The sequence below is a fragment of the Pinus tabuliformis genome, chromosome 1_2 (assembly GCF_031772625.1).
Source record: "Pinus tabuliformis cultivar Carrire ecotype Pingquan chromosome 1_2, CPIR1, whole genome shotgun sequence".
In the NCBI taxonomy this organism is placed as follows: Eukaryota; Viridiplantae; Streptophyta; class Pinopsida; order Pinales; family Pinaceae; genus Pinus; species Pinus tabuliformis.
In genome coordinates, this window is record NC_142298.1 from 605,439,210 (window position 1) to 605,511,298 (window position 72,089).

The 72,089-nt window shown below is 39.4% G+C and overlaps 1 pseudogene; it reads right to left on the reverse strand.

The window, feature by feature from the left end:
- Positions 1-36,972: 36,972 nt before the first annotated feature.
- On the reverse strand, positions 36,973-38,030 carry LOC149207091 (mitogen-activated protein kinase 4b pseudogene; annotated as a pseudogene).
- Positions 38,031-72,089: the final 34,059 nt, after the last annotated feature.

Here is a 72,089-nt window from a genome sequence, read left to right on the forward strand (position 1 = left end):
GTTGATAGACTCAACCAAACCGTTGGCTTGCGGATAATAAGGAGTAGAGCTGTCGTGGCGCAAACCAAGCTGGCTTGTAAGTTCAGTCATCATGGTGTTTCGAAAATGGCTCCCATGGTCAGTAATGATTGCTTGTGGGACACCAAACCTAGTTATTATATGATTGAATATGAAAACTGCAGCTGTTTTTCCGCTTGCGTCGAATGTAGGCATCGCCTCGGCCCATTTAGTGAAATAATCAACCGCGAGGATGATATACGCATGCCCCCCGGCCGAGTGAGGGTTACAAGTAATAAAGTCGATACCCCATTTGGCGAATGGACCAACGGCAATTATAGGGTGGAGAGGAGCAGGTGGTGCGCGCATCTTTCGATCAATGATACAATCTTTAAACATAGATGGCCAGAAGTAACCAGCGCGCAACACCTTCTGAGCTGTGGCATACCCAGACATATGACCGCCACATGCTCCAGAGTGACAATCATTCAAAACTCTCTCAGCCTCTTCGTGAGTTAGACAACGTCGAAAAACTAAGTCTTCCCCCCGGCGATAAAGTGTATCTCCAATAATTTTGTATGGCTGGGATTGAAACCGAATTTTTCGACGTTCCGCCTTTGAAGCTTCAGGCCGAAAGGTTTGGGTTTGGAGATAGATGATTATATCCCCGTACCACGGATCTACAGTACTGATAAGAAACAAAGATTCGTCCGCAATGGACTCTTCTGCCACAGTCTCTGTGTCAGTACTCGGGAAATCACACATCAATTCCGCAAAAACTAAGGATTTCTTAGACTTGGACTTCTCGAACTCCAAGTCGAACTCTTGCAGGATGACGATCCATTTAGAGTACTTGCCCCCTAGCAGTTGTTTTGTCAAAATATAAATCATAGGGTTGCAATCCGAAATAACTGTAGTTTTACGGAGAAGAATGTAGTGACGAAAACGCTGGACAGCTTGAACGGCTGCCAGGGCCAATTTCTCCACATGCGAATATTTTAGCTCAGTGGGATTTAAGGTCCTACTAAGATAATATATCACATGCTCCGCTCCGAATTCATCTTCTTGAACTAACACCATTCCAATGGTGGAATGCGAAGCTGCGAGGTATAAGAAGTAGTCCTGGTTGTAGTTGGGAGGATGCAACAACGGTGCATGGGTCAACGCGTGTTTAAGTGCATCAAAAGATTGTTGAGCAATCTCGTCCCAAAAGAATTGTGCGTTCTGTTTCAACAACCTTGTAAAACCTTTAGTGACCTCGGCGTAGTTTGGGATGAATCGGCGTAAAAAGTTCGCTTTCCCTTGCAAACTTTGGAGTTGGCGCAAACTCGAAGGAGGAGGCAATTTGATGATAGCCTCGACTTTCGAGGGATCGACGCGAATGCCGGCTTTTGAAACAACAAATCCCAGCAATCGACCTGTTTCTATACAGAAAACACACTTGTGGGGATTCAAACGAATTCGATAATGCCTACACCTCATAAAGATTGCTCGTAGGTGGACAAGGTGATCAGCTCGATGTAAAGAATGAGCAGGCAAATCATCGAGATACGGTTGCACAATGTGCTTGATGTCGTGAAATGCATAAGACATCGCCCGTTGAAAAGTGGCCCCGGCATTCTTAAGCCCAAAAGGTAATTTGCAATAAGCAAATGTCCCCCATGGACAAATGAATGCCGTTTTTGGTTGGTCGGCAGGTAGAATATTGATTTGATTATAGCCCGAAAAACCATCCATAAAGGAAAACATTTCACTTCCGGCACAATCATCAATAATTTGATCGATATAAGGCGTAGGATAGTTGTCTTTTGGACAAGCTCGATTTATATCCCTATAGTCGATACAGATTCTTATTTTTCCTTGTTTCTTGTTGACCGGAACAATATTCGATACCCAATCCGTTAACGGGATCGGATAAATGAAACCTGCTTTCAACAGCTTTTCGACTTCTGCTTTAATCGCAGCCGCTTTTCGAGGGTGAATCTGACGCAACCGTTGCCGGACGGGTTTAGCATCCGGGTAGGTCTTTATTTCATGAACAACAATGGCAGGATCGATTCCCGGCATTTCCTCGTAAGACCAGGCAAACACATCGCGGAATTCTTGGAATAGGGCCTTGTAAGTTTGGATTTCTTCTTCTGTACATGCGGCACCTATATGAATGTTCTTCTCAATTCCGGGCTTCACTGAAATATCAATGGGAATAGTACGAGAAATATTCCCTAAATTCAACTCTGAATCAGAATGTTTCGTTGGATCCTGAGCGTCTTTGACATATTCAGCGGTAAAGATAGATGAAAAATCATTTTCAAATGCATCATCCTTAGGTAAAAACGAAGATCTGTGATGGAGATCCTCCCATGGTAGATCGTCTACACTTAGGATTTCGCGAAGTTGTTCGTCAGATGACACGACTTCGAGAAACGCTATCCGTTCTAAGGGTGAGGTGAAAAGTGACTCTTCACTGACCACATTCATTTGGTCGACCTCGGTCGAATGAAAGTCGGTAAAAGACATGAGAGCTTCATAAGCAATTTCATATGGACTCAAGGGCATAGCATTACCGAATGAGTCTATCTCAGAGTCAGATGGGACAAACCAAGGATCATCATAAATAATGTTTTCTGATGTAATCATATGAATTGTTGCAAACGAAGGTTCTACGCTGAGTGGAGGGAGAGGAAAAGTTCCCAGTAAACCGGAATCCTTAACTAAACCTACACCAACGTCCCTATAAGGGATTGTCGTCTTACCGACATGCTGGATACTCTCTGAAGAGGCTGGGTCGGATGAAAAGTATGTCAGCTGATCAATAGTCACGATCTTACCGTTATGTGGAAATTTAATTACTCTGAAGACCGATGAAACGACCGCTGTCATAGCATATGACCAACTTCGACCCAAAAGAAGGTTGTAGTCTAGAGGGGCATCAACCACTTCCACATCCAGACTAACGGTTTTACCTTCTACCCCTATAGGCAATTCCTGTAGAATACCAAACGGACGGAACCCACGGCCATCAAAGGCCTTAAGGATGGTGGGGGATTGGTTCAACGAAGGAGAACCAAGGGATCTCCAACATTGAATCGACATAATACACGTAGAAGCTCCCTCATCAATCACAGTCCTATGAATAGGCCTGTTTTTTACTATCACTGGAATTTGGAAAGCCATTTGATGGGGGAGACGCGGCGTACTATTTTCTAGATCGAAGATCATTAGATTCGGATCCTGAACATCAACAGCTCCTATAGCCGACAAAAGCAATTTTCGTTGTGCTGGACATGATTGCAGCACTTCTAACGCCGACATTGCTGAGGGTGAAACAGCTAAGTCCTCAACAATGTTGTAATTCTGGGCTGCTCTCGCATGTGGATTGAAAGCAGACCTTCGAAGTACACCCTTGGCGGGCGGTTTAATTACTAAGTCTGGGTTAGGTTTCTCGATCTGTAGTGGATCGGAACCAGGAGCTGAGGTTGATGGATTAGAATGAGAAGATTCTGCTTCCTTACCATCAACAGGATTCTTACTACCATAATCTTGCGATCGAGTCGCAATCCTCACATGAGACATCATCAAAATGGGTTCTTCACTGGCATTCGAGGAAGAACCTATCATCTTATTCTCCTGCTTCGGAAATGGATTTTTTAATACAGCAGGAGTGGGAGAACCTTTGACTATTTTCACTACCTCGGCCCGATGAGGGCAATCTCTCGTAAAATGATCCTCTTCACAAATAAGACAAGGATATCGAGGTTTGCGCTTTTCGTCATTAGTTTCCGACTTTTCTGTTTTCTCCTTCGGAGCCTTGTCTGCTTTAGCCTTCTTCTTTCCTTTCTTCTTTCCGCCGTTTTTTGATTTGGCCGTAGATGACTCTACAGCGTGAATATCGGCGGTAAGTTCAGGAGAAGACTCTCCTGTCGGGGAATCGGGAAAAGTGATAATAGGAGTAGTTGAAGCCTTGGAAGACTTCTTCTTGCTCTTTGTATTCACGATGCCAATCATACCATCAGCGGCATGAGATCCCGAAGGAGCAGCAGCGATTTGATTCGACTTTGGAAGATCCGGAATCTTCTCGTGTAATGTACCCGACTGAGTGTAAACTAAGTCAAGGTATTGCGCCTGAGCAATGACTTGCTCCTCAGTAACTACTCCGGCCTTAGCTACATCTTCAGTAATCCTTGGTAATAATGATTTAACAAACCATTCAGCTAAGATTTGGTCTGGGATAAAAACTTTCACTAGCCTTCTTCGACGTCTCCACTCATGAATGTGATCAGAAATATACGTGGAGGTTGATTGTTTTAGTGAAGTTAATAACTCCGTACCGTTATCGTATCTGACCGGTAACTGAAAGTGAGTTAAGAACGAGGTAGCTAACTGGCTAAAATTGTAAAAAGAGGCCCGTGGTAACTCAATGTACCACTTGGCCGCGAGACCAATGAGTGTACGCTGGAAAAGACGTAGGCGGATCGAATCATCCGAGATAGAATTTGAAGCACACCAGAGGTGGTAAGTCATCACGTGATTGGACGGATCCTCTCCAGACTTACCTTCGAACTTGGGTATATCGCTGGGAAACTTATTTGGCATTGGCGGCCAGAACGGAAGATATTGAATTGGATCGTTCGTTAGGCGCGTCAAGTCTGGTAAATCCAAAGTTGCGATAAACGGTAACTGCCGGTTAGGATCTCTAAAACTCTGGGTCACAATACCGGCCCCAGGAGGAGGATATCCAGGATAACTAGGAACAGGAGTTGCATTTGGGATATTATATCCTCCTGGAAAACCAGGATTAACCGGACCGTACTGGGGTTGCTGAGGTTGTTGATAAGTGTACCCAGGATACGGTTGATACTGGTAAACCGGTTGTTGGACAGCTTGCCCAGGTTGATACTGTCCCTGGTACGGAGGTTGAACAAATTGAGGTTGAGTAGTGACAACCGTACTTATACCAGGTTGGCCTACAGGCATCTGGACCGTGGTTTGAATCGTAGATCCGGACAACGGTACAGATGTCTGAGGAGTGGTTACAGAGACAGTAGAAACCGGAGCCGTCGATACTCCAGAAGTAAGTATGGTAGATGTGGCGGTAGTTGCAGCAGCCGTTTGAGATGGAGTACTAGGTGCAATTGGCGGCTGAGTAACTACCGAAGTTACAGAGGTTTGAACACTTAACTGGACAGGTTGCGGTTGCTGGGGTTGACCAGAAACTACAGGTTGTCCGGCTTGAGGTACCGACTGCATACTTGGCTGCAACATCTGTTGACCCTGTGAAGGATCCCACACTAACATTCCAGGGTATTGACCCATAACAGGTTGAGGATACTGAGATCCATAGCCGGATTGAGGATAGGATTGATAATTGTAAGGTGCAGTTCCCATACCTTGACCATACGATTGACCTTGAGGTGGTTGATAACCTTGATTTGAGTATTGACCTTGAGGTTGATAACCTTGAGGTAAATACGGATACTGGGGTTGCCCTTGACCTTGAGGTTGGTACCCTTGAGGTTGGTACCCTTGAGGTTGATACCCTTGGGGTTGATACCCTTGGGGTTGCCATCCTTGAGGTTGATATTGATACTGAGGTTGACCTTGGGGTACATATTGAGGCTGGGGTTGACCTTGAGGTATGTATTGCCCCATAGGAGCGTACTGACCTTGAGGTTGCCCCCCAGGCATTAACGGAGGCTGCCCCCCAGGCGGTAATTGGCCACCTTGAGGTTGGGAAACGGGAACTGAACCTGACATCATGTAAATGTCTCCTACACCCAATGGTATATTACCACTGTTTCCAACTAATAACCCATGATCAACGGGTTGAGGAGATGCTCCCGCAAAGGTACCAGAAAGAGATTGATACCCAGTAGGAACAGAAGGACCGCCATGTAAAAAAGATTCAGGACTTTGTGTAAACACGGACGACTGACCAGACATATTTACAGGAGTATGAATACCTCCAGGTGGAAAAGGAGTACGAGGTGTAGAAAAACCTAGCCCAAAGTTGTCTAGATAATTGGTTAACGAAAGGTACCAAGTAGTACTTCTAGGAGGACTGTAAAAGATAGATTCACGCTCCCTTAGATCAAGGGTAATTTGATCTTCAGGATCAGAGACGCCTATTTCTTCCTCTGGAACAAGTTCTTCAATAGCAATCAAACCAACAGGAAGATTTTCGGTGATAATTCTTTCTATTCTCGGTGAATCAGGAACACTAGGAGTCGGAGTAACAGGTTCGGATATTTCTGGTTCTTCGCCTGTATCACTAGCAGACGAAAAACTACCAACAAGCTCAGAAACTGTAACAGCTTCGGGATTATAACCTGTCTCTAAACTTTGGTAATCTGGATGGACCACCAAGGAAGATTCTCCTTCTTCAGGTGAACCTACTCTACTGCCACTAGGAGGAGTTACAAGGACCTTTAAACCTTCTAAATGACTGGACTCGTCTTGAGGAGGTTCACCCCTAAGTCTACGGGATCTTCTCAACAATTCGGCCACAGAAACAACTTCAGGAGACTGGCCCCGCAGTCTACGGGACTGTCTCGGTAATTCCGCCACAGCTAAAAACTTTTAACTACTACACACGAAAACAAAATAAAATTTCAAATCAAACCACCTAAAGTCTCTAAAGAACCAAACAAATTTGAATCACACGCCTAAAGAATCTAGGGCGTCAAACCAAACACAAACAGTAGTCTTCCGGACCAAAAGCGCTAGTTGGTGATGAAGCCCAACCTCGCTGGATTCAGTACAGAAATGGCGGGTGGAACAGTTACCCCGGCAACCTGCTTAATGAATATACTGGACCAAGTTCCTCCACTTTAACCGTCTCGAGTGAAGTGAACCCCCCAGAAAATCCAAGTGAGTATAACCGACGTCTGCTCCAGGTACAGTGGGACCTTCCCTCCACCGTCACCTCGGTAGAATCCTAAATATAATGGTCACTAAGGTTACCAACCGCAACAAATGCACCTGGGGGAACAGTCTAAACTCCGACAGCACGCAAGGGCAGAGTAGCAAGCTCAATCCCCTTGCTGGCTCCTTGACAATAATCCAAGGTTTACCGACAAGTGACCCCTGGCTCCTCGACAATGGTTAATCCGAGGTTTACCGTTTGTAATACGTGCGTGTCTGGCGTCGTTCCCAACGAGGGGGGAATGATCCCCTCACTGGTTCGGACACGAGCTCGTGCTTCTCCTTTAAGAGGAGCTTTCCCAGAGTACAAGTGAGACAATTGGATTTATTCTATCACAAGATAAGCTACTTGTTTGGTTTTGTTGTCTTGGAGAGTTAATTACTCACCTACTCCAAGACACTAGCCTGATCTAAATTGGTGCTTCAGAGCCCTAGTAAATAAAAGTTACTATTTCAATTTTACTTTAAGCGTTACTTTTATGGTTGTTCTTTAAAGTCAAAAGGTAGTGGAAGTGAAACCAATGGTGTGTAGACTCGACTCCAACCACTACAAAGATGCACCTAAGATGATTTACGCTACTTTCCTTTTTCAATGAAATTCTTAACTAAGAGAGTTGAGAGAATGCAAATTTTAGAGAAAACAACTTCCTTAGAAAAGACAATCAAAGAAACAATTCTCTTTTTCTTTTCAAGCACACACACATGACCATTCTTTACTTGCACGAAAAACTCTTTTTCTTTCAAAACTTTCAAAGCTACTTGAAACAAGACTTTTAAAGAAGATGTTTTTGTATTTTTCTTTTAATAAAGCAAATAAATCTAATTTAACAAAAATCAATCTTAACAACTATTAAAATCTACGAAAATTCATTCACAAGCAAACTAAAAGGTAAATTTACTCTAAGCAAACTTAACGAGGCCAAAACCTACAAGGATGTTTCTAGGTTGTTTTACTTGACCAAAATCAAATCAAGGACCAGCTATTGCAGAATCAAGAGCTGATCAAAACAAAACTCAAATCTTTTTGTTCTTTTTGTAAAATGGAATTCAAGACTTAATCAACAAGCACTTTGAAATTTGACCAAAGAGACAACTCAACAGGTTGGTTGCTCACACGGGTAGACTTATGACAGATCCGACTCTCAAGAAGGTTGACCAAACCAAAGAGATCTAAGGCTTGACAACTTCCACCATTAAAGTCACTACAAGATCTACTCAAAAATCAAACCCTAGGCTTAAATTTCAATGAAATCCACTAAAACACTTAATGCTATGAAAACAAGTTCAGGTGAAGATTCTTGGCAAGGGACTAATGAATCTGGGCAGAAAAAACTAAGAAAAAACAAAATCTAAGAGCAAAAATGCAAAAAATGGAATTTTCTCAAATTTTGGCAGGGGACGCAGGCAACCCGTTAGCACAGGTGCGGGCCCGCTCTGTGCACACAGCAAAAGTGCGTCCAGGGACGCACTGTGCAGCACTCAGAGGGTGCGTCCTACTGAAAAACTCAAGAAAAAGAAAAATAAAACTAATCCTAAGCTAACCCACCTAGAGACAAAATCACAGAGCCAAAACCAGAAAAATAAACCAATTTTCTCAAAGCAAAGTTCACACAAAAGAAAAGACTCTTCTCATCAATGGATTCCCCAGTGGAGTTGCCAATTTGTCACACGGAATCAGTCAAGAGTGCGGACACAACCGACCTTCCTAGAAGTCTAAGACATTCTAATGACAAACAAAACAAACTGGAGCTATCCTTCTCTAAACATGCATTATGATATGAGAAATCAAGTGTTTCGTTCTTACCTTTGTCCAAACGCTGTTGTAGAAGTCCAAGCTTTGTTGATCTGGATGAGCTCCTCCTTTTCTCCAAAACCTGCAATCACCAACAGTCAAACAATTAAATAGCACCTGATTATAACATAAAACAAAGCATATTCAACATATAGACCAAGGAGTACATGAAATAACCCATAAACAACAAGTTATTGAGAAGAATGGACCAATTTGCATTAAAGGTAATCAAAAGGAACCATTACAACCTGAGCCTTGGTGTTGTGCAAGCTCCTTCTAGGGTCCACAAGAGTCTTCCTCTACTTTGACAAAGCTCACCCACTTCCAAATAGAACAAGCAAAGATGGCAATCTCTCCTCACAAGCTTCTAAATGGGAGTCCTAATTCCTGCAGCATTTACCCTTAGAAAATGTATAGCTTCAACCTCTCCTCCTTCTGGCCCAATGCCTGTATTTATAGTACTCAAGAGGAGGTTAATCAGGTCCACCATCAATGGGATAATCCCCTCTTTGGGTGGGATAGCTCCCTTATTGATGGGATAAGTTCCTCTTTGATAGGAGTGCATGAACCATCTGGAGGCGCCCAATACACGTCGAACAACCTTCTAGAATGCTCTAGAAATGACCACAAGTAACTTTTTAAAGATGAAACTTACGCATTCTAACCTTTACAGGGGGCGCACCTGTCCCTTTACATATAGAGCGTCTTTGGATGGAGCTTTTGTGAACGTTGGGAGCGTCCCCGCAGGTAAGGTTGAGAGAACCTGCGTCCCCAGAGATAAATACATTTATACAAGACTTTCTCTCTTTTTTGGAGTTTGACATGGAGAGCAGAGGCATAAGACTTGCCTAAGAGGGTAGCATGACTGTTGATTGAGCCATACTAACTGTAAATAGTCATGGTGACATTTTTTAGTGTAACAGGACCATTGTCATTATTGGTGGTACCTCTCGCGTCTGTTAACAGTTTTCATCATTGACTGGTAATCAGACGATGTTCTTGCATATTCGACTTCGACTCCCATATTCGCATGCTTGAACTTGTACTTTTTTCGGGTCGAGATGGAGCGCAAGACCCTGGATTTTGTCTCTTGAGATCCAGGTTGCGATTTTGTGGATTATTATGATCATTACATGACTCATTCACTAGATGGCTGTGACCATGCCTGAGTCTACTTATCGATCCTTACTGGATCGCTGCACCCGTACCTTGGATCTGGATTTTTATGTACTCTGCTATGGATGGCTGCGCCCATACCACATACGTCATGTACTTGAGATATCAGTTGTACTTCTTCATGCAGGTCCGACGGTAGTGTTTTCAGTTGGCCATGTTCTTGTAAAGCATTTCACCCCTCTCTCTCTCTCGGAATTCATGCTTTAGGGGGCATCTGTTACACAGTAATTTGTCACCATCCCTGTTACCCCTTCTCCCACACCTTGGAGGACTTATTCTAGGAACTGTGAGAAGTGACATAACCTGAAAACACTTGCATTATATCCCCTTGAGTATGTACTTCATATGCCCTGAAGACACCTTCTGCAAAATACCCATAAAAATAGCCCTTTTTCCATTGGCGCAGTTCTATTGTGTATCACTCGCGCCAATGGGGGAAATCCTCCAAAGAGGTCACGCCAGCTAGCACTCTATCTCAGAGTTGCACTCGCGCCAGCCCAGTTGGGTAAAGTTTTTAGCAAACAAACTTACGAAGGTTCTTCCTAACCTATTCATGAACTGATTCTATATTGAGTTGGTTTGGTTTGGCTTTGAATCTCCAAAGAAGGGAAGTGGTTTGCCACCTCTCATGGAAGCTTCTTGGTGATAAAGCCAATCCCATGAATATTTTGGATGATCCTAACTCCTTCCCCTCCATCTATAAAAGCTTGTCCTTTTGCCTTTGACAAGCTAGTGAGAGTCTCCAAGTTCCAAATTCTAAGTCTCAAAGTCTAAGAATTGCCAAGTTCATGCTACAAGGAGCCTTATTCATTCCCATGAGGCTAAATCTAAAGTGAGGAGATTCTTGTCCAAGTAACCAAGGAGAGAGAGGCTTGTTCCCCATTCCCAACAAGCTTTGCAAGGCATGTGTTGCTGATCACCCAGCCAAAGGAGGATTTGACATCAGAACTATGGTTGTATGCTTCTTTGTTGTTTATCAATAATAGACGACTATCATTATGGTTCCACTCTTATTGTCTTTTGTAATGATGATTGAGTTATATCCTTTCTGACTGATATATAGTTGCATCTATTAGATTTTATGCTTGTGTTTGTGTCGTTATTTACATGTGCAGGTGTCTATTCACGAGGATCGTGGGGATTGTGACTAGCCGGAGCAAAGGAACGGGAGCGACGACTCTTCTACAAATACTAGCATTGGAATCCAGGTAGGCCCTCATCATCGGTCTTTGATTTGCAATTAGGAACCTGCGTGTTAGCATTGTTTGATTGTTGCTAGACCCCATTTGGGCTAGTAGGGATCACCTCTGTTCGTAGAGGGGATTTACCTCCACAACAGGAGCTTCGCTGGTTATGGAGGTTTTTCAGCTGGAGTTGGTCAAACTTCGGGTTTTGCTGGATCACAAGGTCTGCCTTTTGGTTTAGTTGGTTCTGTGGGTTACTTCAGGCAGCATAGTGCCTTCCAAAATCCAGGCCAATATTTTCAGAACTTTGGGAACTCCGCCCAGTTTGGGTGGGATCCCCAAGGTCCTCCTAGGCTTCCTTTTCTGGCAACATTGAATTTGCTAGATCTCACGAAATTAACAAACTATCTAATCAAATACAATCCGGCCTGGCCTCCGGTCCCAACCAAACTCCCTTCGGACATTCCAAAGTTCGAGGGAAAGGGCGATGAAGACCCTGGTGACCACGTAACCACATTCCATCTATGGTGCTCACCAAACTCCCTTATTGATGACTCAATTAGGTTGAGACTTTTCAACGCACCTTGACTGGTAATGCGGCCAAGTGGTATATACAGTTGCCAGCGGGAAACTTTACATCTTTCACTGACTTAGCTAATATTTTCTTAAATCATTTCCAGTTGCCCGTCCATTATGATGCTAGAACTAAACTTCTAGCCAATTTCCGTCAAGACACGACAACTCACATTTTTGACCACATTCGGGAATGAAGATGAAGAAAGAGGCTTATTAAAGTTGAGATTCCCCCGGAATACTGTTGTAGACATTTTTGGGCACTACAACCCCAAGCATGAAATGTCCATAAACCAAGGGCTCTTAAGTCCCTAAAAGTGTTGTTCTAACCCCTAAAGGAACAAGGTCAACTGATTACAGCTTCTCCCAGAAGTTATCCATGAAAAACTGCTCAGAATTGGTCGAAACAGGATCATTTCAGCTGCTCCATAGGCCAGGTGCATTGTATCTCACCTAAGTACACTGTGTGGGTGCATTGCATTTCAGAAAGCCCTTCTATGGGGTGCGATGGGTGAGAAATGACAAATGGCAGTGTCATTCCGCGAGGTGGAGAGGCAATGGAAGCTTCCAGAAACTTCTCCTGTGACACTTGCCTCTCTGAATTCGACCAAGGATGAGTAAGAGATCATCAATCTCCAAGTGGAAACAAGAACTATCAGAGGGAAGACACTAATCAAATCATAAGATGACTCATCTCCCTTACAGATATCTATATATGAATCCCTCATCCCAGAGATCCGGAGGCTAGAATTTTGCATATTGTAAGGAATTGTTGTTGGTTTCTTGAGACAAACATCAAATTGTTAGGTGATCTAAAATTTGTATAAGGTGAAGAAGAATCTAATTCTTAAAATTAAGGGTGAAATTGTAATGCATGTTGAAATAAATACAAAGAATGAAATTAACTAAAATACTTCTACTTACTCTAACCTCAATTTTGAAGGATAACCTTCTTGAGATGGGATACAAGAAAATTTTTGTACTTTATGATCTAGAGAACTAAATGGAACATGCAAAAGGTAACTGATTGATTTCAACCATTGTATGGAGTGAATGTTTCACCATTTAATTTAGGATGAGTATCAACTTGAAATGGTGATAAAAAACATTCATTAACGTAGTGGATTGACAAATGTGTCATAGAAAATAAATAACAAAACAATGTGTAAGCTAGAGAACAGTGCATTCTCATTACTTAACCTTACTCTGTTTAGAAACAAAATCGTTTCCTTTCATGAAATGTGTTGGAAGAACAAGACTGCAAAATTGAGTTTTAACATTATGTTATTGATCAAAACTAAAATAAATCAACCTAAGTTAGAAATACTGCTAAAATAAAATAATAAAATTAAAACTAAACAGAAAACGAATGGAAAGAAAACCTCCTTCAGTGCAGGGGCCCTCTGAAACTGATTAGGTTGAGCTGCTAACTAATTGAAAATTCTCTCTTAAATGATCATTGGTCAACACACGACTTATATTATAGAAAAGAACGAAGTCCCAAAATAAAAAGCTAGATGTCTGAACCTAATACATAAAATTATCCGCACCCCCTCAGTTCTGTACAACCATTATTTAAAAGGAAATAATCATAACTGTCTTTGAGGAAAACTAGCTACAGGTGGCTCATACGTATCACAATAGAACTGTGTAAACATTTGTGTTGGGTCGTTAATATGCCATTATTATTATCACTTTTGAACACTTATTCCACCCATTTCCACTATTCTTCATCATATCATTTGTTATAATGTATCATTTAAATCCATTTTATAAATGATTTATGCTCTCATGGATGAATCTTATTTATTCTCCTTTATTTCTAATAAATTGATGATTATGCATTATTTTATCAATGATAGTTCTAATAAGTTGGTTATAACATTATTCACCATTTTTAGCCTCCAAGGTAACTTCCAGATTGAAGATTTGATTTTTAAATCTGCCAACTCAGAAATTCGTTGGTTTAAGGAGTGACAGTTTTGCGGTTGAGATTCTGAGCAAATGAAGACGAATTTGAGAAATCCGGAACATGGGTTTTGTCCAGAACGGGGCCAATTAACTTTAACAAAGAACGGTTTTCCCAAATTCGGCTTGTACAGAGAGAAACGTAGGGTTCTTTGAGCATGATTTTCTCATATTTGCAGTTGCGGCCGTCCTCCAAACTTTAGCTGCAAATCCAAATTCCCAAATTCGTCTTGCTTTTGTTGAGAGATGAAAGGAAATATATTTTCTTGTTGATCATATGGTTGGAATCAACCCAAATTTGTAAAAGAAATCATGTTGTAATTATCTATGTTCTATCTGCTCTCTGATCTTTCTCTATTTAAATGAAAACCAAGATCAGAGAGGAGGAGACTTCAGGATGACTTTGGGGATTCGAATGATGGCGAATTGATGATTTTAACTAGAGATTCAGAAGCAAGGATTCATGATAGGATAGGAGGAAGGAAGGATTGTTTTATGTTGTAAGTCTCAAAGCTTCAACTATTGTAATGATTTCACTATTTAATGACTAATACATAATTTGGGCGTTGCTGCTCACTCTTTTCCTTCTGAAGTAACCCAGCAGCGTCCGCTGGCGGCTAAGGGCCCAGCCTCTGGTGGAGTATGCTGCTGCTGCTACTGTATATTATATTCTTTTGTTTTATGTGTGGTTTGCTTATCAGTTTTATTTGGTAATCTGATATGTTATGTTATTTTACATCATAGCTCTGTTACATTTGATTTACTGAGTAATATCATTTCTGAAGACAGAACCGTTATATTAACTTTGCAATGCATTGTTGTTTCTTTAAGTGCTGATATAAATGGTTTTTACAGGATACCATTGCTATTCAATTATGGAATGACTGTGTTGTAACATTTGACCATTGGTATTATTGAATTCATCTTAGAAATTATATTTCCTTGCGATTGTTGAATCTATGAACGTTGCTGTTACATTCTAAAAGACAATCGTATTATTTATAACTAAGACTGACAAGTGGATTACCAAGATCAGATTACTATATTAGCGTGTTGCATGTATATATGATTGATCCCTACTGTTCCATAAAGTATATTCCATCCAGTTTGCTTGAGGAGTGAAGAGTGTTATTTCATAGCAGAGTGTGAGTAAGTTGGTTTTGACTCGCGAGATTTAGTTCTTTTGATTGCTGTTTCATTTACTGTTGTTCTATTTCATTTTGCTATTTCATTTTACTTGCTGCCATTCCATTTCCTTGCAATTGCTGCTTTGGTGTGAGAGAAGGTCTAAAGCTGTAGTGAGTCAGCAAGTCGCTGCTTAGCTCCCAGATCTTTGGTCCATACTCTATTTTCCTTTCCATCAATTTCTAGAAGAATGAGTTATTGCTACTGTATCCTCGATTGATGGTTGTTTGAATGAATGATTTAGTTTAGAACATTTCAGTTTCTTGTTGTTCCAATTAGATTTCTTTTTCAAGCATTCATTTACTTTTTGGTTTTAAGCACTGTACTGCAAAACATTACTCTTAAGTAAATAGCCGCCTCAGACTGAGTACACTCTTGAAATACAAAGTCGTCCCTGGGTTGATAATTAATGTGAAGGTAATTAGGAGTTCAAAAGACACCTTTTTATCGCTCCACATTTTGGCGCCGTTGCCGGGGAGAGTGTAGCCATTTCTAAAGAGTAGTGTGAATCTGATGAGTGCCTGCTAGGGAAGAGTTGGATCTTAAAAACGGAAGGTAAGAACCTGCGTACGGAGCATGTAAAAGCCCTACTCCCCCGTCCGCTTTCCAGAATGACTGTTAAAGAACCTAGGGTAGAAATAGATGTTTGAATTTTTGAATGATTAGGAAAAAGATAAAAAAATTTAAAAAAATGAATCACATGATCTCACGCAAGTGGTGATGTAAGCACCACCCATTTCACTAACCGATTGACAGGAACATTTGAAGAAGGAGGCTCGAAGAAAACACATGAAGAACATATTATATTATGGTAAGAAATGGTTCACGTTTCTACTTTTGAATTTCCTATCAAAGATCTAGGAGAAGTGACACAAATGCACATAATTCCCCCATCTTTACCGAATTTTCATGGTTTAGCAAATGAAGATCCAGATACATTTTTATTTGAGTTCGAAATACTTTGTAGAGGATATGATTATTGTACTAATGATCAAAGATTGAAAGTGTTTCCTCTTACTCTAAAAGGAGCAGCTCTCCGATGGTTCATGAGCCTCGGTGGGAATTGCATCCAATCATGGGAGGACATGGAGAACATATTCTTGAAGAAGTACCAAGACTATTGCAAATCCAATGAAGATATTTTCGGTATGATACAAGGGGAAGATGAAAGTTTGGAGGATTATGTAGATCGATTTCATTATAACCTTGAAAAATCAAAGCACAAGCATTTGGAAAAAGAGATCTTAAAAACACTCATTCTTAGAGGAATTAAAGATAAATTTTTAGAACTTTTAAATCTGATAGGAAAAGGTGATGTTTTTTAGTTGTCATATGATGATGTTTGTGAATTGTGCATAAGGTATTCAAGAGGAATCTCCAAGGCTGGTAAGAATTCTAGAGAAGTTTGTCCCTTATTTTCTAAATCTGCTACAAGAATAGGAAACATAAAAGCTGAAATCAATGCTTTATTTGAAAATTTTAAAGTTGATTTTATTAGCTCTCTAAACGGAAAATTGGATGTTTTGCAGGTTCATAAAAATCAAGAATTGGATGAAGTGTTTTACCCTCAGGACCGAAAGGAGCATCTCATAGATACTCACTCTTCCTTATCTAGGATGGAAGTAGCATATCAAAGAGGTAAGAAAGCTGCAACAAGGCCTACAGGTATGGTTCAAAACACTTTTTCTCCATTGTCATACTTGCATAATCCATTATGGAATGCTAATGTGTTAGGGCAGCCATGTCAATTTCAATATAACCACCTATCTTGTTTACAAGTTGGGCATGGTTCATCTTATGATGGCATGACTACTCTCCCTCATCTTGTAGCACAAGCACATTCTCCATATTCTCCACCAGCTCTTTCACAACACCTTGCTTGCCCATCAAAACCATTCACACAACCCAATCAACCACATCATCAAAATGCTCCATTCCATACACATTTTCCTGCTCAACTAATTCCACACCCTCACCATAATAAACCAGTACAACATGCTTACAATGTTGAACTGGCAAATTTACCCACCCTTCCCACCCATTCTATCTCACATGTGTTATTAGAGAAAACCTACAATGAGATTCAGAATGTTTCAAATGCAAAAATTGTAGAAGCTATGGAAGAAAATGAGGTTTCTTTTACTATGCATCAACAAGCTATTTTAAAAGCTCAAGAACTTCATGATATGATGGCTATGCGAAATCAAGAAAATAAAGGGTACATTGAAGATTGGTTTCACTCCATCATTTGTTTGCAACATCACTCCATGCTTCAACAATTTTTGATACCATTTTTTGAAGGGAAGTTGGCTTCTCATACCCTAATATCCGTTAACATGCATTTTTCAAATTTGGGTATGTGCATACGTGAAGCCGTATTTCGAAAATGGATTCACTGGAAGTACTCATATACGTAGTCATATTCATCCTTCAATCAAAGTAGGTTAGTGAAAAAATAAAATAAAATAAAATAAGGACATAAATAAGTGCATTTTGTTCTTTTGTAAAACTAGTTGTTTTTGTTGCAACATGCTATCGAAATCAACATCGGTGATATTTTTTTTTTTAATAATTTGTGTATGTAGATGATTTACAATGGAAATAATAAGTTCTACAAACACTCATTTTCATTTTTATCACCAATTTGAAAAAATGCTTGAATTTCATTTTTTGGCTTGCGGGCTTGATGAACTTTCTGGAAAAACAGTTGGGATAGTCATGTTTTGAGGGACCAAAAGTGAATATTTCTAAAACCTGTTTCTACCCCAAGTAGCCCTTGATGTCTACTTTCTAACCCAATTTGAATCACTCAATTTGGATTTGAAACGAAAAAGTTAGAACCAAAACATTGACAGGGTGTCTTGCGGGTAGCTCAGGAACAGAGTTGGGACAGTCAGTTTTTGGAGGCCTAAATGACCATATTTTTAAAACCTGTTTCTTCCCTAAGTAGCCCTTGATGTATACTTTCTAACCCAATTTGAATCACTCAATTTTGATTTGAAACGAAAAAGTTAGAGCCAAAACATTGACCGGATGTCTAGCGGGCAGTTCAGGAACAGAGTTGGGACAGTCAGTTTTTGGAGGCCTAAATGAATGAATTTTTAAAACCTGTTTCTATGGTAGATTCCCCTATGAATCTAGTTTACAATGCAATTGGAATCACTCATTTTCGATATCGTATGGGGAAGTTATGATCAAAATACTGACTGTCTATCGTAAATCAGCACTCTTAACACTATGTCTTTCTGGCTGTTCCTTACAGTATTTGACCGACCAATTCTTCTTGTCTTCAAAACCTGTTTCTATTGGAGATAAATAAATGAATCTATTTTCATTTCCAATTTGAATCATTCGAATCCGACATCAAACGAAAAATTTATGCTTGAAATATCAACTGTTGGTCTAAGCCGGGTAATCGACAATGACTCTATTATGCAGGTTGTTCTAACTAAAACTGACATATCATATCATTGAATATTTAAAACCTGTTTCTAATGGAGATAAAGCTTCGAATTAGCTCTCATTTGGCTTTGGAATCAGTCAATTTCAATGAAAAACAAAGAAGTTGTGATTAAAACACTGCAGGTTAGTATGATTGGTCACTGCTCTCCCGCAGCTAACAAATAAACTTTACTTTGTTATTTTCTCCAAGGATTTGTTCTACAGAGTAACTAATTGTTAGTTTTTTACATAATTCTTGGATTAGGGGAGCCCGCGCACCTCTCTTTCTCCATGATTTAATGTTTTATTGCAGGTAGATACTCGTTTTTTGCAGGTCTTGGGAAAATAAAGAAGGTCAATTTATGGACGAGTGATTTTTGAAAGAAATTTTAAATGAAACGAAGGAATTTCATCCAACTCATTACCCAACGGATTCATAATAGAAGAAATGAAGAATTGATTTCCATTTGAAAATTCATGTCTTGTCACTGTTGCCAAAACATTTTTCAAATAGATCATTTTTTGACATAACATCATAGCTGTTGTAACTCAATTTATTTATTTACATACTGCTTTTTGTTGTTTTTTTTTTAATTTCTCTTATATTTTGTGTTTCATGTGTTGCTTCATTCAAAGTGCAACTCATCCTCAGCATCAATGCAGTGAACAGCTAATTCATTTTTTGCGTATTTGCATTTTATGGTTGTGTATTTTGCTGTTCCTTTTCTGAAGGGACAACATTTGTGTGCATTTTTGTCGTTCCGGCTGTTCCTTTTTCAAAGGGACATCATTTTCGTTTTGCTATTTATTTTCTAAAGGAATAGCACTTTTTGGTTCAGCCATTCATTTTGCTGTTCCTTTTCGAAATGGAACAACACTTTTTCACTTTCACATTTTGCTGTTCCTTTTCGAAATGGAACAACACTTTTGCACTTTCACGTTTTGCTGTTCCTTTTTGAAATGGAACAACACTTTTTCACTTTCACATTTTGCTGTTCCTTTTCGAAATGGAACAGCTGCTGTTCCTTTTCGAAATGGAACATCACTTTTGCACTTTCACGTTTTGTTGTTCCTTTTCGAAATGAAACAACAGTTTTTCACTTTCACATTTTGCTGTTCCTTTTCGAAATGGAACATCTGCTGTTCCTTTTCGAAATAGAACAACACTTTTGCACTTTCACGTTTTGTTGTTCCTTTTCGAAATGGAACAGCACTTTTGCACTTTCACGTTTTGCTGTTCCTTTTCGAAATGGAACAACACTTTTTCACTTTCACATTTTGCTGTTCCTTTTCGAAATGGAACAGCTGCTGTTCTTTTTCGAAATGGAACAGCACTTTTGCACTTTCACGTTTTGCTGTTCCTTTTCGAAATAGAACAGCACTTTTGCAACTTCACGTTTTGCTGTTCCTTTTCGAAATGGAACAGCACTTTTGCACTTTCACGTTTTGCTGTTCCTTTTCGAAATGGAACAACACTTTTTTCACTTTCACATTTTGCTGTTCCTTTTCGAAATGGAACAGATGTTGTTCCTTTTCGAAATGGAACAACACTTTTGACCTTTCACGTTTCGCTGTTCCTTTTCGAAATGGAACAGCACTTTTGCACTTTCACGTTTTGCTGTTCCTTTTCGAAATGGAACAACACTTTTTCACTTTCACATTTTGCTGTTCCTTTTCGAAATGGAACAGCTGCTATTCCTTTTCGAAATGGAACAACACTTCTGCACTTTCACGTTTTGCTGTTCCTTTTCGAATGGAACAAGACTTCTGTACTTTCACGTTTCGCTGTTCCTTTTCGAAAGGGACAGCACTTTGACACTTTTCATTTTTAATGTTCCTTTTTCAAAGGAACGGTACTTTTGATTTTTGCTGTTCCTTTTTCCAAAGGAACGCCATTCGCATTCACATTTTTTTTTTTTTTTTTTTATTTTTGCTTTTTGGTGTGCATTTCCTTTGTTGTTGCCTACAAGGAATAACATTTTTTTGAGTGTTTTTGCTGTTCATTCAAAAAAAAGTAACACTTTGGGAGTATTTTTGAGAGCAACCATTTTTTTCCTCTTGTGGGATTATTCCTAATTCATCTCAACCACATTTTACTGATTTCATTTTGTGGCATGAAGTACACTATTTTTATGAGGACAAGAATTATGGATTCTATTGAAGCGAGTTAATATCATTCACGTTATGATCTTTAACAGGACAGCTCCTTGATGATAGATTTTTTTTCAAAACGGACACAATTATTTATATACTACTTTACTGCATTGTTTTCTGTTGAACATGATATTGATTGATCATCTTAATACCATGCTGGTTCCATCATCCCTGGTTATAATCTTCTCTGTCTGTAATAAATGAGATTATGGGTATATTTGTTTCTATTGACATCTTCAACTTCTTCCGCCATCCCTGCTCTTAAGGAGTACTGAGCCTCCCTCATTTTATCATAAAAATATGTAATAACAAAAAAAAATTGTTCGCAGATGGAGGATAGGGGGTCTCATTACGAGCCAGCCTACCATGTTCATAAGGTTGTAACAAAGTGGCATTCCCATTATGGCCACCACACCAGGGTTATGATCCATTGGATAGCCAAATTATCCTTGGAATAGGAGGTCTCATTACGAGCCGGCCTAATCACTTTTGCTACCTCCTAGTGAATGGCAGTGTGGTTATCTGGTTACCACACCAGCACACTGATCTCTTCTGTAGAACAGCACTAAAACTCTCCATTTATAAATTGAAGATCCTGGCTCATATGGGTTAAAAAGCAACCCTGCCGAGGCTATGGACGCCTGTTGGCAGCAGCGGCTCTGCTTATGGTATTGAAGTTATATCTTATCGTCAATTATTCTTATAATACCCTTTTCTTATTTTTTTCTTTTTATCAGAGAAGTTATTTCCTTAACTTTTTCCCTGTTTTGAACTTTTATGCATGAGAAATTGTTTTATGATCAATCACATCATTTTCAGCTAGAATACCGTCAGCAAAGCATCTTTTTAGCATATTGTTGTCCTTTTTCGTTTTGCATAAACTATCATCAATCCAAAGCATCCTATCTCTTATTCATAACTATCTTTACACACTTTGCTCTCAATATAACCATAACTTTCACCATCCTATCATTGATATGTGTACTCTGCTTCATTTACTATTGTATTGTTCACTCCCTTGCCTTGTCATCAACACCACCCCTTTCATATGCTTTATGGTTATGGAACCCATTTTCCAATTGGAGGGGAGAATGTATGCATTATGGGGTTGCATGCGATATGATTACTGCACTTTGCCATACCTTGTTGATTTGACAACATATTAGTATTGCATGTATACATAAGTTTTTCTAATTGAAATTTTGCTATTCAAAGCTAACACTATGAATTCAAGAACATTGTGTGCAAAACAATGTTTTGTTTACAAGAGAACAACAAGTATGGGCAGAATTCTATTCGTAGCACGACCACACTATTGCACTTCATAGTAGAGGCTCGCGAACGTGAACAACTCTTCAGACATTATGTGCTTACCTGGATTCCACCTTTTGCATCACTTTCAGCACCAACTTTGCCTACATCAGCGTCAACAACTGCCAGTCCATATATGTCATTCCACATTTTTGGAGGTAAAACTTGAGGTAAAATTGCATAATTTTCTAATTTATTATAAATTTAGGAGAATCTAATGAAAATCCATTTTGAGCATTATTTGTCATCCTTCATTCCACATCTTTACCACTTCCCCTTTTTCAGCAGCCTATCATTTCCAAGTGTGGGGGATTGTTCCTTTATTTCTTTCTTCTAACCACATCATTCATATTATTTATCATCCATTTCTATTCTTATTCATTCTCGACACCTCCCTTATGCCATGTTGTTTTACACCAAGCATAGAATTCACCAGATAGTAGCTACCACCTCTATTTGTTTTCTAGCATCGCATGAGGGCATGCTAATTTTTCAAAGAGGGGGAGGAATCGCTACGCATGATGGATGTTTTCTATTTTCTTTCTCATTTAAGGCATACAATTTCAGTGTAGAAATCGATTTCCATAATATTTTTAAAAACTATGAACTCAATTCTTGTGATCTCTAGGAAATACAAACATACTATTAAAATACACATACCTAGATAATTTCAAGATAAATTGGTTCATAAAAATTTTGGAAATCATGCACTCTCACCTACAGCCATTTTGTTTATATCTCATGATCCGTGCATCAAAACAATCCGATTTTTGGATCATAAAGGCATTCATATATTATAAATTTACTTGCCAAATTTCAACAAAAGCTGGGTTGTAGTTTTTGGGAAAATGGTTAATAAAGGTTGTTGTTATTTATATTATATTTTGCTGCAACTTAATTGTTATGCCTTCATCAAGATTCCTAAAATTGAATATTCATTAATTGAGGAAGAATTCATTTGTTCTATCCATTTCATGCGCTGAGATGAACATATTTATTTTATTACTTGGCTAACACATAGGTTTTTGTCTTTGGGTTGCATGAGGACATGCAATATATTCAGTTTTCGTTGCATGAGGACATGCAACATATTGAGTGTGGGGGTATGTTGGGTCATTAATATGCCATTATTATTATCACTTTTAAACACTTATCCCACCCATTTCCACTATTCTTCATCATATCATTTGTTATAATCTATCATTTAAATCCATTTTATAAATGATTTATACTCTCATGGATGAATCTTATTTATTCTCCTTTATTTCTAATAAATTGATGATTATGCATTATTTTATCAATGATAGTTCTAATAAGTTGGTTATAACATTATCCATTTTAGCCTCCAAGGTAACTTCCAGATTGAAGATTTGATTTTTAAATCTGCCAACTCAGAAATTCGCTGGTTTAAGGAGTGATAGTTTTGCGGTTGAGATTCTAAGCAAATGAAGACGAATTTGAGAAATACGGAACATGGGTTTTGTCCAGAACGGACCCAATTAACTTTGGAAAAGAACAGTTTTCCCAAATTTGGCTTGTACAGAGAGAAACATAGGGTTCTTTGAGCACGATTTTCTCAGATTTGCAGTTGCGGCCGTCCTCCAAACTTTAGCTGCAAATCCAAATTCGTCTTGCTTTTGTTGAGAGATGAAAGGAAATATATTTTCTTGTTGATCATCTGGTTGGAATCAACCCAAATTTGTAAAAGAAATCATGTTGTAATTATCTATGTTATAACTGCTCTCTGATCTTTCTCTATTTAAATGAAAACCAAGATCAGAGAGGAGGAGACTTCAGGATGACTTTGGGGATTCGAATGATGGCGAATTGATGATTTTAATTAGAGATTCAGAAGCAAGGATTCATGATAGGATAGGAGGAAGGAAGGATTGTTTTATGTTGTAAGTCTCAAAGCTTCAACTATTGTAATGATTTCACTATTTAATGACTAATACATAATTTGGGCGTTGATGCTCACTCTTTTCCTTCTGAAGTAACCCAGCAGCGTCCGCTGGCGGCTAAGGGCCCAGCCTCTGGTGGAGTATGCTGCTGCTGCTACTGTATATTATATTCTTTTGTTTTATGTGTGGTTTGCTTATCAGTTTTATTTGGTAATCTGATATGTTATGTTATTTTACATCATAGCTCTGTTACATTTGATTTACTGAGTAATATCATTTCTGAAGACAGAACCGTTATATTAACTTTGCAACGCATTGTTGTTTCTTTAAGTGCTGATATAAATGGTTTTTACAGGATACCGTTGCTATTCAATTATGGAATGACTGTGTTGTAACATTTGACCATTGGTATTATTGAATTCATCTTAGAAATTATATTTCCTTGCGATTGTTGAATCTATGAACGTTGCTGTTACATTCTAAAAGACAATCGTATTATTTATAACTAAGACTGACAAGTGGATTACCAAGATCAGATTACTATATTAGCGTGTTGCATGTATATATGATTGATCCCTGCTGTTCCATAAAGTATATTCCATCCAGTTTGCTTGAGGAGTGAAGAGTGTTATTTCATAGCAGAGTGTGAGTAAGTTGGTTTTGACTCGCGAGATTTAGTTCTTTTGATTGCTGTTTCATTTACTGTTGTTCTATTTCCTTTTGCTATTTCATTTTACTTGCTGCCATTCCATTTCCTTGCAATTGCTGCTTTGGTGTGAGAGAAGGTCTAAAGCTGTAGTGAGTCAGCAAGTCGCTGCTTAGCTCCCAGATCTTTGGTCCATACTCTATTTTCCTTTCCATCAATTTCTAGAGGAATGAGTTATTGCTACTGTATCCTCGATTGATGGTTGTTTGAATGAATGATTTAGTTTAGAACATTTCAGTTTCTTGTTGTTCCAATTAGATTTCTTTTTCAAGCATTCATTTACTTTTGGGTTTTAAGCACTATACTGCAAAACATTACTCTTAAATAAATAGCCGCCTCAGACTGAGTACACTCTTGAAATACAAAGTCGTCCCTGGGTTGATAATTAATGTGAAGGTAATTAGGAGTTCAAAAGACACCTTTTTATCGCTCCACATTTGATCAACTACAGGTGACTTAATTGCGAGCGAGACATTTGCAACAAAACCGTTAATCATAGGTGGCTGATCTAATTTAATGCTTGCAACAAAACTATTAGATTTATTGATTAACTGCGAAAGAACAGACGAAGACCCCTATTGCTTCCGCGTATCATATGTTTGACTCCACCTTTGACTGCAATCTTGAGCTTACTTTCTTGTCGATATGGGCTGAGTGAATAGGATAGAATCCATGTGGAGACGATTCTAGAGATGCCCATGTGGCTAGATTATTCATTTGACACCTGGAACCTGCCAGCCATGGAAGTGGCTATGGAATACATAGTGAGTTGTAGAATAGGTTGTGTTCTGTAGCTAATTTGCAAAAATTGATTCAAATAGGAAAAACATAAAAATATAACATGTCAATCATTTAATGCCTTCCTTAAGACAAAACCTATCATTTATCATTGATGGGGATCTGTAATCTTATGGAAGAGCAAGAGAAATAAGTGACAAAACCTATCAAGGAGAGTGTAATTCTCAGGTTCAACAATAGGTGACCAGATGACATGTATAAACAAAGAAAATAAAACATCACCATAGATAGGAACACCTTAGAAACTTAATATTTAAGTTTCAAGATCATCTCGACATAAATAACTAACCATTTCCCTATATCAATTAGTTCTCCAAGGAATACAATAAAATAACCCCCTCGACAATTTCCTTACTAGAAATAGTTGTAATTAGTTGTTGAGATCCACATATTTATCCTAAAATAATTAATAAAATATCCAAGGAAAACAAATTTAAAAATCTTCTTATGTAACCAAATCCATTATACAAGCCAACAATGGTAAAATAATGTATTTACTCACTTGAGTGTGAAGAAGGACCCAAAACTCCAACCAAACAATGGATCCAATCAAGGCAAATTCATGTGATACACCCAATACATGCAATAGATTAATCAATCATTATGCAGGCTCGATGAGTCAACATAATAAAAATCCAACTCCATTAAATTAAAGTGTCGCGCGTCCTCCTTAAAGGTCATGGGCTAAGTAATGGAAATTTCAAGACATAGCTCAAATACATAGCTCCATTCACATGAACAACTATCACATGATGGATCCATGTGCCAAGAAATAAAAACAACTCCATAGCATACTATATGCATCCACCACTATGACAATATGTGAATATTTGGAGCCATGACATCACAATGGCAGCACCATAATATTAAAAGGTGAACATCCCATGTGATAAATAGTGTGTCCTTCATAACTCATGGGCTAGGCATGTTTACCCACGACGCCATGAAATAGTGATGTACAACCTAAATGAATATGATATTTTTTCTATGTAAACAAATGTGTTGTGGATAAAGAGTGTGGCCAACCATATGTATGGGAAGCTCAAAACAAGGGTAGGACTATACCATATAATGTGAAAGATATAGTACAAGTTGTAAAGTATGTTCCCACCATGGTATAGAATCGGACTCCCTTCACAAAAATAATAATATTTTATTTCCACATGTGCCAATGCAACCCCAATAATAAATCAACAGAGTAAAGGGAAATGTGTCAAATACTTTCCTCGAATGTGATCGGATCCTTGCCAACATGTGATGACCATAGGAAATATATCAATAAGTTATAGGGAACCTCAACAAACAAACTAATCAAATATCACCCCACCTAGGTCTCACCAAGTTCCAAGTGATGATTAACAACATAAGAGAAGGGGAACATGTGAAGTGTACCCTCCTAATAAATCAACCAATGATTTATCATCACCACCATAGCTAATCCCTTGGGGAATTAGACCCATCATACACAAGCATAGGTGTAGTACTCTCTAAAAATAATAAGCAACATACCAATAACAACATCATGATGCTAAGAATAGTCACATGAAGAAAAGTTAAGCACCATAACCAAATATTCAATAGCATACTAATCCATCAACCATAGATATGCCACCCTGAATAGAAAACCAATGGATAAGCCATTACCATTGATCCCAAAGGGATAAAATAATCTCATCCAATCCAAAATACTGAAGCAACCTAATGGAATTACCATCTCCAAGTAATCACTTCTCATAAAGCTATCATCCTCCAAATCCTTGTAATATTTAATAAAAATCACACATACAATCCTCATGCAATATGAGGGGTAATGATGACAAAAGTGGAAATAATATAGCACATTGATGATTGAGGACTAGAAGCTTAGTGCTTGTGGTCATCGATTCCAATGTTAATTCCCTAATAGTAATAATTGATAGTATTTCTTTAGGACTTTGTTATATATACAGACGACTATATCCATGAAAAAAATGAAATCTAGATCTCTAATGTAGTATTGTAATACAATTCAGTTCTACAACATGACGCACTGATATAAAACATGATGGTAGAGTTAAGGATGTTTTTATATTCCTCAATAGTATCCTAATGAAGATCAAAATCAATAAATACTGGAAGAAAGATCTCCAAGCTGGTCAAGGAGTTCATCAGGATAAGAATCCAGGTGAAATTTTTAATGTTTTAGATTTAGCCTAAGCATTCACCTTATGGCAAAAATTGTCAAGCATCATTATTGCAAAATTTCAATTTATTAGATGATAACTTAACATAATACAAAGATAAATTATTTATAAAAAAATAAAACTAATCCAAATGTCATAAGCCATTTTACTTGCGAGATGAGAAATATCATTATGTCCAATATATCAACAAATAAATGAATGCTCTCCAAATAATCTAGTTCATTATCAGTGATCTCCACACACATGGAGAAAAAGACACCTACATATTTCATGTAAATCACCTTGTGCATTTGAAATTGCAAGAATATTGAAATTAACGACAATTGCATGTGAGTACAATTTAGATATAATACACATGAAAGGAAACGAAAACTAAAACCCCGAGAAATCTTTGCAGTCTAGTAATTTCAAACTCTCAGATCTATACTAAAGTCAAAGAATAATAGAAATAAAAATTATTAGGAGAGTATATGGATCACCACATTAGTATGGCATGATTCCAAACATCTATATCATCTGAATTGAATTTTACAAGGGTTGAAGCATTCGGTTTGATACCCTATTAGGTTATGTTTGTAAGGGTTGTGATTACATATGCAGTTAAGGCTACAAAACCAAAATCACAATGCACTTTTCCATTCTCCCTTCATTGCACAGATTTGTACACTCTAGACCCAATGTGGAGGAGATGTGTCACATGTCCCTTTCTGTCATGTGTATCGATTAAAATGGAACAAATTCGGCATCTGACTTTGTTAAAATTGGAAACTAGGGCCAAATCCCACTTTGGACAAGTCCTTTGAGGAATATAATTATGGCATTGAATTCCTCTTTTAGAGAGGACCAAAATCGACCTATAGAACACCAAATTTGGATAAGGGAAATATTTATTTATTAAAAAAAAATCCTACAACTCATGACTTTATTAAAGTGGGAAAATTGAAAACTTGAAAACTTGAAATTCAATTTGTCTCCAAATATCAAGGTCAGTTTCACCTTCATAAGGACAAAATGTCATATATATATATATATATATATATATATATATATATATATATAGGTTTCCTCCATCTTCATTTACATCATCAAATGTATAAAATCAAGTCTGAGGTAGACGAGTTCAGAAGGATGTCAAAAGGGTTTCTGTTTTGGGCTTTCTCTCTTGTCACAAGCTGAGATACTCATGAGAGACAGTTGTTGGAATAAAGGGAATATTTTGTGCAAATTGTATGGGCCTTCTTGTCATTGCAGGATAAAATCAACGACCAGAACATGAGGCTGAATTGTGTAATGATTTATGGGCTAGTTTGTGATCATCCTAAGAAAGAATCTCTTATCTTTTAATACCGCTCTCCTGATATACTAGTCCAGAGGATCGAGAGCAGCTTATCTTAGATCTAAGTCAGCCCTAAGTTCCAGCGAAACGAATCTCCTTATGTGCCTAGGTCAGCCGCAATGGAATGGAGGTATGTTGGGTTAATTGAGTGAGACAGCATCATATAATATGCATCCCTAACAAGATAAGGAGAAACCTATGTTGACATAGTGTTGGAGTTGCAGCCATTGAGCCTCTTTCTTGTCTAAGGTTGGACTTTCAAATTGGCAAGTCTATTTCACTTTGTTCTATTGTACACACTCTCTCTCTACTGAAAAATTGACATTAATAATAAGAAGATTTGATCAATGGTTTTCCCCATCTTGGGGTTTTTTTTTCCCCTGGCTTATGGCATATTATTGTGTTCTCTTGTCTTCATCATCTATTATGTTCTCTATTTAGAAATTGTTAATATGATAATTGAATTAATCAATGGGCTAATATGGAACTGTGAAGATTCTATCCTAAGAAAAGAACATGTCCTAAATTTAACATGGTATCGGAGCCAGTGAGGACAAGCCCAAGTAGGAGTCTGAACTTTTTCTTTCAAGCTGCAGATCTAATTCTTGTCTAAGTCATCAGAGGCAATCATCTCCCTGAGATATGGCGCATATGAGTTCCTAGAGTTATTCTGTCTAGATCGATATCTCGTGGTACCAAATTTCTGTGAATATACTATGAGTCATCTTATTGTTTGGTGTCTAGAGTAATTCTATGATATATATTTCCCATTCTGAAGTGATCTGCGACAAACCAGGTCCACTACAATTATACAACGAAGGGTTTTATAGATCCACAGTCATTTTGTGCTAAGGTAAAAAATTCTGTGGAAATCTAGTAACGAATATGCTTCCTGTGGTGTTTCCATTTATGATACAAATATTCTAAATAAAGTGATATTTGATGGTCAAGTTCCATGGGCTTTGATAGTCAATCGAGTAACCACTAGGAAAAATTACGGTTTTTAGGAGGAAGTGACAAAAATATGTTTTCTGTGAGGATTGTCCAAAATATTTTTATATTGGATGGGCTCTTATCTGTCACATGTGTTTCACTTCTAGGGGTTTCACTAAATTTTTGCAGTGACAGTGAGGCACCACTTAGTATTTGACTCCTACTGACCATATCTATTGAGTAAGGTTTTTTTTTTTTTTTTATGGTGGTTATAAATCTGCACATGTATATTTGTGTACCTTTGGAGTTCAGATCTACGACCCACTAAGGATCAGATCTGCGGTTTAGAGCTTCATAAGAAAGGCTGAAGTGCTAGGCATTTGTGTTTTACAAAACCACTTGGCCTCTATACACAAAATGATTTGGAGTATTTCTAATCTGAATTGATATTTTTTTCTCTGTTTATTCATTTGGTTAGTGGCCTCTATTCAAGAACAAGTCAAGTTCTTTTATGAGAATCTTGATTAAAGAAATATTGAGTTGTATAAGGACCTCCTACATGCACCGAAACCAAAAGAATAATATTACATGGTTTTGTCATGTATTCATAGAAATCAAATTACTTGGTTATGCATTTATCAAGGGACAAGTTTCTTGGTCCACTAATTCTGCCATGGTCGAAGCATGAATTATGTTGATGGGAATCTTCATGTGATTAGTCTTTTCATATTTACACTGAGGCCTGAGACATATTGAAGATTTGTAGAAATCTAGGATCCTTGTGACGAGCTTTGATTCCCTAGTATATCGAACACCATCACAACCCTACATAGATCATGAAGCTTACTCTCTATGGTCTGAAAAATTGAAATACAAAATCCAACAGAGATAGCACTAGATATTTAATTGACATAAAGTTATGTCTCAGAGAAAGGATGCATAACTCCAACAACAAAAATTCTTGAGTTGATATCAAAACAAATTTATAAGGGAGATCTACTTCAATTATAAACTTCTAAAAGATCATATGGTTTAGTAAAATAAATATTGTTACATCTATTCTACAACTATGTTGAAGAAACAATCCATCAATTTTTTATTATTAGCACTTGAGCATCAAAGAAGACATTGTTAAGGATTCATAAAATGCATACATACATGTCCTCATCCCTCCTCAAGGATGAAAGTCTTATAGTTTTTTAATAATAATGTCCATTATGATTATAATCTGAACAGAGGACCAAAGGACATAAAGCAAAACATTGGTACTCCACAAACCTGACGCACAAGGGCTATGTATGATGGAATCTTGTAGCAGCCTTGAGAGATCTCCTAAGGGTAGCTATAGTGACAGGGGCAGATTGAATATAGAATCCAATTCATAAGATAATAGTAGCATAGAGAAGCCTTGGTCTTTTCACCAGCATGGTTATAACATTGTGAGTTTAGTGTTGTTGAAGCAAGTTGACCAGTCTAGCAGTAAAGGCTTGCAAATATTATATAACAACACCTTATGTCAACACATTGATCTCCTAGATAGTATCTTGGTTTTGTGGTATTCCATCCTAGTAGCATAATTGATTTTTTTGAGCTTGAAAATATGTTATATGCTTGATTCAATGAAAATTTGTTATTTAGTGGAGATTATATAAATTGACAATTATGAGAGACAAATATGTATAGGAATGATCATTGGAATATATCTTGAGCAGTGATGATTCAATGATAGAATTCCATATGCGGAATATGGAGGATTTTGCTACTTGACAGTGACAAAAATTATGATATTTGAATCATTAGTAAGGTCTCATCACTTTGTCCTTCAGTCTTAGGAAACAACTCAAATAAACAAGAAAAAGATGGGGATTATTTCATCTGTACATCCTACCGGGACAAATGATGATGATATATATGTTTCTGTCTATTGACATAATCAGCCCAATATCATATGAGACATCTTATGGAGATTTTCTATCTTATAGGAACTATGGGCATCAAAAAATGAAAGCATCTGGAACATCTGATTCAAGAATCAATCCACCTTCTATTGAAAAGTTTAAATTATGTAACTCTCAAGTAAGAATGTTATTCCTGAAAGTATATAGACCTATAGATATCAAGGATAGAACCCTGTAAATATTTTTTTCCATATGCAACATCAATCCTTCTATGTATGACACTGCCCCTTCTATGACGTCTCAGTAAATGCAACTCAACATCATTTTTGTTCCCTTTTTAGTTTGGCATCATGTATGATATCGTTACAAGTCTAATAGTCGTGATGATATGTTGATATTATTATAGTATTGTTCACAGTCGAAGTTGTGAATCAGACAAATGTTTTAAAATATCATCTATTAACTAGGGCGCATCTCACCTGAAGCTTTCAAACTTAAAGAAGAATAAGTGGATAGCAGTTTGAAAACTCTTGATCTTCGTGACAATGACCACTTAGCATATAATAAACAAAAACCTAAAGCTGTGTATAATGTTACTATTGATGTCTATCAGGTCACAGTGAGAAGGCAATCTGGACACTTTAAGCCTAGAAAAATAGATATTGAATTGATATCCCCAACTTTTCCATAATATTTCTCAACTTTTCATGTATTTTGAAGATTGTATAGACCTTTGAAACTCAACTAGAAATTCAACTGTGAAGATATTTTGACACCTTTTAATGAACACTTGATTAATTTACCATGTGCACTCTAACAACAACAACACCAATAAGTAATAACTTTAGAAAGAGTAATGGTTGGGTTCACACCTTTCAAGCCAATACTTTAGCAAAAGAAGATGTGGTGGGCTTAATTTCACAACTTCTAGAGGAAATATTGCACTAGATGATTAAGATAGTTCACACATTAGTCCAAGAGATGGAAAAAGAAAAAATACAATACAACGTGGCTTAATTCTATTTCATTCAACTGAATGTACAGGGTCCAACTGACCTCCAATTGGAGAAAAGATTTAGAAATCCTACCATATGTCACAACTTGAGTAGAAGTGCCTTGGAATTTTGTTGTAGGTGGTGCTATGTCTCATGATCAGGGTGGTGTTAGTATGCAAGGATGGGCTTTCAGCCTTAGGATATTGGACATTTCCAGAAGTCACAACCACTTGGCTTCTAGAACCTCCAATAAACCCATCCTAAGGTTGTGTGCTATCACAACTTTAGTATGAACCTCAGTTGCATGGTAGTAATTAACTGAATTAAGGGATCACACTAAAGTAGCTACTACGCTAAAGATAAAATTGTTCCTAAGGTTAGTTCCTAATCCAAATCTAAAACAACAGTTGAGTAAAGCTTAACAAAATAACACCACTAACTCTGGAACAACACACTAAATTTCCACTATGTTAAGGATAGCACTGCTCCTAAGGTTAGTGTATGTATTCCTATGATTGATCACACCCTATAAGACTATTGCACCTCTCTTGAGCCTTGACCAGAGATGTGTTGTCACTACAAACACCTATGCCACACACAGGAGCTATGACAGTTGGATCTGATGTAGGTTGTTGTATCTGTTGAAGGTGAAAATATCCATGGAAGCAAGTTACAAAACTAACCCTTACTTTTCGCAATAAAATTTCTCTCCACCAAGACAAGTTTCTCCCTCATATATATATTCAATACATTATATTTACCCTATATGGATTTCTCATTAATGCCCTGTTTTTTTTGGAAATTCATTAAATGAAACAGTTAGGTTTAACTAATAAAATAATTGTCATGACCAACTTTTCCTAGAAAATACAATACCATGCACTCGGCGGACAAGGTGGCAATGGAACTCAACCATTTTAAACAGTTTTTTTGCCTACTAGGGAAGTTCTTTGTCATTTTTTAGCAGTGTCATGATGGAAGCCTCCACAGGGAACAAACAACAAACACCATTAGAGTTAATTTCAGAAACACCTAAGATGTCCATAGGCATATTATGGTAAGCCATGAAAGCACTGTCTTTGATTTGGAATTAGTTAAAAATCTCTTCTAACAAACACAAACTCACCACATTTCTATGGCTGATCTAATACATAATGTTGTTTACATGAGAAGATGAGAATACGCACATTGCCTTTAGGCCTTCATACAATTTTATATCTTTTTAGGACATCATAACATGACTATGGGGCGATGAAAGGTCCAAGACATCATCCAAGTGACCTTCAAAATAATAAACTAGTTTTTTTGAAAGCACGGATACACTTTCCAGTAGCAAAGCATAGTCCGTTATCGATCTCTTTCTACCAGAGGTGGCCTTTCCTCTTTTCATTTTATCGACAAGATTTTCAATATTCAAGGAAAACAATTCTGGTGAACCATTGATTTTAAAATAGGGCATTGGAGGCATTATCATCTAGTGTATTTGTAGATGAAGAAAATTTGTGGTCATATTATATCACCTTCTAGTGTCCACACATAAATAACATGGTCCTAACCAAGTCTAGTAACATAATGGCCATCCACATTGAACTTCATCATCCAAATAAAACCATGATGAGCTTGATTTCTTGATGCATGTAAAGTACTATTAATTCCTTCCAAGACTTGCCATATTGACTCACTTTCATCTATTGTGAAATATAAAGGAGAATATTCTAACTATCATCTATAGAAAAACTAGATCCCCTTTCCCCCTTTTCGAATGAAGTGCCCCTCTCATCACTGCTCTTCTTATATTTGGTCCCCAAAATTGTGTGCACAATAACCTTGATAGTTTTTAACCAACCCCCTTTCTTTTTGGACTTGAAACTAAGCCTTCCATTTGACTCAGGATCCTCTTTCTCCTCTACTCGTTCCACACTTTCCCACAACATGATTTCCTTGACAATAGGAGAATTCCCAATAGCTCCTTCAAACTCCTCCATGGTTAGATTCTTGCAAGTTTCTATGTCTCTAAGCTTGTTCCACATGCCATCTTCGCTACCTCATTCATCAAAAACTTATTTCCATTATCTAGATTCTTTATGTTGCAAAAAGACCCTCCATTGTTATCTGTGTGAGAGACAATGCCAATGCTATCTCTCCTAGCTTGTTTTGCTTCTCTACTATGCTAAACTACTAAATACCCAACACCAACATCACTAGACATAAAGAACCTGCACAGAGTCTAAATTTCTCTTGTCATTTCCATCAATTCTACTTCCAAGGCTAGTAACCTCATCCCCACCAAAAGACAAATGATTGTATGTCCTCCTTTCAGTGTTTGCTATTGCCTGATTGTTGTTGGTGTGTATCATTCTTATTTTCTTGTAATATATGTATTTGTGTACACAACCTATTTGGGGTCACACATTCACAACATTTTCGTTTCAGCAACCCATACCCAATTCCAAGTTTCATGCAACTTAGGTTCAAAAAAAATACTTGGCACTCTTTCAATTAATATTAGATGAATTTTGACAACAAAAGATATTATTTACCTTCCAGTGTTTTTCGCATGCTTTCCTTTGTTTTGATACCCTGGTGGTTCAGCTATCTTTATGTACTCCCCACCACAAGTCTATTGATGTCTACAAATTAATACAAGCACATAACTTTTCCCATTTGCATCAAGACAACATATTAACATGAGGCCTCATAGATAGTCTATTATAATATAAATAATGGAGATACCTCAAAATAAAATAATCAATTTTCTTACCAGTGCCAATGGAAACTAACATCAACACAAAATTCATTATGATCATCCCTTCTCATACAATATGAAGTTGAAGATCATCGATTCATTGCCCTATTTATCAAGTCTTCGCAAATTTGACACTTCAATTCATAACACATCCAATTTCTCAAATGTGAGAAGTAAACTTCATTTACACTCACAATTGTCCATGCTACATTTTCTAGATATATTTCATAGATTTGTGGAAATAATATAGCATTAAAAATCAAAAAAGACTAAAAGTTATGAATCATAATGTAAGAAATGGTTGCCAAAAATATCAAATAAAATCAGAGGAGAAAAAACCACTTATTTCCAAGTAAAAGCATTGATTAAAGAAAAAGGAAGAGTTAAAAAACTGGTTGTTAAATTCCAATTAGCCTAATCCATATCACACCTTCGATTATCTTGGATCTATCTATATTATTTGTACCCTACTGACTTCAAGGTAATCTGTAATCTCCACTCATGAAGATTTCACATGTATACTCATCTTAGGTTGTCCCAATGAATACACATTTTACACACAAGATAGGGAGTGACTGCACACCCTTAAATGCTCTACAATCCCCTGTTGAAAATTCAAGATTCTCACTTGAAGCATCCTTTCAGTACTTCAATAACCAGCACCAACATAAAAATATTAGATTGGTGAACAAATATAGGATCTAAACTACATTTTATCAACACAATCCATACTACTGAAAGTATACAGTTTGTACAAAGTAAATAACTTTCAGAAAATCTTACTTCATTTTACAAGCACCTCTAGTGGCATTTTAATAGCACAAATTCATTATTTATGTGTTTTTCCATGATTTCCCTACTTTTATAAATAATTTCATCAGAGTTGGCATGTTGAGATCTTGGTTTTTTCATAACACTATCAATGATGACCTCAAGTGGCGTTTCATGAACTTTGTTGACATAAACCACCAAGGACCCTAAATTTCCTTGCCTTCCCATTACAATAGTACTAAAACTATTCTAAACGATCAAAACCATTAAAAATGTGTTGCCATATATTTCATAAACAATCTTCTTTGTTCATTTCCACCAATTGATTGGGAGTTCTACACCATAAATTAGACATTGGTTAAGGAATTAATTATAGGACATCAAGACTAAGGTATACATTGCAATAAAGAAGAGCACAATAAAGTGGCCTATAACTCCTGTGACCAACTCCCAAATCAAATATTGTTAAGATTTTCAGCCATACAACCAACTCCCATATTCCAAATTTCTAGTTATGGATATAACTCCCAGATTATATTACTTTTCAAGAGTGTTGTGTACAAAATACCAAGCAATGTTATTATTACCAAATATGGCACTATTTCCAAGTAATCTGCGACACTTGGAAATCCAAATGTATGAAATCATGTTTGTAAGAAAAAACTTACAAATTCCTTTGGTGTTTACTTTAGTTATTAAGTTTCCCAGTTACATTTTAATGTCCAATTATAATAAAGTAAAGACCAATATCTAGCTCAGAATAGGAATACGCAATTTCCATAATCGATCTGTAAGCATATTCATCAATTCCTTTTCTTTTACCATACCTTTCAAAGAATAAAAGCAAACCTAACTCTAATAAAACAAGTTTTCACACTTTCACAATGCTATGCAAACCTTCAGAAGGCAATAACAAACCAAGAGAAGGATTTCCTTGCAAGAACATAATAACATAACCAGTAAGGAGGGATTGCAAGATAAATATCAAGTATGTCTGCTCCAGTTATTGTATCATGCCTGGTTTGAATTTAAGATATTCCCTCCAAATGAGCTCCTTTATATGTTCCTCAGTGAATGCGGGCTACTCAAAATCAAAGTTGAAAGGACTGGGTCAGATGGTTTCATCATTGATGTCATGCAGACTTGACAAGTAAGGGTGACTCAAGGCCTCTGGAACAAAGGCAACACAATAATAACATGTAACATGATTAAGATGAAGATGAGATAAGAAAAAATAAAATCATATTGCACATATTTAATGTAGAACTTCCCTTCTCTGGGGAAAAAAACATGATGCTATCATAGCACATCTAAAAACAATAATAACTAGCCAATTATAAGAGAAACAAGTAAAATACATGTAATGTGTTTTCTTGGATCAAATACAAGCATTTTTTCAAGTAAATCTATAGCTGCTAGAGCCATGTTAGGTAATTTCTAAGAAAAAGGTTGCTTAGGAAACTCTGGAAGTTTCTTGATGTATATTCTAGCATTGTCACATAGTAAAAAGCCAAGATCAAAGTCATCTGTTGAACCAATTAACTGTTAAGAAACCAAACACAAAATAAATGAGCATCTGATGATTTAAGATAGGTAAAGCAACCCATTTCAATTTGTATCTCATTTTTTATCATTGACATCAAATCATTTATGTTTTAAGTTTAGACTTTCCCATCTTCGTAAAACAAAAAAGAATGAATAAGAATTTACCTCATTGATGAGCCTTAATTGCTAAACATAATATTTACCAGGAAATAAGGGTGCCTGCTTTAGTATCTCCACAGAAATGCAACCCACTGAATAGATATCAATGGCTACTATATACCTGGGACATTTCAATAGTATTTTTGGTCCACGATACCAGCAAGTAACAACATACTCTGTCATAAAGTCTATTTCTAAAGTAGTCTATGCAAGCCAAAAATCACATATTTTTCGGTCACAGTTTTCATTTAGAAGCAAATTATTGGGTTTTAAATCTCTATGCAGATTATTTGTTGAGTGTATGTACTTCAACCCTCTCAATAGTTGATATAGGAATAACTTCAAAAGGACATCCATGTGAGGATGCATAACAATGCTTATTATTGACAGATAATGTAGTTGACAAGTTGTAATGGATGTTTCCCTAACTTCCTATTAGATAATGTTCCTCCAACATTGCATGGCTAATAGTGAAGACCTTTATCCACTTCAATATGAAGCAAATGAAAATATATTATACTTATCCAGAGCAGCCAAATATTGAAATACTAATAAATAAAATCTCATGCTCAAAGAAAAGATATATTCACAAGATTAAGTGGACTGCTGACAAATGATAAGCTAAAATGTAAGGATTGGTACACTGAATTTGCTTTGGTTGAAATATGAGTTACTCTTCCAACTGAAAAGTTATTAAGAAACATCTTAGGACACCACAAACAAGATGGATTCATAATTATGGCATACAACTCAAGTTATTATCTTTAGTTTTAGTAAATCCACACTATGGTACACTTACAAATAATATAAGTAACAAACTAACCTTCTAACAGAAGTGCCAAACCAAAAATGGAGTGTACTAGCTTGAATTTTTAGCGGAAATAATTTAGTGCAATTTTCATTTTCTCAATTGTGGGTGGTACAAGTTCCCTGTGAATTTAGAAAGCTAGGTCCCTAACCCTACAACTTCCAATTGACAATTGGACAACAAACATTCCAAATAACTGGATTCTGGTCCTAATCATTGAAGAAAATGAAAAAATTTATAATTTCAGTGGGAAAATAGCAACACAGAAGATTACCTTCTACAAGCGTTAGCCCTAAAAATCATAAAAAATAACAAAAAATTCATCATAATGCCAAAGTTGAAGAGAAACTCTAAATATAAATTATTATTTTTGGAATTAATTGTGTAGAGCAGATTAATAATGCATAACACATATCGCTATAGGATTATTCATGAATTGACCATTTTGATTCATTCCCATGGGAGATGGGTCATGCATCAATACCTTACTCTACATAATCAACCCCAATAAAGATATTTCATATATTGGATAGCACAAGGTCCCCACACACTGTAAATATAGTTGTAGCAATATCAAAATCATAACACAAAACCAAACAAGATTAAGATTTTAATTCATTTAAGGTTGCAATTGTTGAGATCTCTTTACATCAATAATGTGAACAAATTTTGATTGAAAACCTAGAAATGTGTTTCATAAATACCAGGAAATGCTTCTTGAATTCCTTTATCCTGTGTTTTACAACAGATTTGACTGGAGCTCCAAGGAAGCCCAACATTGGCTTGAACTGGAACTAGAATTTGGACCTATGCTGCACAAGATTCCAAAAAAGGTATTAAATGGAACAGGTGTCCACAATGGATTCGAGGAACAATATATATATATATATATTTATATAAACCAATTAAGTCAATTTTTAAATGGAACCAGAAGATGAACACATTGAGAAACTCGAACAACAATTAACATGCTTGTGCTAAATGCTGATAAGAGTTCTAATCAATAGCCAACACTAGTTACATTCATCATTCGTCCTATCATTTTAATTGTTTTCATTTCCATGTTATTATGTTTAAGCCAAAGCAGTACTCTAGTAGGGATAAACATGATTTACTTGTTCTCTTTCCCTGGGGTCCTACTTTTAGAATCTTATTGAGTTTGTCATATTAGCAAAAAAAAAAAATATCAAAGGACAATCTTCTCCTACTGTTATGCTAATTGTAGGGTCATTACCTCTTACTTCTAGCTTCCAGACAACTTTAACCACTAGAGGTGTCATAAGAAAGTCTTCAATAATATACCATTCATGCAAAGTTGAACTAAGAAACATAATCAGCAAACCAAAAGTATCTCATTGCCAGATTCTTCTTGGCCTTGGAGCTAAGAAAACTTATGCTTAACACCTTTAGGATTTATTTCTTTTGATTGTTTCCAATTTTTACTTTTGGGCCTTTTAGCATTTGATTTTATCTCTTTTGAAACTCATTATGTTATTTTTCGTTCAATGTTAGACAAGAACACATCCTACTCCTAGCGAACCCATCCATGGGATTCCCATGTTGCAAGGTACTGTTGGCCAGATCAATCGATCTTGTAGACAAGACTGATCTCCCTAGTATCACAAGATAATCTAGCAACAAACAGACAAATAAATCTATATTTCTCTAGACATATGCAATTTACAAATAAAGACTATAGAGGTGTTACACTAAAAAATGTCACCATGACTATTTACAGTTAGTATGGCTCCATCCACTGTCATACTATCCTCCTTGGCAAGTCTCATGCCTCTGCTCTCCATGTCAAACTTCAAGAAAGAGAGAAAAGTCATTTAAAGTCAATTATCTCTGGTACGCAGTTTCTCTTAGCCTTACCTGCGTGTACGCAACCCAAGTTCACAATACCTGCGTACTTGTACGCTCTGTATGTAAAGGGGTGGGTGCGTACTCCTGTAAAGGTCAAAAGGCACAAGTTTCACTCCAAAAAAGTTACTTGTGGTCATTTCTAGAGTCTTCTAGAACCTTGTTTGACGTGTATGAAGCGCCTCCAAATGGTTCATGTATCCCTAACAAAGAGGAACTTATCCCATCAATAGGGGAGCTATCCCATCCAAAGAGGGGCTTATCCCATTGATGGTGGACCTGAATAACTTCCTCTAGAGCACTATAAATACAGGCATTGGGCCAAAGGGAGGAGAGGTTGAAAGCTGAACATTCCTAAGGATAGATGTTGCTGGAATTAGGACTTCCTTGTAGAAGCTTGTGAGGAGAGATTACCATCTTTACTTGTTTCCATTGGGAGGTGGGTGAGCTGATCAGAGTAAGGGAGAACTCTTGTGGACCCTGGGAGGAGCTTGCACAACACCAAGGCTCAGGTTGTAATGGTTCCTTTTGTTACCTATTAATACAAATTAGTCCATTCTTCTCAACAATTTGTTATTAATGAGTTGTTTCATATACTCCTTGGTCTATATGTTAAATATGTTTTATTTTATGTGATATTCAGGTGCTATTTAATCGTTTGATTGTTGGTGAACGTAGGTTTTGAAGGGAAGGAGGAGCTCATCCAGATCAACGAAGCTGGACTACTACAACAGCGTTGGACTACAGGTAAGATATAAACACTTGATTTCTCATATTGTAAAGCATATTTAGGGAAGGATTGCTCTTATTTGTCTTGTTTGTCATTAGAAAGTCTTAGGCTTTCTAGGAAGGTTGGTTGTGTCCGCACTAACGACTCTTTCCACGTGACAAAATGGTGACTCCACTGGGGACTCCATGAATGTGTTTGAGTTCTTTTTGATTTGATATTTTGGTCTGAGAAAATTTGCTTGTTTTCTGATTTTTGGTTGTATAGCTGTGTATTTGGGTGGGTTAGCTTAGAGTCAATTTAGTTTTTTATTTTTCTTAGCTTTGCCAGCAGTACGCAGTCTCTGGGTTTGACACAGTGCGTACTTGTACGCACTGCGTCTTTGTGCACAGGGCGTACCCGCGCCTGTGTGAACAGATGACCTGCGTACCCCTGTCAATTTTGAGAAAATTTCAATTTTTGCTTTTTGCTCTTTAGATTTGGTTTTCAATTTGTTTTTACTGCCCAGATCCATCAGTTTACTGTCAAAGATCTTCACCTGAACCTGTCCCGTTAGTGTCGAGGGTTTTGGTGGAATTCATAGGGATTTTGCCTTAGGGTTTGATTTTTAACTGGTCCTGTAGTGACTTTGGCGTTAGAGGTTGTCAAACTTTGGATCTCCCTGGTTTTGATCAGTCCTCTTAGGAGTCGGGCCTATCATAGAAGTCACCCTAGTGAGAGACCTACCTTTGTGTCTTCTCTTTGCGAATCTCGAAAAGTTTGTTTGTTAAAGCCTTGAATTCCATTCTTGAGAAAAAAGAACAAAAAGATTTTGATTTTGTTTTTTGGTTAGTTTATGATTCTGCATGAACTGATCCTTAGTTGCATTTTGACTAAGTAAAACATCCGGGAATCATCCTTGTAGGCTTTTGTCCTCATTATTTTTTTCTTTTAGGTAAATTTCTTTTTAATTTGCTTTTGAGTGAATTTGATTTGATTATATTAGATTTGTTAAATTCAATTTGATAAAATAGTTTTACATGCTTTATTAATATAGAAAAAACACAAAATTCTTTTGGAAAAAGTTTGCTTTGGTAGCATTTGTAGACTGTTGGGAGAAAAAGGAAATTTCGTAGAGAATTAGTGGTCATGAGTCGTGTGTTTTGAAAAGATAAAGATAATTGTTTCTTTGATTGTCTTTACTAAGAAAGTTGTTTTCTATATAATTTGCATTTTCCAACTCTCTTAGTTAGGAGATTCATTGAAAAAGAAAAGTAGTGTAAATCATCTTAGGTGCATCTTTGTAGTGGTTGCGAGTCGAGTCTACACACCACCAGTTTCATCTTCACTACCTTTTGTCTTTAAGAAAAACCATAAAATTAACGCTTAAAGTAAAATCAACTTAGTAACTTTTATTTACTAGGGCTCTGAAACACCAATTTATATCAGGCTAGTGTCTTGGAGTAGGAGAGTAATTAACTCTCCAAGACAACAAAACCACACAAGTAGCTTATCTTGTGATAGAATAAATCCAATTGTTTCATTTGTACTCTGGGAAAGCTCATCTTAAAGGAGAAGCACGAGCTCGTGTCCGAACCAGTGAGGGGATCAATCCTCCCTCGTTGGGAACGACGCCAGACACGCACGTATTACAAACGGTAAACCTCGGATTAACCATTGTCGAGGAGCCAGGGGTCACTTGTCGGTAAACCTTGGATTATTGTCAAGGAGCCGGCAACGGGATTGAGCTTGATACTCTGCCCTTGCGTGCTGTCGGAGTGTAGACTGTTCCCCCAGGTGCATTTGTTGCGGTTGGTAACCTTAGTGACCATTATCTTTAGGATTCTACCGAGGTGACGGTGGAGGGAAGATCCCACTGTACCTGGAGCAGACGTCGGCTAGACTCACTTGGATTTTCCGGGGGGTTCACTTCACTCGAGACAGTTAAAGTGGAGGAACTTGTGCCGGGCTATTCATTAAGCAGGTTGTCGGGGTAACTGTTCCACCCGCCACTTCTGTACTGAATCCGGCGATGTTGGGTTTCATCTCCAACTAGTGTTTTCGGTCTGGAAAGCTACTGTTTGTGCTTGGTTTGACGCCCTAGATTCTTTAGGCGTATGATTCAAATTTGTTTGGTTCTTTAGAGACTTTAGGTGGTTTGCTTTGATATTTTACTTTGTTTGCATTTGCAGTAGTTAAAAGTTTTTAACTGTGGCGGAATTACCGAGACAGTCCCGTAGACTTCGGGGCAAGTCTCCTGAGGTTGTTTCTGTGGCCGAATTGTTGAGGAAATCCCGTAGACTTCGGGGTGAACCTCCTCCAGACGTCCCGAGTCATTACGAAGGTTTAAAGGTCCTTGTAACTCCTCCTAGCGGCAGTAGAGTAGGTTCACCAGAAGAAGGAGAGTCTTTGTTGGTAGTCCATCAAGATTACCAAAGTCTAGAAACAGGTTATAATCCTGAAGCAGTTGAAGTTTCTGAGCTTGCTGGTAGTTTTCCCTCTACTAGTGATATAGGCGAAGAACCTGAAATATCTGAACCTATTACTCCAACTTCTAGTGTACCAATTCACCTAGGGTAGAAAGAGTCATCACCGAAAATCTTCCTACTGGTTTGATAGCTATTGAAGAACTTGCTCCAGAGGAAGAATTAGGCGTATCTATTCTTGAATATCAACCTACTATTGATCTAAGGGAGCGTGAATCTATCTTTTACAGTCCTCCTAGAAGTACTACTTGGTACCTTTCGTTAACCAATTATTTAGACAACTCAGGGGTAGGTTTTTCTCCACCTCGTACTCCTTTTCCACCTGGAGGTATTTATACTCCTGTAAATATGTCTGGTCAGTCGTCCGTGTTCACTCAATCTCCTGAATCTTTCTTACACGGCGGTCCTTCTGTTCCCACCGGGTATCAGTCGCTTTCTGGTACCTTTGCGGGGGCATCTCCTCAACCCATTGATCATGGGTTATTAGCTGGAAACAATGGTAATAAACCATTGGGTGTAGGGGACATTTACATGATGTCAAGTTCAATTCCCGTTTCTCAACCTCAAGGTGGTCAATTACCACCTGGGGGGCAACCTCAAGGTACACAAATTGTGTCTGGGGGGCAACCTCAAGGCCAGTATGTACCCATAGTACAATACATGCCTCAAGGTCAACCCCAGCCTCAATATGTACCCCAGGGTCAACCTCAGTATCAATATTTACCTCAAGGGTATCAACCCCAAGGGTGTCAACCTCAAGGGTATCAACCTCAAGGTCAAGGTCAACCCCAGTATCAGTATTCACCCCAAGGTTATCAACCTCAAGGTCAATACTCGAGTCAAGGTTATCAACCACCTCAAGGTCAGTCATATGTTCAAGGTATGGGAACTATGCCTTTCAGTTATCAATCCTATCCTCAATCCGGTTATGGATCTCAGTATCCTCAACTTGTTACGGGTCAATACCCTGGAATGATGGTGTGGGATCCATCACAGGGTCAACAGGTGTTGCAGCCAAGTATACAGTTGGTACCTCAAACTGGACAACCCGTAGTTTCTGGTTCACCCCAGCAACCGCAACCTGTCCAGTCAAATGTTCAAACTTCTGTAACTTCGGTAGTTACTCAGCCGCCAATTGCACCTAGTACTCCATCTCAAACGACTGCTGCAACTACCGTAACATCTACCGCACTTACTTCTGGAGTATCGACAGCTCCGGTTTCTACTGTCTCTGCAACCACTCCTCAGACATCTTTACCGTTGTCCGGATCTACGATTCAAACTACGGTCCAGATGCCTGTAGGGCAGCCTGGTTTAAGTACTGTTGTAACAAGTCAACCTCAATTTACCTACCAACAGTACCAGGGACAGTACCAATTCGGTCCTGCTGTCCAACAACCGGTTTACCAGTATCAACCGTATCCTGGGTACACTTATCAACAACCTCAACAACCCCAGTACGGTCCGGTTAATCCTGGTTTTCCAAGAGGATATAATATCCCGAATGCGATTCCTGTTCCAAGTTATCTTGGATATCCTCCTCCTGGGACTGGTCTTGTGACCCAGAGTTTTAGAGATCCTAACCGGCAGTTACCGTTTATCGCGACTTTGGATTTACCAGACTTGACGCGCCTAACGAATGATCCAATTCAATATCTTCCGTTCTGGCCGCCAATGCCAAATAAGTTGCCCAGTGATATACCCAAGTTTGAAGGTAAGTCTGGAGAGGATCCGTCCAATCACGTGATGACTTACCACCTCTGGTGTGCTTCAAATTCTATCTCGGATGATTCGATCCGCTTACGTCTTTTCCAGCGTACGCTCATTGGTCTCGCGGCCAAGTGGTACATTGAGTTACCACGGGCCTCTTTTTACAATTTTAGCCAGTTAGCTACCTCGTTCCTAACTCATTTTCAGTTGCCGGTCAGATACGATAACGACACGGAGCTATTAACTTCATTAAAACAGTCGACCTCCACCTGTATTTCCGATCATATTCATGAATGGAGACGTCGAAGACGTTTAGTGAAAGTTTTTATCCCGGACCAAATCTTAGCTGAATGGTTTGTAAAATCATTATTACCGAAGATTACTGAAGATGTAGCTAAGGCCGGAGTAGTTACTGAGGAGCAAGTCATTTCTCAAGCCCAGTACCTTGACTTAGTTTACACTCAGTCAGGTACGTTGCACGAGAAGATCCCAGATCTTCCTAAGTCGAATCAAATCGCTGCTGCTCCTTCGGGGTCTCATGCTGCTGATGGCATGATTGGTATGGTGAATACTAAAAATAAGAAGAAATCCTCAAAGAATTCTTCTCCAATAATAACCTTACCAGACTCCCCGACAGGAGAGTCTTCTCCTGAAATTACTGCCGATATTCACGCTGTAGAGTCATCTACGGCCAAATCAAAAAACGGTGGTAAGAAGAAAGGCAAGAAGAAGGATAAAGCAGACAAGGCTCCGAAGGAGAAAAAAGAGAAGTCGGAATCTAACGACGAAAAGCGCAAACCTCGCTATCCTTGTTTAATTTGTGAAGAAGATCATTTCACCAGAGATTGCCCTCATCGGGCAGAGGTTGTGAAAATCGTTAAAGGTTCCCCAACTCCTGTTGGTTTGAAAGATCCATTTCCAAAGCAGGAGAGTAAAATGATAGGTTCTTCCTCGAGTGCCAGTGAAGAACCCATATTGATGATGTCTCATGTATGGATTGCGACTCGATCGCAAGATTATGGTAGTAAGAATCCCGTTGATGGCAAAGAAGCAGAATCTTCTCATTCTAATCCATCAACCTCAGCTCCCGGTTCCGATCCACTACAGATCGAGAAACCTAACCCGGACTTGGTAATTAAACCGCCTGCCAAGGGTATACTTTGAAAGTCTGCTTTCAATCCACATGCGAGAGCAGCTCAGAATTATAACATTGTTGAGGATTTAGCTATTTCACCCTCAGCAATGTCGGCTTTGGAAGTGCTGCAATCATGCCCAGCACAACGAAAATTACTCTTGTCAGCTATAGGAGCTGTTGATATTCAGGACCCGAACCTGATAATCTTTGATTTAGAAAATAGTACACCGCATCTCCCTCATCAAATGGCTTTCCAGATTCCAGTGATAGTCAAAAACATGCCTATTCATCGGACTGTAATTGATGAAGGAGCTTCTACGTGTATTATGTCGATTTAGTGTTGGAGATCGCTTGGTTCTCCTTCACTGAACCAATCCCCGACGATTCTTAAGGCCTTTGATGGCCGTGGGTTCCATCCGTTTGGCATTCTACAGGATTTGCCTATAGGGGTTGAAGGAAAAACCGTTAGTCTGGATGTGGAGGTGGTTGATGCCCCTCTAGACTACAACCTTCTTTTGGGTCGCAGTTGGTCTTACGTTATGACAACAGTCATGTCATCGGTCTTCAGAGTTATAAAGTTTCCACATAATGGTAAGATCGTGACGATAGACCAGCTGGCTTACTTTTCATCCGACCCAGCCTCTTCAGAGAGTATCCAGCATGTCGGTAAAACGACTATCCCTTACAAGGATGTTGGTGTAGGATTGGTTAAAGATTCTGGTTTACTGGGAACTTTTCCTTTTCCTTCGATCAATGCAGACCCTTCATTCGCATCCATTCATATGATTACTTCAGACACTATTATTTACGATTGTCCTTGGATTGTCCCATCTGAATCTGAGATAGACTCATTCGGTAATGCAATGCCTTTGAGTCCATATGAAATTTCTTATGAGGCCGTGCAGTCTTTTTCCGACTCCAGTTCAACCCAATTCGACCAAATGAATGTGGTCCGTGAGGAATCACTTTTCTCATCAACTTCGGAACGGATAACGTTTCCTGAAGTCGTGTCATCTGACGAACAACTTCGCGAAATCCTAAGTGTAGACGATCTACCATGGGAAGATCTTCATCATAGATATTCGTTTTTACCTGAGGGTGATGACTTTGAAAATGATTTTTCATCAATTTTTACAGCTGAATATGTCAAGGACGCTTAGAATCCCATGAAACATCCTGATTTAGAGTTGAATTTGGGAAACATTTCCCAAACTATTGCCATCGACATTTCAGTCAAAACCGGAATTATTGAAAACATTCATATAGGTGCCTCGTGTACAGATAACGAAATTCAAACATACACGGTCCTATTTCAAGAATTCCGCGACGTGTTTGCCTGGTCCTATGAGGAAATGCTAGGAATTGATCCCTCCATTGTTGTCCATGAAATCAAAACTTACCCGGACGCTAAACCCGTTCGGCAACGTCTGCGTCAGATACACCCTAGGAAAGCGGTTGCGATTAAAGCAGAAGTCGAGAAGCTGTTGAAAGCAGGTTTCATTTATCCGATCCCGTTAATGGATTGGGTATCGAATATTGTTCCGGTTAACAAGAAACAAGGAACAATAAGAATATGTATCGACTATAGGGATATAAATCGTGCTTGTCCAAAAGACAACTATCCTACGCCCTATATCGATCAAATAATTGATGATTGTGTCGGCAGTGAAATATTTTCCTTTATGGACGGTTTTTCCGGTTACAACCAAATCAATATTCTACCTGCCGATCAACCAAAAACGGCTTTCATTTGTCCTTGGGGGACATTTGCTTACTTCAAATTACCTTTTGGACTTAAGAATGCCGGAGCCACTTTCCAACGGGCAATGTCTTACGCGTTTCACGACATCAAGCACATTGTGCAACCGTATCTCGATGATTTGCCTGCTCATTCTTTATATCGAGCTGATCACCTTGTCCACTTACGTGCTATTTTTATGAGGTGTCGGCATTATTGAATTTGGTTGAACCCACACAAATGTGTCTTTTGCATAGAAGTGGGACGATTGCTAGGATTTGTCATTTCAAAAGCCGGTATCCGCGTCGATCCCTCGAAGGTCGAAGCCATCATCAAATTGCCTCCTCCTTCGAGTTTGCGCCAACTCCAAAGTTTACAAGGGAAAGCAAACTTTTTACGTCGATTCATTCCTAACTACACCGAGGTTACAAAGGGTTTCACCCGGTTGTTGAAACAAAACGCTCAATTTTCTTGGGATGAGATAGCTCAGAAATCTTTTGATGCACTTAAGCACGCGTTGACCCATGCACCATTTCTGCATCCTCCCAACTACAACCAGGACTACTTTTTGTATCTCTCCGCCTCCCACTCCACCATTGGAATGGTCTTAGTTCAGGAAGACGAATTCAGAACGGAACATGTGATATATTATCTTAGTAGGACGTTAAATCCCACTGAGCTAAAATATTCGCATGTGGAGAAATTGGCCCTGGCAGCTGTTCAGGCTGTCTAGCGTTTTCGTCATTACATTCTCCTCCGTAAAACTACAGTGATTTCGGATTGCAACCCTATGATCTATATTTTGACAAAACAATTGCTAGGGGGCAAGTACTCCAAATGGATTGTTATCCTGCAAGAGTTCGATTTGGAGTTCGAGAAGTCCAAGTCTAAGAAATCCTTAGTTTTTGCGGAATTGATGTGTGACTTCCCGCGTGCTGACACGGAAACTGTGGCAGAGGAACCCATTGCGGATGGATATCTGTTTCTTATCATCACTTTAGATCCGTGGTATGGGGATATAATCGTCTATCTCCAAACCCAATCCTTTCGGCCCGAAGCTTCAAAGTCAGAATGCCGGAAAATTCGATTCCAGTCCCAACAATACAAAATTATTGGAGATACTCTTTATCGTCGTGGGGCGGACTTGGTTTTTCGTCGTTGCTTAACTCACGAAGAGGCAGAAAGGGTTTTGAATGACTGTCATTCTGGAGCATGTGGCGGTCATATGTCTGGGTATGCCACAGCTCAGAAGGTGTTGCGTGCTGGCTATTTCTGGCCATCCATGTTTAAAGATTGTATCATTGCGGTCCGAAAATGCCACAACTGTCAAGTGTTTGATCGCAAGATGCGCGCACCACCTGCTCCTCTCCACCCTATAATTGCCGTTGGTCCTTTTGCTAAATGGGGTATCGATTTTATTACTTGTAACCCTCACTCGGCCGGGGGGCATGCGTATATCATCCTTGCGGTTGATTATTTTACTAAGTGGGCCGAGGTGATGCCTACATTCGAGGCAAGCGGCAAGACAGCAGCGATTTTTGTATTCAATCATATTATTGCTAGGTTTTGTGTCCCACAAGCGATAATCACTGACCATGGACACCATTTTCGAAACATTATGATGACAGAACTTACAAGCCAGCTTGGTTTATGCCATGATAGTTCTACTCCTTATTATCCTCAAGCAAATGGTTTGGTTGAATCCATCAACAAAGTTCTAGTTATCATGATCCGACGAATCATTAGTATTCATCGGTTGAATTGGCATAACATGTTATTTTCAGTGCTTTGGGCGTACCGAACCTCAGTGAAAACATCAACAGGGTTCACTCCTTTCCAACTAGTTTATGGTTTAGAAGCAGTGTTGCCCATTGAATGCGAAATCCCATCACTTCAAATGGCTATCGAATTACTCCCAGCTACTTCCGAAGAGGCGAAGTGTCTGTTATACTTAGCTAAATTAGATGAGACTTGACGTGATGCTGCTTTGGCAATCGAGACTCACGCAAAAAGGATGAAAGCTCAGTATGATCGTAACGTGACCCCTCATAATTTTTCGGAAGGATACCTAGTGCTATTATATGATCAAGCTAACGATAAATTAGGTGTTGGAAAATTTGTTCCCATGTGGCATGGACCCTACATTGTCAAGCGAAAGCTAGCAAAAGGGGCCTATGAGCTGGTAGATTTTGATGGGGACTCTTTGGGTAAACCCAGAAATGGAATTTACCTAAAGAGGTATTATGCTTAAATGGTGGGTATGGAGATTTAGTTAGTTCTAGTTAGGTTAATTTTTCTTTCTAGCTGGTATGTTTTCTTAGTTTAGACTGTGTGCTTAGTTTAGAGAGTGTGTTTTTGTCGTTATTCTGGCTTATCTTGGTTTTACTCTTGATATTGCAGATGTCGACGCCTCTCCAAACGTACATTGGATTTGCTGATGGTGCTTGTCGTAGTACACGGAATATCTCTTCCGCAACTTGGGTTATCTATTCGCCCTCTGACAAGTTAGTTTCTATGCATGGGGTGAGCCTCGGTCAAACAACAAACAACATTGCAGAATATAGTGCAGTGATTGAATTATTATCTGAATCTATTTCATTTGGGATTCAGAGTTTGATAGTGAGGTTAGATTCTGAACTCGTTGTATTACAGCTTAATAGAGTCTATGCCATTAGAAATCCAGTGTTATTAAGATTGTTTTTGAGGGTGCGTCTCTTGGAACGTGAATTTGATTAAATTGAATATCAGCATATTCCAAGGTCTTTAAATACATTAGCAGATGCAATGGCGTCTCGAATGTTAAATAGACATTTGTAACAATCATAAATGTAAAGTTATAAACATTTCATCACACATGTTTAACAAAATAAGGCGGTAATAATGATATATATAGATAGGAGTGTGTCAAAAATATACATCGTCTTCGATCATAGGTTGAAAAACACCTTATGATCGGCAAAAATGATAAGTAAAAAAAACCAAAAATGTCATATGTGTCTACAAAAGTGACTAGCCAATCACTGGTGGTGCTCTCTATACGAGACCACTGCCCGCGCTACCCTACACAGGAACCTCCTGAAAGGTCCTGGGACTGCGACCACGTAGCGCTGAAGTTGGATAGGAATGTCATCTATAGTGGTCTCTGGTATACCCGCTGTCAGACGCTCTAGATCCTGTTCCAGCTCGGCTAAGGTCTCTGCGGCCGCATCCTGTGGGGTCGGCGCTGGTACAGCTGGTACTCTTCTCTCAAAAGCCCGGAGATTGGCCGGACGTCGTGGACCTACATCTGCATTTTGAAAATTTGTGCTGTCAGTTTTGAGACGATATATAAAAAACAAAAAAAAAATAGATAATTTAAAAACTTGTGAAAAATGAAGTACCTTTGTCGTCCCATTGTTCTCCCTGTGGAAGAACCATGTCCGGATCATTGCGAAAATCCATTCCAGCATAAGGAAAATCCTGAATCGCAAAGACCTGGCCCTCCAGCCAGTAAAAGTAACCATCAGGAAATCAAACAACTGCTGCTCCCTCATCAGGATGCCGGGCCATTACCGCAACCCATCTCGTCAACTTAGGCTCCCGAGGAACCCCAACTGGAACTGTAAGATGCTGGGGGATCAGCATTGGAACTCTCTCTAGGGCAAAGCTCACAACTAAAGGCCCATATCCAAAGGTCTTCAGTTGTCCGCTCTTTGCCCTGGTTAGTTGGCCCTTCATATTGGCCAACACAGCATCGCACCAGTTGAAAATGGTGCCTCGGAAGCAATCTATAGTCGTCCGCATTTGGGAACCAGTGGCTATGTGAAAAGCGGCGGCGCCGCAAAGTCTGGTAACTGTAAAGGCAATTACCATGAGTTCAGGTCGGGATATGTATTTGATTTCTATCCCCTTCTCCTGGTTTTGATTATTGCACGACTCTAGCTGGAGACTAGCAAGGGATTGGCCACCCGGCCTAGTCCCGAATAGAGAGAGTTGCTCACCCCTGTTAGGCAAGCCAGTGAGAAAGTATATGTCGGAGGACTCTATCTCGAGCTAGTTTTCTCCGATGTAAAAACATTGATCCTGAATATTCCACCTTTCAACCAGCCACTCTAAGAATGGCACCTGGGCCCTCATGCCAGGTATGGCCCAGTACTTGTAGACACCGCATGCCTTTAATGCATCAATAGAAGGTTGATAACCTATTGCGGCCAAATCAACGTCTTCATGTTCTCTTTCACGCCAATCTAGCATGGTGAGTGACCCACACACCAAAAAACAATGATTAGAATTCATTAAACAAAATTTGGTTGGTTAAATTTGGGTTTGGGGTTTGAAAATCCGCGTTTCACGAGGTACGCACCCCGCATTCAGAAAACAGAGCAGCGGTACGCAGCTGTTCTGAAGGTGGGCTGCGTACCCCGACCTTTTTCCCATATACGAAAAAGTCGGGGTATGCAGGTCGCCCATGGGGCACCTGCGTCCCCCAAGAAACGGACTCTAAAACCCTAAACCCTCCAAAAAATCAAACTAAAACTTGAAATGAAATTCTAAACGGATGAAATTGAAGAGGAGGATGTTGTGAAATACCTGAAAGAGACGGCGCTCGATTCTGACGGTCGGATTCTCCGCAAAGTCCACAGGAAGTTTTCTTGTCAAAAGCCCTTTTTTCAACCTCAACAGTAAAATGGTAAAAATGACATGGTAAAAAGTCTTTTTATAGGTTTTTTGGATGAATGAATGCTAAGTTTGTTTATTTTTCACCATGAAAGGACATTTTTCAATGTATTTTTACCCATCTTAAACAGGTATGAGTAATGTGTTGTTTTTGTGCAGGACAAAAGGACTTTAGAGTAAAATCATCATTTTTCACGAACCAAGACATCAGAGTCATCTTTTAAGCCCTTTTCTGACTCCTAAAACATGAAAAGATTGCCGAGCGTTTCTTTTACACTCGTTAAAATGGAATTAAAAGACGGTCCCCTTATAGCTCTTTTCTGACCGTAAAAACAGGAAAAGGTTGCCGGGTTTTTGTCGTTTCAAACTCGATACGGAAATAAAACGACGTGTCCTTGATCGCTTTTTACTTTTTAGGTCAGAGGCACTAATCATGAAAGTACTCCTTGGTCGCAAGATCAAGCGGTTCTCTCAGGTATTATTTTATACTTTTTCGGGCTTGGGAGACACAAATTTATGAAAAAGTTCACCTTGGAGTCTTCTTTAGTTTTTTCAGACTCTCTAAAATTGAAAAACGCCGAGTTTCTCCTATACTGGACTCATTAAAATTTCACAGTAAAGGGCCTGTTCGATTACAAATAGGAACGGACCGTTCCTTCTTAGGGTCCGAATCTAAACTAAGTTGGACTCATCTGAAGGATGAGCTTATAATCAAGCATATGTTATCCTCCTCAAGCTTGTAAAAACTAAAGAGGTACTTGCCAGAAATGGTGGGGGAAAAGAGAGAAGAATGAACCAATTTGTTATCCTTTGTTACAGAAGAATTTTATCACCGCTCTTGAACATGACACTTTTCATTCACCTGGGTTGGGAAATCCTTTGCCTTAAAAGTTGATCAAACCACTTTGAAAGTCTTCAACCGTTTCCGGGTATTAACTTTGGGTCAATCGTCACCAAGCCATCTGTCGTGTCGTTATGTGTTCAAGAGGTCTCTGCAAATAAACCATCCATATGCAAAATACTTGTCATCCATTTGACCATCCCTGAGTCAGTCCTTACAGCAACATTTCTTCAACTTGAACAATGATTTCGTGTTGTGGGCTTGCCTGCAACGGGTCGCTTTCTATCGACATCATCACATTATCTAGAAAGATGACTTAGAAATCGTCAGTACCTTGAAGTCTGCATGATCAATGGTAGGCTTCTCGCCTTTGACGACAGTTTACATCATTGACTTTCGATCGAAGGATTCCGTGACGTGTTCGACATCAACCCATTCATTCACATTTCATGGATTGTGTTGGATACCTATACCAATAGGTTTCATATTTCATGATTGGCAAGAGAAAGTCCAAATATGCTCTGCTTTGAGTTCACAAAGATCCCATATTTCCTAGAGAACAAAAAGGTGTGTGAGTGTCTAAATGATTGAGGACTTTAATTTCAAATTTTGATGGATGATCCAACTGTTTAACCTGGATCATGCCATGTTTCAATTTTGTGTTATAGAATAGAGAAAGAAGTCTGTCCAAACAGACTAATCTTGGCAGACAAGTAGTTCAGGTAGAGAAGAAAAGGTTTCCAACAGCTCAATCTGGGACCTTGGAAGAGATAAGGTTAGAGGTAGATAGAAAAGAATAAAGAAAAAGCCAAAGAAAAGAAAAGGCAAGTAAGGGTTTGCAAGTCCAAGTGCACCCTCCAAGGAGAAACAAAAAATGCTAGGTAAGCAGCTGGGTAGGTAGTTGGGGTTGCAGAAAGTGATCCCTATCATTGCAAGAATGGTGATGATGGGCAGCAAAGTAAAAGACTACAGCAGGAGCATGACTAACCTCCCTCTCCCCCTTCATTTCATTACTAACATTCCCTTTCTTTTAGCTGAGATTTATGGAGAAAGATCATGGTTTTAGATGGTTCTGGTTCATTCAGAAGCCACATTTCTTGTCTAAAAATCTTTTCATTTTGATCTACTGTCAAAACTAAATCAATTTCAGATAAACTCAGTAAGATCCCCTTCATTTGCTCCCTTCATTCATATTAACACTAATTCTATTGTATAAATCCTTTACATCCCCTTTTCCCCCTAATATTACTAACACCAAGGTGTATAAATCCCAAACTCTTATAAATACCCACCCCTTGGCACTATAGCCAATAAAGTTACAAATCAGGGATCAAATGACATCAGGTCATGTTGATAAACCTATGCCGAATACCCCTTTTCCTCATAAGCCAGTTCCTCTATCTCTACCCCCTTTTTGCACATAAAACCTTTAAAAAAGGCCCTAAACCCCACCTTACCCGCCTCAAAGAGCCAAAAGAGCATAAAAACCCACTTTCCGCCTGTTAGCCGAGGTTGGCGCATATAATTATTTTTATCATAATACATTAGAAAAGCGCTCAAACCACGTTTATCTGCCTCCGCCCTCATCCGTATATTCCACACAGGTTACCTCCCCGACGACCGTCAGATCAAAGGCCTACAGATCCGACGGCCCTGATCGCATCGGACTGCATCTGTCATCTGACCATTACCCGTACTAACCCCACGTCACGTCTGCTGTCCTTCCGCCGTCCGATCATCACCCACAGATCCAACGATCATCGTGACGTCGGAACTCATCCGATGACCGAACGTTATCTTCCGACGTCCGTATTTGGAGGACGTCATCCCACTGCTACGTGTCCTCACCACCACGCGTCGGAGGTACAGCCGATGGATACCGCCCCCGTACAGAAGGCGGTGCGATATGAAACCATCGCTGGTTTCCGGTTTCCCCATCCCACCCGCACGTCAGCAAACACGTCAGCGCCCCGTCACCCAGGTACGCTGCCCCGTCGACCTCCCTGTCCCTGCCATTGGTCCACCTGTCCTGCCATGTCACCGCCACCATGTACCAACCAGACAGCGCCACGTCACCCGATGACGTCAGCATGACATCATCCGACCTTGACCCCACCAATGACGTCATGCTGACGTCAGCATGAGTTCGCGCCAAAAACGTAAAAAGGTCTATTTTAGCCAAAAGTTCGCGTTTTTTGGTCATTTTGTGTGTTCGTCGTTATTCTGCTCTGCATGCAAACAACGTCCAAATTGTCTACCAACCTGCTAAACTGACCAGAAGACCTTCAGCGCACCAGTTCAACCTGCGGTCACCACCTCTGCTCGTTGTTTTACCAGGTATTCCTCATTATTCATCCTCTGTGCGCCTGCAATTATCTATTTAACGCTTTAGAAAGCTTAAAGAAAGCCGAAAATCAGAAATTCACCATTGAATTCCTCAGCAAAGCCTTGAAGTTCCAATTATCACTTCGGAAAACACCAGCCGAGCCTTTTCCCAGTGGCATTCTGCTAAGAAACCAGGTCCTGTCTGCGCAATCGTGGCAGGCGCATTTGAAACCAAATTTTACCATTGAAAGGTGCCAGAAAAGCTAAGCTTCGCTCTTAATTACCATAAAGTAGCATTTCAACTGCTACAAACCCTGCATTCACCTTTTCTCAGGAATTTTCACCCTTCTCTGCAAAGAAACTCTGTTGTTATTGATCTACATAAGTGACACAATCCCCAAGCAAAACAGAAACCTCAAAGGAAAGTCATGGACCCCCCTGTAGCTCCCATAGCCCTCAATGTGGCTCCCCTGAATGTTCCTAATAGAACATTTGACACCAGAGCATTGGCAGACCTGGACTACAAGATAACAGAGGAAATGATGAGCAGAAGCAGGTTCCATCTGCAAATATTAAATGAGATAAAGATCAAACATGAGAGGGGGACAGACATCCTGGGAATTTGGGATTCATTCCTCCCAATATTCAAGCTTCCTCAGGTTAATCAATTCCCTGAGCTTGTGCACATAGTTGTTGAACACTATGATGCATCCCAGAGGGCAGTGCTAGATGCTGAAGGTTCAATTCTGTTTCTCATTACCCCTGAAGCCATCAGGGAGATGTTGCAATTCCAGACATAGCAAAAGTTGGTCCCACTGTCACTAGCTGATCTAATAGTACAGGGAGCCAAAACCACAGAGGCCCAAATCATTAAGGTCAACCAGCTCTTCATCAAGGCTAGCACTCTGCAAGTTCCTCCTATCAACTATGTTTATCTTAACCAGTTGGGCCTAGACCTGGTTGACATGATCAATCCCATCCTGGGATATGATTCGATAGAGCATGTGGATGAAACAATTATACAAATGATGCTTATGTTTTCCCCAGGAAAAAAGCCAATTCACTATGATTATGCAACATACATATCAGACAAAATGCATGAACAGTTGATGAATTTGTCAAGAGAAAGAGTGTTTAGGTACACCTCCTACCTATATCATCTGCTCATATACTTCCAGCATGATAAATTTTCCTTCCCAAAGAAGAGAGTAGATGCACAGGGCAATCTGAGATCAGTAGTATATTGGACATCTGTTTTCCACATATCAAGCCACTCTCCATACACCTACTGTGAGTTTATTGATCTTTTCATCCATCCAGCCTTGACTCTACTGATTGGTTCACCTCCTCCTAGACTGACAGATGACATGAAAAGGTGCCTACATTTGTCAAAAGTATACAATATTGGGGATTGGTATCTCTACCAACACCACACCGTCATCAGAATATATGGGTGTGAATTACCCCCATTTAGACTACCCAAATTTGTGCCCATGAGGCTATTTGCCTTAGAATACTTCAGGCAGTTTGGCTATGTGGATATGTTCCACTTCTCAGGCAGAGGCAAGAAAGCACAGCTGAAAATCAAGAGCCAACTTAGCCATTTAGTCTACAATGAAAGGGATGAAGGGTGGAAGGAGGCAGATAGAATACTGATGGGATTTGGTTTGAAGTACAGTTTTTTATGGAAACCCTATGACCCCAACAACTTCATCACAATGAGGAGACTCAAATATAAACTGTCTGCTTACGGTCATTATAGCCTCCCCCAAATTGAAAAATATGCCAATCAAAGCAAGTGGAAAAGGGGAACTCTAGAAGAAAATATGACTCAAGAAGAGCTTAATCAAAGAGCTCTGAACAATCAAAAGAAGATGGCTGACCTTGAATTTTATGCACAGGTCCCCTCACTGCCAAGCACACAAATTGGACCAGCAGCCTCCTCTTCAACTACTCCACATCAAACTACAAGAGTTGCTGGAAAAGTATCAGAAAAAGGAAAGGAAAAAGAAATGGAGGCAGAAAAAGAGATGGAGCAAGAGCAACAGCAGGAACAGCAGCAAAATCAAAGTCAGCAAGCACAAGAACAAGCAGAAGGGCTACAGCAAGGGCAACAAGAAGACATAGGACAACAAGAGGAACAGCAGCAAGAAAAACAAGGACAAGAGCAACCTGCTCAGCAAAAAGAAACAGTGGATACTCCTCAGACCACTGAAAAAGTCATGCCTACAAGGCAAGACACTACATCTGATGCCTCGGTCCTCCAAACCCCTCAAAAGGAGGACACATTTGTCTTTAGGAAGAGGGAAAGAGAAACTCCCTTGACATCCTCTATAAATCAAGGAGAGAAAAGGCAAAGACTCAACGATTTTCCAGAAGAGGATATAGCCATCAGAGAAGCACTGGGCATGGGCCCATCGAGTCAAGAAATTTCAGCAAGTTCCTCCCAGCAGGAACTAGACAGGACAATGGGAGGGGAAGTCAGCTCCTCCAGCCAGCAGAAAGAGGAAAGAGTGAGCATAAAGCAGCAGTTCATAGACATTAAGAGGAGGAGTGACCCAATCAAAGTTCAATTATATAATCACCTACTTAACATGGCTCCTTCCAATCAGCAGAGACTCATGTCTGCTTTTGATGTAGGTGAGGGCAAACTGACATTGAGTCATTTTATGCCTACAGCACTCAAGCCACAGTCTTCTGCTGATTATCTCAGGACCAATTTAGAGGTCCTTGCCAAAGACATACACCCCATGGACAAAATTGAGTTGCATAAACAAACAGGGGAAATGGTGTATGCTTCATTGGCCGATAAGACCTTGGACAACTACAAGTTAACAAGTAGTCTGAATGCTACAGCTTCCCAGCTGGAGCTAGAGAGAGCCTCTTCTCAGGCCAAAGACAACAGGATCAAAACCCTGGAAGAAATCATCATAGAAATTGGGCACAATCCCAATGATATCAAAGGGATACAAGAGATCTTAAAAATCAGAGATACTGATATGGCTGCACTAAGGAAGAAGGTTAAACTTCCAGCCACTATCCATCCACAGACCGATGAAGTGGCAAAACAAAGGTATGAGCAGGATTCCACTGCTCTATTAATTTCTGTTTACAAAGAACTTGTAAAGGCACAAGAAAAATTGGGGCAATATGAGGCCACACAAGCACCTCTGAAAGGATCATCAACACAAGCGCAAGAGGGGCAAACATCTCAGCCCCCTCCACAGGTCATTAATCTTGAGGAGACTGCTCCTACTACTGCACCTCCACCTCAGCAGGCTGAACAACCAGCCACATCTACTTCAGCAGCACCCACCAGCACAGATCAGAGCTTAGACATGCAAAAGCTAAAGAGCGAAATACAAGCTCTAGAAGCACAAATGATGCAGCTAAATGAAACTAAGGAGCAGCTGGCCAAGGTGAATGAAAGGCATGACAAAACAAAGAGAGAAGTAGGAGAGAAGGCCAAGGAAATCAAAGCTCTTAAAGACAAAATCAAGGAGCTTGAGAAAGAGCTAAAACTAGATAAAATCATAGCCGAAATCAGAGCAATGATATGGTCCAATATTGGTAAATCCATCAATAACCAATGGCCATACATTGAGACAATCCATGAGCAACTGGAGCTCATTCCAAAGGCACAGAGGGAAATCAGAACATCAAGGGCCTTATTGGGGAACATGCCTGAAATTGCAACAAAAATGATCAATGTGCTCAATCATAAGACAAGTTCTCAGTTGACCATCATGGGAATCGCAAACAGAACTGATACTATCCAAATGATCAAGAGGGTTCTTACTCTTAGAAGTCTGGTGCAAACGTTAGACAGAAGAACCCAAGATATGCAAACTGAGGTAAACAGGTTCATTGAGAGGTTTCGGGTATTGGAAAGTAAAGGACTCCCCAACTTGTTGAACAACGGAGGGAGATTATTCACCCATGAAGAATATGCCAAGAGAGTGAATGTTTTTGCCTCATCACAGGTAAATGAGAAGGCCAGCACCTCAGAAGACACAGGGCCTATCACAGGACAGATTTTCTATGGTAAGATAGAAAATCTACTTTTTATAATGAATGAAATGAATCATCTGTTTGATGTAGCTCCCAACTTTTTCAAGTATACAGAAGCTGAAGAGACAATGCAGGCCATCCTCAGGCATCAGCTCCCTACACAGGAATGGTGGACAGATGCCATCCAAAGAATTTTGTAAACATTAGGCCATGCATCAATTCCTGTTTCTTCTATAAATTTAGATGGAAAGAACAGTCAGCAAAATCAGCAGGCATCATAAATTCAAAGCTGAGCCAACTCAGCAGATGAAGCAGCCAACAAAGCAAGAAAGACAAACGCAGCTGGCAAAGCCGAGAAACTCATTGCGCAGGCAAAAGTAAATGCGTACCTACAGGATCGATACATAGTAATGTAACCGACTCAGTGACTCCTTAAAGTCAAAACAATCATCTGACAGACATAAAGGGCATTTACTCTGCATTTAACGTTGTAATAACTTCCGGCCTACTTTCTGAACACTACTAAAGATATTTTCTCTCTCTCAGATGACTCAATACCTGAGATATTTTGTATACAGAGTACTATATAGACCCCTCCGCATAATAGAGCAGGGGTTGTTGTTATTTTCCTTTCGGAAGTCTCATTTGCTGTAAAATCCTCAGAGAAGTAATACAAGGGGAGAATGGAATTTCCAAAAGCTTGGTGTATTTGATGCGTCGTGATGAATGGTGAATGTTGCAGGATTCCAGAGTGTTTCATAAAACAATAAGTTTTTCTTAAATCTCTGTATTTCATGTTTTTTCGAGTCTTTTGTTCTCTTTTGTTGTTTAAATGTTTTACACTTAATAGCAAAGTAGAAGAATGGTTCCAGGATTTAATCTATGATTACCCTGAACTCAAACTGAGCTATTATCCATGTTTTCTTTAGATACAGTAACAGAAGTGTAATTCTTAATTGCTGCACTTTAAAACTATATCTTTCACAGTGATAGACATTTCCAGGGTTTCGAGTTTGCCCCTGAGACATCTATCCATTTCGTAACCAGTAGGGCGGGAATACTTAAACGCTGAGTGAAAATTCTTAAATGCTTTCACTGCTTGTTTAGCCTGTTCATGTTATTAATCAAAAGTTTGTTCTATAAAGCACCCAAATGGCCCTGTAAGTTTCACCAGTTCATCTCAAAGTTTCTAGACACCTACAGCTATAGACTCCATTGCCCAATGATACTTGACTCTCTGAATAATACATCACAAAGATCTGAAAGAAATTCTTCAACCAAAACATAAACAAAACCTGTGCTTAATACCTAGCCTAAACAGTATCATTACAGATACAAATCATAAAGAGAGAGCCCTCTCTGATCACAGTTTGGCTAGAAACAGTGATCAAAAGATTGGTTAGTGGTTACCCCGGCCGTATTCCCTTGGGAGTCATAGGGAACAACCTGGGTGTTAACATAATTGGCGACTCCACTGGGGACTATTAAGATTTTTCAGTTACTATCTATCTTCCAAAGCTACCATCAAGCCTGAAACTAGCCAAGAGGCCTTAGGACTGTTTCTGTAAACACAGGGACAGCTTTAGGGAAGAGCTAACTAGGGAATCTTCATCCTAGCGTTGAAACATATATAGTCATTCCAGAAATCCTACCTAGTCCTTGTACATATAAAGCCTCCTGTATAAAGTTCTAAAAGAATACTTAGAAGCTGGCTCCCAAAAGAAACCCAAGGCACACTAGGGCAAACCCTGACCCTGATCAACCCATCATTGTTGATAACCCAAATATCATTCCGAAGAACATAAGGAGACAGCAAAAGCAGGAGAAGCCTGCTGATTCAGATATAAGGTCAGACCAACCTATCCTCATTCCAACTCCTTGCAAAGTCCTTTTCCGTTCCACACCTAATTCCCCTAGTTCATCATCAACCCCTCAAAGTCCTCCTCTTCCATCTTCACCATCTGCACATACTCTTTTAACCAGCCCCCCGCTTGTTACCCATCCTATTAACCCTGTTACACCTGTAATCCCAGTTGTCCCATTTGTTCCTATTAACCCCATAAACCCCATAAACATGGCTAACAGATATGCACCTCTGCAGATACCAGCCAATGCTCCAGCTCTACCCCAAGACTACCAAACCAAAATCTCATTTTTTGACTCCCATGGCCCTTTGACAGCTGTCCAGCATGCTAAGAAGATGCAAGACCACTTTGAGACCTATGAAATAGATGATGACAGTGTCAGGATGAGAATTTTTGTTCAAAGCTTAACCGGGGATGTCAGAACTTGGTTTAGATCCCTGAATGCAAATTCCATTGCAACCCCTGAGGTCCTGTACCAAGAGTTTACCAACAGATGGGAGAAGAAGAAAGATCCTCTACACATACTCGGTGAATATAACACTATTAAAAGAGGTCCCCAAGAAACAGTTTTGGAATATTGTGCTAGGTTTAACAATGTATATAATGCTATCCCCCAGAACTTAAGACCCCCTCCTGATTTGGCCCTGTATAACTTCCCTGATGGTTTTGATTCTGATATGGCCTATCAGCTGAAAGAAAGAGATCCCCCAACCCTTGCAGAAGCTCAAAGAGTTGCAGTCACTGTAGAGGCCAACCTAATTGCCAAGAGAAACAGGGCAAAGCTGGAAAAGAAGGCTGGCTTCAGAGAAGAGCCCTCAGGCTTTGATCAAAAGTTGGATGCAATACTAAACAGCATGAAGAGACTGGGTGAGAGAGTGGAATCAGTTGAAAGAAAATCATCATGGGAGGCATCACAAAGCAACCCTCCTAGAAACCCAAATTTTAGGAGAACTCAGAACCCAAACATAGGAAAAACAAGTGCTGACCAAGATATCAGACCCCCTTTTCAAGAAAACTATGCAGAAACTTCCTCAGCCAATCAGCTCAATGAAGATCCTGAAATCAACTTAATGGGTCTGGATGGTAAAAGCCATGTTTTCTTAACACAAGAAGACCATGAGGAGGATGAAAGCAAAACATTCCAAACTAAATCAGGAGAATCCTTTGACTTTAAACAAGGATATGATACTGCTGTCTATGAAGTCCACAAACAATACAAATTAAGGAGTAGGACTGTGAATGTAAATCAGCCTGAAAAGACAAAAGAGAAACAGCAGTCTAGAGAAACCTCAGTCACAGAACTTAATGACAAAACAAACTTGCCTACAAAAGAAGTAGTGGTTGAGGAGGTTACTGAACTACTGTCCCCACTACAACAGCCCATGGCGACCTCGTCCTCTCACCCTAACCCAAACATTACCCCTCAAGACATGAGTGTAAGGGGCAGGTTCCAAAATCAAGATGAAATCCAACAAGAAGATTTAATGAACAGAGAAAGGACTGCTACCCGTGACTCCAAAACCCAAGTTGACAAACCCTTTGACCTAGGAGCAGAGATTGGCAAGTTAAAGGTAGCAATTCCCCTTTCAGAGCTAGCCAAGCATGACATATATAAGCAACAGATCAAAAAATCCCTTCAGCTCACCAACAGCAAAGATGATGTAAATGTGCTAGATGACACTCCAGAATTACTGTTTGGCCCAGAGGTAGATGGAAAAACAGTAGTCACAGGGGTTTTACCTTTTTATGTCAGCCTGCATGTTCATGATAAAATACTGCACAATGCAATGTTTGACTCAGGTGCCTCTCATAACCTGATGCCAAAAGCAGTCATGGAAAGATTAAACTTGGATATAACAAGACCATACAAAGACCTGTTTTCTTTTGATTCTAGCCAAGTCAAATGTTTGGGCCTAATAAAAGATTTATGTGTGTCCCTGGTTCAATTTCCCAACAAAACTATTCTAATGGATGTTGTAGTCGCTGATATCCCACCCAAATATGGGATGCTGTTATCAAGATCATGGGGAGCCAAGCTCCAAGGCTCCCTGCAATTGGACATGTCATATGCAACTATCTCTGTCTTTGGGCAACCAAAAAGACTTTATAGGGAAACACTCATGAAGTATATGGTCAGCAGTGAGGAAAAACCTCAAAATTTTCCAATATATGCTGTTCATTCGGACATAGACTCCTTCATCCTCTTCAATGACAGCGCAGACCTCTCCAACAATGACATTAGGACCGAAACACTCATACAAGAGCAAAACACTGATCAAACAAGTAGCACCTGCCAAACTTCAATCAGCCCAACAATACACATTAACCCTCCTCTAGTTGTCAAAGATTGTCAAACAAGTGATGAAATTGTCCTAGAAAATAAACGGGAAAAGAAACCCCAACTCATGCTCACATTGCCATCCCATGAACAGAATCTTAAATCTTCTGTTCAGCAAGATATTCTGTGGGTGCTAGAGTTTGATGGCTCAGTTAACAAGTTAGGGGCAGGGGCTGGAGTATGGATACTTAATAAAGAGAAAGATTATGCAGAAGGTAGGGCTTACAGATTGAATTTTAGATGCACTAACAACATGGCAGAATATGAAGCTCTGTTACTAGGCCTCAAGATTGCAAAATCATTACAAGCACCTAGCCTCTCCATCATGGGGGACTCTGACCTAGTAATTCAACAAGTAAAAGGAAATTTTGTCACCAATGACAAAAGATTGAGGTCCTACAGGTCTGCTGTAATTGAGATATTAGAGACCTTCTCTGAGTTTGTTATCACAAAAATTCCAAGGGGCCACAATCTCCATGCACACAGCTTGGCAACATTTGCCAGCACCTTCAAATTTCCATTGGAACCCAACAACTGTTTCACAGCCGAGGTCAAATATAGGCCTTCTGTTCCAAACAATGTTAAAGAGTGGCAAGTATTTGAGAATGACATGCAAATAAACAACTTTTTAACCTTGCAACAAGAGTTCACAGGATTAAATATTGACCTTGAGTCAGCAACTCAGTCACAAATATTTGATGGAGCATGTCCATCACAAATACAGTCTCAACAGTCTGCTCACCCAATGTCACCTAGGACAGCAAAACAACTACTCAGTCCAACCATTTTCAACAATGAAAACATTCAGCAAATTAACCAAATTGACTGTGAAGAGATGAGTAACGTTGAAGCCGAAATCATACAACTCAAAGACAATTTCCTTCCAGCAGGCCTTACCCCACTAGAGGATATTTTTGACTCAAATGACATCCCTAGAAAGCCAAAGATGCAGCCACTAGATGCAAGAGTTGAAGAATGCAACATTGGTACTATTGACAAGCCTAAAATAATAAAGCTATCTGCCTCTTTGCCCCCTGATCAAAAGCCCAAATACATTGATCTCTTTAAAGAATTTCAAGATGTTTTTGCTTGGGGTTATGAGGACTTAAAGTCTTATGATACTTCTGTCATCCAGCATACCATTCCCCTCAAGCCTAATCAAAAACCATTCAAACAGAAATTGAGAAGGATCAATCCTGTGCTCCTTCCTTCCATTGAAAAAGAGTTGCATAAAATGTTCAAAGCTGGTATCATAGCACCAATCAGGTTCTCAGAGTGGATTTCAAATTTGGTCCCTACAAGAAAGAAAACTGGTGAGATTAGACTTTGCGTAGACTTAAGGAATTTGAACCAAGTATCACTCAAAGATAACTACCCCTTACCCAAAATGGATCACATTCTTCAAAGAGTAGTAGGGGCTTCAAGGATATCATTGCTTGATGGATTCTCAGGTTTCAATCAAATCCTTGTACACCCTGATGATCAAGACAAAACTGCATTTACTACCCCATGGGGAACTTTCAAGTATGTGAAAATGCCCTTTGGATTGAAAAACGCAGGGGCAACGTTTCAAAGAGCAATGGACATTGCTTTTGCAAAAGAGATTCATGACTTCTTGGTTATTTACTTAGATGATCTAACACCCTTTTCAAAATCTGACCAAGAACACTTGAAACATTTAAGACAGATTTTCATAACATGCAGGAAATATGGTATTTCCTTAAACCCCAAGAAGTCATTATTTGGTTTGGAGGAAGGGAAACTTTTAGGACACATTATTTCAAAAGATGGCATAAGAATTGATCCAGATAGGATACAAGCTATCCTACAAATGCCTCACCCAAGGAATGTCAAGGAGCTGCAAGGATTCTTAGGAAAAATCAACTTTTTAAGAAGGTTTATCCCGAATTTAGCAGAATTAGTCAGATTACTAAACAATATGCTAAAGAAAGATTCAAAGGTCAAATGGACTGTTGAAGCAAAACAAGCTTTTGAAAGTATAAAATTGGCCTTGACTCAAACCCCAGTGTTAACTAATCCTCAGTTTGACAGAGACTTTATTATTTTCTCATTTGCCTCCCAGCATACTATTGCTGCTGTATTATTACAGAAAGATGACCAAGGGAATGAAAAGCCCATTGCTTTTTTCAGCAGAGCTCTTAGAGATGCCCCCCTAAAGTACCAAATAATGGAGAAACAAGCCTATGCTTTGATCAAAGCTATTAAAGACTTTAGGATTTACATCCTTTACTCCCATGTTGTGGCTTATGTACCTAGTCCTATTGTCAAAGACATTCTCACCCAAGAAAACTTAGAGGGTAGGAGAGGAAAATGGATTGCCAATATACTAGAATTTGACATTGAAATAAAGCCTACAAAGCTGATTAAAGGGCAAGGTTTGGCCAAATTAATGACAGAAGCAAATTTCCAAGCCTTAGATATCAACCAACTGGACAGTGAAACAGAGCTGGCGACTCCAAAGATCAATGTAGCCTTTGAACAATCTCCTTGGTACTCTGATATCTGTTATGTGTTACAAAACCTGTGTGCTCCCCCAGGACTGTCCAGAACTAAGTGTAGGTTCCTGAAAATGAAAACATCTAGATTTTGTGTGATGGATGAAAATCTACTGTGGAAAAACCATGAAGGTATTTTGCTGCACTGTCTAATAGAGAATGAAACTAACAATATCATGCAAGATTTCCATGCTGGAGACTGTGGTGGACATTTGTACTGGAAGTCCACTGTGGACAAGATATTGAGGGCTGGTTATTACTGGCCTACTATGTTCTCTGATGTTAAGAAATTCACAGCCTCATGCCACAAATGCCAACTGTTTGAAGGCAAAAGACAGCTGCTGCCACTTCCTTTGAAGCCCATTACAACAGAGAGACCTTTTCAACAATGGGGCTTGGATTTCATTGGGGAAATTCATCCCTCATCTTCAGGGCAACACAGATGGATTCTAACAGCAACAGACTACTTCACCAAGTGGATTGAAGCTGCCCCATGCAGACAAGCAAATGATTCAGTAATCATTCAATTTTTGGAAAACAATATACTGGCTAGATTTGGCTGCCCAGACAAGATAATAACAGACAATGCTGCTGCCTTCAGATCCAAGAAGATGGTGAACTTCTGCCATAAATTTCACATTACTTTGGGCCATTCTACAGCTTACTATCCTCAAGGAAATGGCCTTGCTGAATCATCAAACAAAAGTTTGATAAATATCATAAAGAAAGTGCTGGAAGAGAACAAAAAGAACTGGCATAAGAAACTAGTAAATGCTTTATGGGCAGACAGACTAACAACTAAAAGATCAATTGGGACCAGCCCATATGAGTTAGTCTATGGATTAGAGGCCAGATTTCCTTCATCACTAGGAGTGCCGGTTATGAAACTTCTGCAAGAAAGCCAAGCAGAGCCAAATGACATGCAAAGAAGGATTAACCAGATAATTTGTTTACAGCAGACCAGAGAACAAGTTTTCAGCAGAGTGCAGATACTACAAGAGAAACTGAAAAGGGCTTTTGATAGAAGAACCAAAGCAGAAGATTTCAATGTAGGGGACAAAGTTTTAAAGTGGGATGCAAGAAGAGAAGAGAAAGGGAAACATGGAAAGTTTGACTCTTTATGGAAAGGACCATTTGCTGTCCAAGCAGTACAAGGGAACAACACCTACTTCCTCAAAAGTCTTACTGAAACTGACTTGGATGAAGGTCCTGTTAATGGCAGGATGCTGAAGCACTACTTTGACTATTCCCCATGAGTGGAACCTAAGGATTCATTGTATATATATAGATGTACATATTATCTTCTGTTTTAGATTGTAAAAAGTAGTTTTCCCAAGTGATTCACCAAGCAGCAAGAGGCTGATAGAATCAGAGGTCTTCCAAAAGAGAAACACACCATTTTGACACATTGAGGCAGCAAGTTTCAAAGATTGGTATGGGCAGCTAAGGAGCAAGGCAATCTGACCTGCTGTTCTTGGTCTTTCAAAAGAAAAACCATCCCCATGTGGAGCCACTGTTGGATACCTATACCAATAGGTTTCATATTTCATGATTGGCAAGAGAAAGTCCAAATATGCTCTGCTTTGAGTTCACAAAGATCCCATATTTCCTAGAGAACAAAAAGGTGTGTGAGTGTCTAAATGATTGAGGACTTTAATTTCAAATTTTGATGGATGATCCAACTGTTTAACCTGGATCATGCCATGTTTCAATTTTGTGTTATAGAATAGAGAAAGAAGTCTGTCCAAACAGCCTAATCTTGGCAGACAAGTAGTTCAGGTAGAGAAGAAAAGGTTTCCAACAGCTCAATCTGGGACCTTGGAAGAGATAAGGTTAGAGGTAGATAGAAAAGAATAAAGAAAAAGCCAAAGAAAAGAAAAGGCAAGTAAGGGTTTGCAAGTCCAAGTGCACCCTCCAAGGAGAAACAAAAAATGCTAGGTAAGCAGCTGGGTAGGTAGTTGGGGTTGCAGAAAGTGATCCCTATCATTGCAAGAATGGTGATGATGGGCAGCAAAGTAAAAGACTACAGCAGGAGCATGACTAACCTTCCTCTCCCCCTTCATTTCATTACTAACATTCCCTTTCTTTTAGCTGAGATTTATGGAGAAAGATCATGGTTTTAGATGGCTCTGGTTCATTCAGAAGCCACATTTCTTGTCTAAAATCTTTTCATTTTGATCTACTGTCAAAACTAAATCAATTTCAGATAAACTCAGTAAGATCCCCTTCATTTGCTCCCTTCATTCATATTAACACTAATTCTATTGTATAAATCCTTTACATCCCCTTTTCCCCCTAATATTACTAACACCAAGGTGTATAAATCCCAAACTCTTATAAATACCCACCCCTTGGCATTATAGCCAATAAAGTTACAAATCAGGGATCAAATGACATCAGGTCATGTTGATAAACCTATGCCGAATACCCCTTTTCCTCATAAGCCAGTTCCTCTATCTCTACCCCTTTTTGCACATAAAACCTTTAAAAAAGGCCCTAAACCCCACCTTACCCGCCTCAAAGAGCCAAAAGAGCATAAAAACCCACTTTCCGCCTGTTAGCCGAGGTTGGCGCATATAATTATTTTTATCATAATACATTAGAAAAGTGCTCAAACCACGTTTATCTGCCTCCGCCCTCATCCGTATATTCCACACAGGTTACCTCCCCGACGACCGTCAGATCAAAGGCCTACAGATCCGACGGCCCTGATCGCATCGGACTGCATCTGTCATCTGACCATTACCCGTACTAACCCCACGTCACGTCTGCTGTCCTTCCGCCGTCCGATCATCACCCGCAGATCCAACGATCATCGTGACGTCGGAACTCATCCGATGACCGAACGTTATCTTCCGACGTCCGTATTTGGAGGACGTCATCCCACTGCTACGTGTCCTCACCACCACGCGTCGGAGGTACAGCCGATGGATACCGCCCCCGTACAGAAGGCGGTGCGATATGAAACCATCGCTGGTTTCCGGTTTCCCCATCCCACCCGCACGTCAACAAACACGTCAGCGCCCCGTCACCCAGGTACGCTGCCCCGTCGACCTCCCTGTCCCTGCCATTGGTCCACCTGTCCTGCCATGTCACCGCCACCATGTACCAACCAGACAGCGCCACGTCACCCGATGACGTCAGCATGACGTCATCCGACCTTGACCCCACCAATGACGTCATGCTGACGTCAGCATGAGTTCGCGCCAAAAACGTAAAAAGGTCTATTTTAGCCAAAAGTTCGCGTTTTTTGGTCATTTTGTGTGTTCGTCGTTATTCTGCTCTGCATGCAAACAACGTCCAAATTGTCTACCAACCTGCTAAACTGACCAGAAGACCTCCAGCGCACCAGTTCAACCTGCGGTCACCACCTCTGCTCGTTGTTTTACCAGGTATTCCTCATTATTCATCCTCTGTGCGCCTGCAATTATCTATTTAACGCTTTAGAAAGCTTAAAGAAAGCCGAAAATCAGAAATTCACCATTGAATTCCTCAGCAAAGCCCTGAAGTTCCAATTATCACTTCGGAAAACACCAGCCAAGCCTTTTCCCAGTGGCATTCTGCTAAGAAACCAGGTCCTGTCTGCGCAATCGTGGCAGGCGCATTTGAAACCAAATTTTACCATTGAAAGGTGCCAGAAAAGCTAAGCTTCGCTCTTAATTACCATAAAGCAGCATTTCAACTGCTGCAGACCCTGCATTCACCTTTTCTCAGGCATTTTCACCCTTCTCTGCAAAGAAACTCTGTTGTTATTGATCTACATAAGTGACACAATCCCCAAGCAAAACAGAAACCTCAAAGGAAAGTCATGGACCCCCCTGTAGCTCCCATAGCCCTCAATGTGGCTCCCCTGAATGTTCCTAATAGAACATTTGACACCAGAGCATTGGCAGACCTGGACTACAAGATAACAGAGGAAATGATGAGCAGAAGCAGGTTCCATCTGCAAATATTAAATGAGATAAAGATCAAACATGAGAGGGGGACAGACATCCTGGGAATTTGGGATTCATTCCTCCCAATATTCAAGCTTCCTCAGGTTAATCAATTCCCTGAGCTTGTGCACATAGTTGCTGAACACTATGATGCATCCCAGAGGGCAGTGCTAGATGCTGAAGGTTCAATTCTGTTTCTCATTACCCCTGAAGCCATCAGGGAGATGTTGCAATTCCAGACAAAGCAAAAGTTGGTCCCACTGTCACTAGCTGATCTAATAGTACAGGGAGCGAAAACCACAGAGGCCCAAATCATTAAGGTCAACCAGCTCTTCATCAAGGCTAGCACTCTGCAAGTTCCTCCTATCAACTATGTTTATCTTAACCAGTTGGGCCTAGACCTGGTTGACATGATCAGTCCCATCCTGGGATATGATTCGATAGAGCATGTGGATGAAACAATTATACAAATGATGCTGATGTTTTCCCCAGGAAAAAAGCCAATTCACTATGATTATGCAACATACATATCAGACAAAATGCATGAACAGTTGATGAATTTGTCAAGAGAAAGAGTGTTTAGGTACACCTCCTACCTATATCATCTGCTCATATACTTCCAGCATGATAAATTTTCCTTCCCAAAGAAGAGAGTAGATGCACAGGGCAATCTGAGATCAGTAGTATATTGGACATCTGTTTTCCACATATCAAGCCTCTCCATACACCTACTGTGAGTTTATTGATCTTTTCATCCATCCAGCCTTGACTCTACTGATTGGTTCACCTCCTCCTAGACTGACAGATGACATGAAAAGGTGCCTACATTTGTCAAAAGTATACAGTATTGGGGATTGGTATCTCTACCAACACCACACCGTCATCAGAATATATGGGTGTGAATTACCCCCATTTAGACTACCCAAATTTGTGCCCATGAGGCTATTTGCCTTAGAATACTTCAGGCAGTTTGGCTATGTGGATATGTTCCACTTCTCAGGCAGAGGCAAGAAAGCACAGCTGAAAATCAAGAGCCAACTTGGCCATTTAGTCTACAATGAAAGGGATGAAGGGTGGAAGGAGGCAGATAGAATACTGATGGGATTTGGTTTGAAGTACAGTTTTTTATGGAAACCCTATGACCCCAACAACTTCATCACAATGAGGAGACTCAAATATAAACTGTCTGCTTACGGTCATTATAGCCTCCCCCAAATTGAAAAATATGCCAATCAAAGCAAGTGGAAAAGGGGAACTCTAGAAGAAAATATGACTCAAGAAGAGCTTAATCAAAGAGCTCTGAACAATCAAAAGAAGATGGCTGACCTTGAATTTTATGCACAGGTCCCCTCACTGCCAAGCACACAAATTGGACCAGCAGCCTCCTCTTCAACTACTCCACATCAAACTACAAGAGTTGCTGGAAAAGTATCAGAAAAAGGAAAGGAAAAAGAAATGGAGGCAGAAAAAGAGATGGAGCAAG